Consider the following 72,089-nt stretch of genomic DNA (forward strand, 5'->3'; position numbering starts at 1 on the left):
GCAAGCTGAAAACAGTCTTGGAGGGGACGAGGAGAATGTTGAAAGAACCTCCATGGATGTGGTCATTTCAGGCACATAAGAAAAACACGTCTGAGAAGGAAGCCCATCACAAAAGCTGAAGGAAAATGTCCAAGTGCTGGTCAGGGACAATCTCACTCCAGATACACTAATTGGTAGAGTGGGTGGTGCAGGGGCTCTGGGGAGGCTTTAAATGCTTTTGCCTTTGATTTTGTAGGGAGCTCCCTACTGTGACTGCAGAAAAATGCCTGGGGGGGAGGGGGAAGGGGTCAGGGCTGTTCTGCTACAAGAAAATCAGCACATGAAAAGAGAACCAGACAGCAGTTTAGTGCTGAAACAAAACTTTTTTTTTGGTGAAGGACGTCCAATTGTTAGGTATGAGTCCCGCTCAGTAGCCCCAACAAGAGGTGCAGACCTCCCGTTAGGTTTTCCACGGTGCATTGAGTCGGAAAACGGCTCGGAGAACCCTTTTGTGCATGTCCTGGTTTACTACTTGCATGTTAAACTGGCTAGAACCAGTTTAAAAACCACATTGCTGGTTGGTTATGTTTAGTGCATCTAGCCCTCAATCTGAGAGACAGTAGGAAAAAGTAAGGACCCCCACAGGTGATAGCTACATCCTTGTAATTCCTCTGCTTCACTTGAGTGTAAAGTCCTTTCCTAGCTACTGGTTGCACCCTGTTACACACCATAGATATGTCCCACATATCTTTCTTTTCTATTTCTATTTTATTTCTCAAAATAAAGAATTTAAATATACCATAAAAGTGAAATAAAAATAAATTTGAAATTTTTGTAACTTACACCAGTAATTGATTCTGAAATAATGGAAGCTACGGTGGGATGCCCTGGATGCATGAATCAATGTCTGTCCTTTAAAACAAACCACCACCATTATCTTTACACCATCACCATGTCACCACATGGGCTCAGGTCACTGCATTCCTTTTCTGCAGTGATAGCAAGACCCGGAATCAGTTGGAGATGGGCCAGCTGAAGCATAGGGTACTAGAGTGCCCGACAGCACTCAAGTCCTGCCTGGGTTCTCACTTTCTAGCAGAAGCATAATTCATGTTGAACCAGCTACATGTTTCTTGAACAGCTGGAAAGGAAGGTAAAATTTACAACTGTTACCAAACAAGCAAGTGATATTTAGTTTTAAACCAAGATAGATAATAATCCTCTAACTTCCTGGTCGAATCTAATATTGCTGATCAGAAGACTTGATAAACTGAAGTACCGCTCCAGTGCTGGAGATGAGACCAATAAAATGAGGAACAACATTGAAATTGGATTACATATTACGGTGCAACAAACCATGATAAAACCAGAAAAACATGGGCATGCTAAAACCTTGAAAAAGAACTGAAGGCAGCCAAGGATCGCTTACAACCCAGTGAACAGTTATCACATACAAGGCATGCTATTGTTTCAGTGCCATGTGTTTCACAGTTAGAGGGCAACTTTCAAAGTCTGTATGCAAAATCTCTGCAGGTACTTTTCACTTGCAGACATTACATCAATTTTCAAGGGTAAAAATTTCCCTTTGAAACTTCACAAAGTCCGTGTGGATACTTTATCAGTGAATATCAACCTGCAGGAAATAGGTAAATGCTGTCTCTTTCCCAACCCTGCCTCTCATCCTGATTATGTGCACACATTTATGAATGTATTGGCCATGTGTGCATAACCATCGATATGTATGCAGTGGACAATTTATTTAAAAACTATTTCTACAAATAAAACCATGTTGGATGCATTTGAAAATTACTCTCTTTAAGCTTACTTCAAAAGCAAAATATGAATTTTGTTAGTAGATGGTTATAACATGTGCCTTTGTTCTGTTGGTTCAGGCTACCCCAAGCCTGCATGTAGTTATGCTAAAAGGTCTTGTACATCTACTATGCAGTTCATAGGAGCCAACTTTTCAAAATGATTGGGGGTGCTGATTTTTTTTTTTTTTTTTACAAGTGGTGCATTCCCCTGCCCCCTCTCCTCCCTCCGAGTTCCAGGCCTCCATCCCTGCCTCTGAGTTCCAGCTCCCCCCTCACTCTCCCAGTTCCAGGCCAGGCCATGCCATGCCCCTTCCCCTCCCCTCCCCCTCCAAGTTCCTACTACTACTACTATTTAGTATTTATATAGCGCTACAAAGCGTAAGCAGCGCTGCACAAACATAGAAGAAAGACAGTCCCTGCTCAAAAAGCTTACAATCTAATAGACAAAAAATAATAAAGCAAGCAAATCAATTAATGTGTAGAGGACCGGACTCTACCTTGACAATTAACTAGGAGGGAGGGAGTGGATGGGGGGGAGGAGGGAAGGGGAGACATAAACAGTTGGTTAAAGCTATTCTGAAGATGTTAAAATTCTAAATTGGAAAGTATCCGACTGAATATTTGCATTTATATTTGTATGTTTGATCTTTATTCAATAAAAACTCAATAAAAAATAATAATGTGTAGAGGAAAAAGAGGAGAGGAGGGAAGGTAGAAGCGAGTGCAACTAATTATGTCCATAAAACCACTACAAAATAAATAAATACCACACTGTGTAGACATTTCCTTTGACCCATGGAACAACATTTTCAGAAGCAACACTCGCTGATCTTAAGACAGGCCTTATTAAAAGCATGGATCCTTTAAGTGAGATTCTAGATGGCATCTATTTATTTATTACATGAAAGGCAGAAATGCTTTAGAACACAGATTCCCTGTTATTCACCTCTTCAAACCAATAGAAAAGAACCCACAGTGTCAAGACACCAATTAGCACTTCATTTAAAAATATCCATTTAAAAAGGGACAAATTCAAAAGGACCAATTCATCATTTACCTTCAACATAATGCCACACATGAACAAATCTGGTTAAAATACCTTTACTATATCTTACCTCTCAAACTATCACACAAAGTAAAACATAGAAAGTGTTATTTCCTTTCAAAAATCATTTAATTCCTGAAACACAGCTCAAAAGGACTTTCAACACCACCACCATCACATTTGTCCTTAGGGGTCAGGAAGAACATTGTGCAGACCTTTTTCTGTCTCTTCTGGATCACCAAATACATAAATTGCCACAACTTGTGTGATTTTGAAGACTGCCTGGGTCCAGGGGCCCAATTTCAAACCAAACTTGACTCCAGGCCTCCCTCCCTGACTCTGAGTTCCAGACCCCCCCCTCTCCCCCCCTCCGAATTTAAAAGTCACTCATCTTACCTCCTGCTCCGAGAAGTTACATCTGAGACAGCAGCCCAGGAAAAAGCGTGCAGGCAGGAGACTCAGAGCTGTTCCGTTTGGTCTCTCTGAGCTCTGGTCCAGCCCTTGCGTACACAGGAAATGAGGGCGGGACCAAAGCTCAGAGAGACCAAACAGAACAGCTCTGAGTCTCCTGCCTGCACGCTTTTTCCTGGGCTGCTGCTGCAGATGTAATTCCTCCGACGAGGAGGTAAGATGAGTGACTTTTAAATTTCGGAGGTAGGGGGACGCCCTGCAAGGAACTTCCGGTGGGTGACTATTGGGGGTGCTCAAGCACCCACAGCACCCACGGAGTCAGCGCCTATGATGCAGTTTAACAGTGTATATAGTACAGTCCACACATCTTAATTTTAATTCTGTCGTAGTGTGAATGGTGTAGGAAATGCAAAAAGAAAAACAGATACCTTAGTAAAAAGTTTCACTCGTTAATAAAGAAACTTTTTGTGAAAACTTTGCTCTGGGATCTGCTTCCCCCCTCCCCCACCTTTCACTGCTTGCAGATCAGAAGAGCCTCTCTTGTTTTGCTGATGTGAATGTTGTAGGTACACTACTAACAGGGAAGTGCTACTGTCAAACAAGGCGGCCTAGAACATGGCTACTGAAACCTGTCCTGTGACCCACAAGCTGGGGCTTGAGGAAATCCACATCTGAATATACTGGAGACCTACTGTAAACATATCTCATCCATATACACTGTGACTATCTTGAACACACAACTGTCTGTGGTAGCTTCATAGCAACCCAGTAGATGACAGAAGTAAAAAAAGATCAACCACCTTATCTAGTCTGCCCAGCTTTTCCCATGTATGCTGCAAGCATATGTTCCAGTTCCTAGCCACAGTGCATGGCCGCTCATAACATCTCTCCCTTTATCCACCATCTTGGGAAAAAGAGCATACAAGTCCCTGGCTTAGTTCAACCTCCAGCAATCTTTCCTTCCCAGGTCTAATCACAAAGTTTAGTAATGATTGAAATAGCCACAAACAATAAATACTTGGGTTTCTGTTAGGTTAGGATTTTCTTGGCTCCTATGGCAAACACTCTAGCCTCCTCAATTCTCTGCATAACTCGACAGACAGACCTGGTTACATGAGCACCTGCACTTTAGCTAGAACACCTAACTATATTACGATCGGAAATCAGGATCCCCTACGTAATCCACATCCCCATTATCATCCCATCAAGCTTAATAACAATCTAAACAGCTACCAAAACTAGTAAGGTCACTGCCTAAGCATCCTGCCTTCCTGGTCAGTATTTCACCATCTGGCTAATGGGAGAGGTTTGGGAAGCACTTACCTACAGTAACCCACACTAATTCGGTAATGGCCCGTGGAAATAGAAATGGGAAAGAACAGGTCACAAAATCCATGCAAGACTAGCACAGCAATGGTGGGCACAAGAGATTTATGTTCGAAGTTCTTCCATTGCCCATATTATTACCTTGTTTAAATGGTGTGAATTTGAAGTCTGGTAAGTATTTCCTCAATTTGCTGTTGCTGGCTGTTTTCTTAAACTGTCCATCTGATTTTGTGGAATCAAACTGAATGCAAGGGATTAAGGGAAAGTGTAAAATAATTCTTGGGGAGCAGACCTCCCTACAAACCGAGCAGCCCCTACTACACCCTTGAATTAAAAAAATTCCCTGACTCATAGATGTTGGCAGATAAAAAGCACCGGGTCTATCCACTCTGCCCATTTATGTCTTATCCCATGCACACTTGAATTCTACCATCTATGCTGGAAGTCTGTTCCAGCTGTTTGCCAATCCTAGTGAAAATCAACTTCTCCATGAAAAAGTACTTCTCGACGTTAATCCTGAGTCGGACCCCCCCCCCCCCCCCATCTAAATTCATGTTCTGTAGTTCTACCACCTTTCCTGCTCTGGAAAAGGTTTGTTTGAAGATTAAATACCCTTCAAATATTTAAATGTTTGTATCATATCACCCCTGTCTCTCCTTTCCTCCACAGTGTACATTTTCAGTTTATCAAGTCTCTCTTAATATGTCTTGTTGCGCAAACACCATACCATTTTTGTTACACCACCAAGTCTTTTTACATCCTTAGCAAGATTCAGCCTCCAAAACTGAACACAAAACTCCAAGTGGCTCCTCATTCACTTGATATCTGAACAGCTTTATGTTGTCTGTAACACAGAAATTCTCTCACTCTTTATTATCTACCCAGTCCATCCTGACAAGAGAAAATCCTTCTACCATCTTCTCCAAACCCTGATTACATTAACTGAAACTGCATCATCAACTTCTTCTAATACAGTGGTTTCTCAATGTTTTAAAGAGTGTTTGTGTTCTGTTCCCACAGTAACATCTGCATCTTTTGCATTTCTTCTAGTTCAAAAGCACGTTTAATGCTGTTTTCATATTTTAGGATTTTTCATGTTACTGTAGGTACTTCCTGCTTAGTGTGTAGTCCTATACATTACTGCAGCCACACTTGCTTAGTGTATAATTTTTACTCTTAGGGCAATTCCTTTGCATGCTCCTGTATGAGGAAAGGCTAAAGAGGTTACGGCTTGTCAGCTTGGAAAAGAGACGGCTGAGGGGGGATAGGATTGAGGTCCACAAAATCCTGAGTGGTGTGGAGTGGGTGGAGGTGAATCGATTTTTCACTCGTTCAAAGTACAAAGACTCTAGGGGACACTCAATGAAATTACATGGAAATACTTTTTAAAACAAATAGGAGGAAATATTTTTTCACTCAAAGAATAGTTAAGCTCAGGAACTCGTTGCCGGAGGATCTGGTAATGCCAGTTAGCGTATCTGGGTTTAAAATAGGTTTGGACAAGTTCCTGGAGAAAAAGTCCATAGTCTGTTATCAAGATGGACATGGGGGAAGCCACCGCTTGCCCTGGGATTGGTAGCATTGAATGGAGCTACTAACTGTGTTTCTGCCAGGTTACTTGTGACCCGGACTGGCCACTGCTGGAAGCAGGATACTGGACTAGATGGACCATTGGTCGGACCCAGTATGGCTATTCTTGTTATTATGTCCTCCCTCTCAGCTAAGCCCAAGGCTTTTGTTCCCTACTGTCATTTCCCGATTATCCTTACAATCTGTGTTCTGATGGGCCAGCCCCTGGCAGCTGCGTGCAAAAGGGCTGTCCTCAGTGACCTTGAGTGAACTTCACAGTAACCTGGCCTCAAGCTCAGACCCTATTGGGCTCCTTTCCTTATGCTCTAGCCTGTGGGTGTTTCTTCTTAACCCTCCCTGACCCTACATGGCAAAAACTCCCATCTTGTCTCACAAGCAGGGTGTTCTTTCCCTCCCTTTCCTCCTAAAGGTGAATTACTTTTAACCAGACTTCAATCTGTATTGTAGAAAAGCATTACCATCATACCTATGTTAGTTGAAAGTTTTAATGTGTGCTTATTAGGTGTATCATTAATATTATGTTAACATTGAATTATATGTCTGGTATTTGAATTTCAGTGCCACTAAATGTGTATATTTTTGATACTGTTTCATGGTAGTCTTATTATTAGGTTTCAATGTACTGTTTTCAAGTTTACCTCATTTATTGTATTTATGTTAATACTTGGTCATTTTACTATTGTTATGCCGTTAACAAAATTGTAAGTACCTACTGTACACTGCCTTGGGTGAATCTCTTTATAAAGGCAGTAAATAAATCCCAATAAATAAATATTGCAGTCCAGATCCTTTCTTGTGCCACCAGATTTGACTGTATTACCCCTCTTCTTATTCAACAAAATTTGTTACCTATCGCACCCCTCATCCATATAAGATCCTAGTCCTTGCCCACAAGGTTCACTACTCCGGTGTTCCTCCTTATCTTTCTTCCCTTCTTATCCCTTATACTCCACCCAGAGCCTTTCACTTCCTTAATGACAATCGCCTACAGATCTCCTTTTCTAAAAGAAGCCCATCAAGAATCCACCAGAACCCATGATTTTATTTTTCTGGCTTGCCCTATCACTTTGGAATCCTCTCCCAACCTCTATTTGCTTAAACTGCTCATATCCCCAAGTTCTTAAGAAAACACATCTCTTTCAAAAAGGCTTTTTCTATTTGACTCTATCCAAAGAGCTCTCTTGGGATCCATTAGCGTTGAAGTCTCCTCCTCTCACCCCTTGCCTTTATTTTTCTTTTAAGAACATTGATGTTCTTTTATTTTTCTAGTTTATTGAATGTTGTACAATGATCGCTTTTCCTCAAAAAGATAGCAATCAAGTTTTAATAAATCAAATTTGTTTTTCACTCATTTGCAGTAAAGCGGTGTGGTAGCCATGTTAGTCCACAATGCGGTATATAATCATTCAATGCAAAAAGTGTGAAGAAGGGTGCTATATTGGAGAAACAAGTCAACCAGGATGCCACCTCTGAGGGACAGCACTTTATAAAACCAGAGCACTGCAAAGATCTTATGGTAAGAATACTAAAAGGAAAATTTAAGCCAATCCGGGAGCTAAGACCTTTGAAGTCAAAATGATGAAATATTTTGACACCCACCAGACAAGACTTAAGATCTGGGTTTTCTATCTCACTATAAACCATAAAATTATACAGCTTTTTTCACTCTCTAATCAGCCATCCCTCTCTCCCTCTCACCCATCCAGTTCTCCCTGTGTCTCACCTAACCTACCCCTCCCTCTTCCTGTGAGACTGTCATTGGAATGCTTTTGTGATTCACTTATATATTCTGATATTTGTCAACATCTGCTTATTTCCGATCTGAAGGGTTACCTTCAAAACTAATCAAAAAACGTATTAAGTTAGTCCAATAAAAAGTGGCATCATCTTATTTTCTTTTCTCTGTTTTGATTTATTTCTACTTACACCCATTTGCACAAATTCGGCATCCTACTTCTCAACCATTTTCATTCATCTACCAAACATCTCCACCTCTACAACAGACAACTTTCTCTTCAGATCTTTACTTTCACTTCCCACAACAGTGATTACCAGTTTGAAGGCTCTTGCACTGGGGCAGTAAGTTTTTGCTGTCAATTACAAACTATAAGTAAATTAGCTACATCTGTCTGCTGAAATTTCAGAAAACAGGGTCTTGTGGTTGATGTGGCTGGTTCATACTGTCTGGATATTAGAGCATATGCATATTCTAAGAAAGCCAGAATTGATTTGCTTACATGATCGTACATGCTGTTCTACCTCCCCTTTGTTTCAAACCTACTCCTTTTCCGCCATTTGCTCAGCCCTAACCCCCAAGTTTTCCAATTTCTACCTTCTGTGCTAAATGAGCTCCAAATCATGACTGCTTCGATGCTGCCCCTTATAGTATCCAAAATTAAGTCTTGGGATCCTTGCGCTAAGTGTCCTGCTTACCTATGGGATTCTGTCATCTCTCAGGGTTTTTAAAACAAAAAACATGTAGATGAAAATTTCTACTTTCTATGGGGAAATTTCTTTAGGAGCCTTGTCTATATAACATGGTGGCAATCTTTCCCCCAGTGCAGAGCGTAAGTTAGATACTATAGCTGTGAAATGGTAGTGGTCCTGGCACTCACACTATAGTATCTAACTTACGCTCTGCACTGGGGGAAAGATTGCCACCATGTTATATAGACAAGGCTCCTAAATATATATATATTCATTTTTTATTGCACTTTAGCTCCTTTAGGGCTTCCAGTTCAAGCACAGCAAGCAGTTACTTGGTTATGGTGCTTCAAGTTTTCATTCACAGCTACACAGAGGTTGTCTGTATAACCCACACCTAGCCCAGCCTGTGCAGTGACTGTCTTGGAAGGAAGATTAAGACTTTCTTCAAAGTCTGGTACATGTGCACTCTGAGTCTGGCCACCACTGAACACAGAGTCCTCCTCCCATGGGACTTGTTTGTCTCTGTTCTGTTTAAAAGCAATGTTCAACTCCAATCCTCAAATGCCAACAGTCAACTGGGTTTTCAGGATATCCACATGAAAATGCATGAAATTAATTTGTACACAATGAAGGCAATGTATACAAATCCATCTCATGCATATTCAGCAGGAATCGCCTAAAAACCTGACCGGCTTGCAGCACTCAAGGACCAGGGTTACCCATCCCAGGTGCAAAATCTATTTCCCATCCAGAAGACAGATTTACTTTAACTTTCCTAGGCCTTGACCAAGGAGTAAATGCCCCATCTCACCAGGGAAGGTTATTGAGATTCCAACCAGATCCCAGCACAGGATCCTTTGAATAGTGTGCATAGAGGGTTGAACCTTCTATTCTCACCAGAGGAGAATGCTAGGACCACAGCCAGACCATGTATGTTAAGGATACCAGAAGCTTTCCCTTGAAGTCCATGGCTTCTACAATGGCCTCAGCCGCGTCCTTTATGGAAACTTCATCTTCTTCTCCAACTAAACACAAAGGAGGTAAAGATGAGTCACACAGAGGGGCTGTGCGCAAAGAGAAAACACTGTCTAGCTCTTACAAGGACAGTAAGCTCAGTTTCCAGAAGCAACACTGGACACAGAGCACACAGGTGTGGTAATAACTTTCATGTGGGGGAAGAACAGCTCTCAGCTTAGTTTCATGTACAGAAGAGAGGGGCCACACTGGGCATATCTGTTTTAGATATCTGATGCTTAGAGAGGAATCAGTAATTCAGGGTGGAAAGGAACAAGAGGATTGGGGGGGTGGGTGGAAGTTAGTATTCAGGAAATCTTTCTTTCTGGGCTTACAGAAAGCAGCTGGCTAAAGAAATTTAGGACTGCTATTACAGCTTCTAGGTTTGTCTATTTAGCTAGCAAGCAAACCTTGGGGGATTGTTAGTTTTCTGGTTTTTGTTAGCTGGTTGGATTCCCACTGCATCTTTAAGTCATTTAACCCTCCATTGCCCAGGCACAAAAATAAGTACCTGTATATAATATGTAAACCACTTTGATTGTAACCACAGAAAGGTGGTATATCAAATCCCATCCCCCTTCCATGACTTCTTTTTATTCATTTTGATTTAGCTCACACCTTTTTCAGGACTTCAAGGAAAGTTACATTCAGTTACCTTGAAAGATTTATAATCTAAGACTGTATCTGAGGCAAAGGTTAAGTGACTTGCCCAAGGTCACAAGGAGCTATCAGTAGGACCTGAACGATGGTTTCTCTGGTTCTTGGCCCACTCTTCTAATCACTCCTCCATTCCTGAAAAACACATCCCCAGCTTGCTTTTAGTCTTGTCCTCTTTTATCCAGATAAATTTGTGATTGTGGGCCCGATGCACAAAGGTTGCTATAAAATATGGCTGCCTCGGTAAAATTTACCACGTCGCAAACAGTGACCAACGCACAAAGGAGATCTCATGCAAATGAGATGCACGGATCCCCCTTCGTGCATCGGTTGTTGTTTGCGACTCGAAGCTGTCAAATGCAGCTGTCAAACCCTTCCCGTGCCTCCTGACCCCCCTTGCACCCCCAACAAAATTCCCTGGTGGTCCAGTGGATCCCATACCCTCCTCGCCCCTGCACCATCCAGCGGAGTGCACCCCGGCAAATAACCCTGGTGGTCTAGGTATAGTGACCCCCTTCCTGGTACAATTAAAATAAAATTGGGCAGGAGCGTCATCTCCTACCTTGGACCCCACCGCTTTCAGAATGGTGGCACCCAGTCCCTGCCCGGTGCATTCTGGGATGCATTAGGTGGGGCTAAACAACATATAAAGTTTTTCTCCTTATATGGTGTTTAGCCCCACCCAGTGCACCCCAGAATAGTAACATAGTAAGTGATGGTAGATAGACCTGAATGGGCCATCCAGTCTGCCCAACAGTCACACTCATTACCAATTCATGATTAAATCAACAATGAATGTGATATTATATACTTGATCATGAGTCTTTCTTTGACGTTTCTGGGACATAGACCATAAGTCCGCCTGGCTCTATCCTTATGTTCCACCTACTGGAGTTGCCATCAAAGCCCACTCCAGGCTATCCAAATTTGTCTTGTCATTTGCGGGACCTAGATCATAAATCTCTGCCCAGCACTGCCCTCGGTTCCAGCTACTGAAGTTGCCATTGAAGCCCTTTCCAGCTTATCCTAAACTGGACTGCCATATACAGACACAGACCTACTAAGTCTGCTTGCCACCAGCCTTAGTTCTTTACAGCCGGAGTAGCCGTCCAAGTATCACTCATACATTCACCCCCTGCAGCCATTTAAGGGTTTTTATTTAATTATTTTTCTTTTCTACTGTCTATTTTCTAAATAGAGTTCCTCTGTGTTTATCCCATGCCTTTTTGAATTCCGTCACTGTTTTTGTCTCTACCATCTTCCTCGGGAGGGCATTCCAGGCACCGACCACCCTCTCCGTTAAAAAGAATTTCCTGACATTATTCCTAAGTCTACCACCCCGCAACCTCAACTCATGTCCTCTAGTTTTACCATTTCCCTTTCTCTGGAAGATATTTGTTTCAATGTTAATACCTTTCAAGTATTTAAATATCTGTATCATATCTCCCCTGTTCCTTCTTTCCTCTAGGCTATACGTATTTAGGTCTTCCAGTCTTCTTCTCATACGTTTTATGGCGCAAGCCCCATCTCATTTTTGTCACCTTCCTCTGGACTGCTTCTAGTCTTTTTAAATCCTTTCCTTAACAAGATACAGCCTACAAAACTGAACACAATACTCCAGGTAGGGGCCTCACAACAGTGACTTGTACAGGGGCATCAACACCTCCTTTCTTCTGCTGGTTACTCCTCCTCTCTCGATGCAGCCTAGCATCCTTCTGGCTACAGCCACCACTTTGTCGCACTGTTTTGGCACCAGGTAGGGGATGGACACCACTATTTTGAAAGTGGTGGGGCCTGATGCAGGAGGTGTTGTTCCTGCCAAATTTAAGGTACGGGGGGGGGGGGGGGGGGGGGGGGAGAGGGGTTCACTAGACCACCAGGAAATTTTGTCAGTGAGTGAAGGGAAGAGTTACTGAGCACACGCAGGCAGCCTTTGCAGCTGCCTGCTTGTCCTTCCTCCCTCTCTGACAGCTTCAGAGCAGCCGAAAAATTTGCTCATTTGAGCTCGAAACTCTGGAGCTGTGCATCCCCTGGAACGCTCATTAGAATACTAATAAGCTCATTGTAATACATTTGCTTGGGGTTCTCGGTGGCTGCTAATGGCACACATTGGAGCCATGGAAAACCCCTTTGTGCATTACTAACTAAATAGCATTTGCTTTAGACTGGCTACAAGCAGTCTAAAGCAAATGTTCCCAGTACGGTAAGCTTTGTGCATATATCCCTGTGTGCAGATAAAATCTGTCCAACACAAGAAAGGAGAAGATATAAAACACAAAACGTATGCAAGAAATCAGAAAGGAAGCTTCAGGTGACTCATCACATCAGTGCAAGAGGGGACTGAATTTGGTTCCTAGTTGTCCCAAATCACAGCTAAATGCACTAGCTATCACTGGCCTAATCCTTACACCACGGATTTATTTATTTATTTGTATTTATTTATTATATTTGTATCCCACACTTTCCCACTAAAAGCGGGCTCAATGCGACTTACATAGTAATAGGTAACACAGAATTTTGTTATGTAAAGTAGGAAATTAAGTATAACATAATAGAAGGATGGATGGGTAGTAAATGGATGGGTAGGTAGGTAGAGACAGGTGATAGAGAGAGGAGGGTAAGGTGGGAGATAGATCTGGGTCAATGTCGTTTTCTCTTCAGTATATGTCAGGTAGATGGGTTCATGAGATTAATCTGGGTCTTTTGGGTAGGCTTGTTTGAATACATTTTGCTCATACACACAGCAAATATATTCCTCCATGTCACAGAAACATTCTGTTTAGAGCTGGCAGCAAGTGCAGTGAGGACAGAGTGCATGCGACAGCCTGGAAGAACCTACCTGACAGGATGATGGGATCCACCTCATTGTACTCCCTCAGCACCCAGATAAAGAGTCGGGCCAGGTCCTGTAGGGAACCAGGAAACGTTTTAGTGTCTTCACAGATCCATTTTCATAGACTCAAGTAAAGACCTTCCCTGTATGGCTGAAGTTTATTGCAACCACTGTTTCACTTACAGAAATAATTCTAATAAGGTTTTATTTCTTGTACACCCTACCAAAATATGCACTTAGGCATGCAACAATAGTACTAATTTTTTTCACAAAAATCAAATTATTACTGAACTGCAAGAATACTAATATGTAGTTAGTGTTAACTATACAGCAAAGGAATACATGCAACTCTAGGATGAAATGATAATATGTATTAAATACAATAAAAACCTTATAAAGATCCCGTAACTAAGAGGTCCTTATACTAAAATGATAATGTAGTTAGCAGAGAATCAAATGTATCTATACTATCATAACATATACATAAGTGAACAGTAGAAACACAATAAAAATACAAAGTTAGTACTATCCAGAAAGATAAAACAAAACATTGGGGGGGGGGGGGGGGGGAGGACACACCCTACTTGAGGGGCTTCCAGGTCAAAGGGACTTACTCTGTTCAAGATCCACAACCTTGTCATTAGGCCTAAAAGCCACATATTTAGCTGTCAAAGGGACTTCTCTGAATTATGAAATCCAGGCTGGTGAAACAGATCAGGAAAAAGTCCTTCCCATGCTTCTTTCACTAAGGAGAAGGCTAAAAAGACCACTTGGGTACAAAAAAAGTGAAAAAGACATCTCCGAATATGGGAAAAAGGGGGAGGCTGATCATATATTGCATTAAAAGCCAATGTTAAAAAGGGGTAAACAGAATTTAGATAGCTAGAACTCCATTTTTTTAAACACTAGAGTAATATGAAACACGGAACATAGCGTTGATAACGGGCTATGTAACCTATCCAGTCTGCTCAGCTCCATAATCCCTTCCTCTCCCTCAAAGATACCCGGTGCCTGTCTCATGCCTTTCTTGAATTCTGAAACTGTCCTTATTTCCACAACCTCTACTGGGAGACTCTTCTGTGCATCAGGAAGAAATCCCAAATCCAGTGGCAGATTGAGACCTAACAGAATTCACGACACTGATCCTAGAGATCAAAATACCTATGTAGAGTGTAGTTCTCAACCCACACACAGCCCTACGATGCAGGCAGTGCATGCAAATGTATTTCAAGCATATTTATTAAGAACATAAGTGTTGCCATACTGGGACAGACCAGAGGTCCATCAAAAACAGTATCCTATTTCCAACAGTGGCCAATCCAGGTTGCAAGTACCTGGCAAGATTCCAAAAGAGTAACACAGATTTTATGGTGATTATCCTAGAAATAAGTACTGGATTTTCCCAAATCCATGTTAATACAGACTTTTTTGGGTTTTCTTATGAAATTATCCAAACCTTTTTCAAACCCTGCTAACTGCTTTTACCGCATTCTCTGGCAACAAATTCCAGAGTTTAATTACATGTTGAGTGAAGAAATATTTTCTATGATTTGTTTTAAATTTACTATTTAGTAGTACACATGAGAAAGAAAGAGTGCATGGACTGTGCTTACCAGAGAGTAGATGAATTGTCTTCTGGGGTTCCCTGTGCCCCAGATGGTAAGAGCTGTACCATTCTCTAAAGAAAAAAAAAAAGAGAGAGAGGATGTACATCAGTGTTCTCTAAACGCACAGGTACTATTCATAACCAGTCACAGACAGGGGAATGAAATAGGCATCTGCCATTCCCATTCCCTAACACAGTTGGAAAAGCTAAAGAACAGGCATAGAGTTGGAGCTGTAATAGGACAGGAGGATTGTGTTGGTCTGCAAAGGATAGGGAGACTGGAATGAAGAGAATTACTCTGGTCTAATTTTAGTCAGTCACAAATTTGCTCTCATGCTGCTTACAACACGAGGGCTCTCTCATGCAACCTAATTAGCTGCATAGCATTGGATATCCTTACAACAGAGCCCCATATTTCAGAAGAAGGTATAACACAGCATATGGCTAATACCCCCACCATGCTGTGACACAACGGGTCCCAAGTCAGAACCCTCCAGCAGCGCAAAAAAAAAATGAGATAAATCTGGATCAACACTGGCTTAAGCTTGTGAAAGAAGATGTGATCTGAACTGAATGATATGCCCCAAAATTAGCAGACAAGCTGCCATGGGGAATGGGCAGCTCATGAGGTCAGGAACAGCTTCTGAGAGGAGATGTATTGGTAGTGAGGGAAGTGCTAAAAGAACACTGTCAATATTTTTTTATTTTCCTTACATTTGTACCCCGCACTTTCCCACTCATAGCAGGTTCAATGCGGCTTACATATTATATACAGGTACTTATTTGTACCTGGGGCAATGGAGGGTTAAGTGACTTGCCCAGAGTCACAAGGAGTTGCCTGTGCCTGCAGTGGGAATCGAACCCAGTTCCCCAGGACCAAAGTCCACCACTCTAACCACTAGGCCACACCCGAGGGCTGGAGTTTTGTACCCCATCCCAGCCCTGTGCTTTTCCCCCTGAGGTACTCACGCTTTGCCAGGTACACTTTGTGGATGAGCCCTGGCAGCACATGTCCATCATCAATGTTGAAGTTATCATGGGGTCCAAAGACGTTGGTGGGGATGACAGCAGTGTATCTGCAGCCATGCTGCTGGAAGTATGCTCTGGGGGAAGGAAGGAGAGTTGACAGAACTGGGGTAAGGGCGCTTCTCCCTGTGCTCACCATAAACAAGACTGCGCAACTGCAAAATGTAAAACCCCAGTTCCTTCACTCACACACACATACATACACCGAGCACTGGGACAAATTCCACCCTATACTTCATACGAAGAAAGTCTAGGGTAGCAGATAGGAGTCCAAAAGACCATTATAAGTACATACAAGTACACAGTATTGCCATACTGGGACAGACCGAAGGTCCATCAAGCCCAGCATCCTGTTTCCAACAGTGGCCAATCCAGGTTACAAGTACCTGGCAAGATCCCAAAATAGTACAATACATTTTATGCTGCTTATCCTACAATATGCAGTGGATTTTCCCAAGTCCATCTTAATAATGGTTTATGGACTTTTAGGAAATTAGGCAAACCTTTTTTAAACCCTGCTACGCTAACTGCTTTTACCACATTCTCTTGCATCAAATTCCAGAGTTTAATTTCATGTTGAGTGAAGAAATGTTTTCTCCGATTTGTTTTAAATTTACTACTTTGTGGCTTCATTGCGTGCCTGAAGTGGGAATCGAACTCAGTTCCCCGGGACCAAAGTCCACCACCCTAACCACTAGGCCACTCCTCCACTCCCTACTTTGTCAAACGCCTTTTGAAAATCCATCTGCCCATTTCCTACTGGAATGCCACAAACTCTAGTTATCTCTGGCTTTCCCTTCACTTGTTTACAGCTAAAGGATCTTGTGTGCTTATCCATTCCCCCAACCCCCCCACCTACAGCTAAATTTCCTCTGTGCTTATCACAGACTCTACCCCTCACTCCCCAACTAAGGATCCCCTTTGCTTATCCCAGGCTATATCATAAGTACATAAGTAATACCATACTGGGAAAAGACCAAGGGTCCATCGAGCCCAGCATCCTGTCCACGACAGCGGCCAATCCAGGCCAAGGGCACCTGGCAAGCTTCCCAAACGTACAAACATTCTATACATGTTATTCCTGGAGTTGTGGATTTTTCCAAAGTCCATTTAGTAGCGGTTTATGGACTTGTCCTTTAGGAAACCGTCCAACCCCTTTTTAAACTCTGCTAAGCTAACCGCTTTCACCACTTTCTCCGGCAACGAATTCCAGAGTTTAATTATACGTTGAGTGAAGAAAAATTTTCTCCGATTTGTTTTAAATTTACTACACTGTAGTTTCATCGCATGCCCCCTAGTCCTAGTATTTTTGGAAAGCGTGAACAGATGCTTCACATCCACCTGTTCCACTCCTTTCATTATTTTATATACCTCTATCATGTCTCCCCTCAGCCATCTCTTCTCCAAGCTGAATAGCCCTAGCCTCCTTAATCTTTCTTCATAGGGAAGTTGTCCTTCACTCCCCCCATAGATAAGGATCCTCTGTGCTTATCCCAGACTTTACCCCTCACTCCTCCACAGCTAAGGACCATCTGTGCTTATCCCAGGCTTTACTCCTCAAACCCCATCACCAGTGGCTCTTAATTGTACAGTATCTTTTTCCATAAACATAGTAATGCACTCCTCTCCTTCCTAGTTACAGGATGAGCCTGAAGCCTGGGATCTAAATTGGCAGCACAAATATTACACGGCAAAATGCCCTCGCTCCCCTCCTATGCTGTCTCTTTTGAGTATTTCCAGGCAGAGTGACACAGGGAGAGAATGCACTCAGAGAGGGTGACTTAGCCTGAATGCTGGAAGCAACAGCAGTGGAGGTGCCCTGATGGCAGTCACGGTAACTGAGCAAGTGCTACCCACGCTGCTCTCTCCTACACAGAGGAGGAGATGAGTGTAGATTAGAAGTGAGAGGAACAAGAGGACAGAAAAAAGTCTATGCATGGTCAGGGCACGGATTCAGCAGGGTGGGGCAGAGAAGCAATGTTCGCCTGTTAAGAAAAAGAGAGAGTGTGAAAGCAGAGAGCAACAGGACAGAAGAAGTGGTCCTAAGATCAGATTCTTGTATGCATAGCAACAATGGTGCCAGATGAGTCCCACCCCCACAAACTCGCACTTCCTGCTCCACAGAGCTTAGTGTGCCAGAACGCATTGTTGCTAATTAAGTGTGCACTGGGTTTGAAAAGGCCACAGCCCAAAGAATGAAAATGGACAGACTAGACAGAATGCCTCGCAATAAGGCCTACGTCGGTCCTTGAGGTCTACAACCCAGCTGAGTTTTCAGGATTTCTCCAATGAATATGCATGAGATCAATCTGCATGCATTACATCCATTGTATGCAAACAGATCTCGTATATATATTGATTGGGGAAATCCTGAAAACCCAACTGCGTTCTGGACCTCGAGGACCAACACTGAATATCCTTGCCTTACTGTCATTCTAGGTTTCTGTAAGGTGCTGACACCATTTTACCTTCCAAGGTCTGGAAATAAAATCAGATCTAACTCTGGGAAAAAGGGGGCTTCAGTTTCTCAGCCTAGAAAGCAGTGATTTTCAACCTTTTTCATCTCACAGCACACTTACAAGGCACTTAGTCAGGAAGAAGGACAACACGATTATGGGGAGAAGACGGGGATTGAAAAAGGTGAGAATATTGGGGATTTGGGGACTGGTTAGAGAGGACAAAACTGGAGACAAAAACATTAGGACTAGAAAGCGACAGTGGGAACTCAGACTAGGTGGAGTGGAGAACACAACACTTACCACTTTGGTGGCAAACCCTGGTTAACTAACACTGTGCAGCAAGTTCTCGGAGTCCTTTCTTCAATAATTCAGGGCAGACGTGCTTGCTCTTTGCTGATGCAGCAAGGCTCACAGTGATACGTGCATGGGCCAGGCTGTACATGGAGGTCACCACACGAATGTGCCAGTAGATCAGCTGAAATCCAACACTGCCAAACAGAGAGCATGTGCAGCTGTGCTGAATTATTGAAAGGAGGAGGTAGCACTTGAACATCTTGGAGGACTCTGGGTAGGTAGGTGGTCACAGGGGCTCGTATACTCCCATGGGAACACCATGGACCTGCAAAGGATTCCCTTGGACACCCGCACACCCCATTCCCATGCAGCAGCTCACTGTGGCACACCTGGGGAGCAGCCATGGCACATCAATTGAAAAACACTGACTTAGAGACTAGGCAAGCACACGATTCTGACATGTCTGTATGCTCCCAGCCTCTGTCACCCTGCAGCACAGCCCCTCCCCCAGTACCTTCCCTATCCCACAACATAGGGCCCAACCACCAGTTTCTTTCAATTAGGTTAGGTCACAGCTTGGAAGGGAGATTGACGAGGGGAGATATGATTGAGGTCTACAAAATCCTGAGTGGTGCAGAATGAGTAGAAGTGAATCGATTTTTATTCGTTCCAAAAGTACAAAGACTAGGGGACACTCAATGAAGTAACATGGAAATACTTTTGAAACAAATAGGAGGAAATATTTTTCCACTCAACAAATAATTCAGCTCTGGCTCTTTGCTGGAGGATGTGGTGGCAGCGGTTAGCGTATCTGGGTTTAAAGAGGGTTTAGACAAGTTCCTGGAGGAAAAGTCCATAGTCTGCTACTGAGACAGACATGGGGAAACTACTGCTTGCCTTGGGATTGGTAACATGGAATGTTGGTACTATTTGGGTTTCTGCCAGGTACTTATGACCTGGTTTGGCCACTGTTAGAAACAGGATACTGGGCTAGGTGGACCATTGGTCTGACCCAGTATGGCTATTCTTATGTTCAATTCCAAAACATGGTATCCCCCTCCCCAACAACTTGTATCATCCCTAACTCCCCTCTTCCACTCCACAACACAGTCTGTATCACAGCATAGGACCCCTTGCCATCTCAGCCCATTTCTATCCCACAGCCCTGGGCCTCCCCACAGCCTCTTTCCATCCCACAGCCCTGGGCCCCACAGCCTCTTTCAATCCCACAGCCCAATCACCTCCCCAGCCTCCCCCACAGCTCCCTCCATCCCCCGCCTGTTGTGAAGGAACATACCTGTTCTGTACATCTATCATTCTCTTGGCATATGAATACCCAAAGTTCGAGTTGTGGGGAGGTCCGTTGTGAATCTGCACAAGACAACACATAATTATAGGTTGGTACCTAGTTGGTTTATTATGGCTCTTGGGAATTTAAGTAAATATCAAACCATACTCTGAATGCCTTTTCTGTTGAACTAAAACCTTGAAGACTTGAACTTCTGTCTGCATACTGCTAGCAGGCTGGATTAGCGTTTCTACATGAACTATACCCTAAGTTTATCAGAGCTCCAGCAAAGTTATCTGTATGTAACATAGAAGTACAAGATCAGCCAAGCAGGTACATTTGATAAATACATGCCAGAAGAGACCTAAGAAAGGTGTCCATTCCCTTCCCAGTACCTGCCAGGACTGTTTCCAGACTCTTCCACTCAACAGAAGAATCTCCACAAGACCAGATGCCACACTGCATGACCTATCAAGGTATATTCTAGAAATTCTTCCTTCTAAAGCTGGACTACATTCTCAATTCCTTATGCAGCACGGAAACCTTTAACTCAAAGGTTCGAAAAACACTCAGAGCATCAAAACATTTATAATTTTGGCTGGAGGACAACAGGGGGAAGTATGACTGGTAATCAAGATGACCACAAACTGTTGAGCTCTGGCTCTCTGCTTTGCTTGCTATAAGCCAACGTAAGGGCAAGTTAAGACCTATGTCCTCCCAATCCCCAGCCCTGAATCATCCAACTTTATCAAGCTTTTCAGGGTTCTCAGTGCATCAGAGGCTAGAGTGTTGTGAGCTACAATCCCTTTTGAAGTCGAAACTTCGTTAAGCCCAGTCTTGTGAGAGCTGTCCCAGCAGCGTGGTTGTCTGACCATGACTGCAGTGACACTACTATCTGGAGCATAATGGGGTCTGGATTGACAGTGAAAGACCAAGGTAAAGAAATTGGAAGCTCATCGATATAATCAAGGCAAGTTTCAGTTGGCTTAGGGCTCCTTGCATTAGGCTAGGGGAATCATTAAAAGGCAAATAACTTTTTCAGTTACAACTCCAACCACACTGGACTCTCTAACAGGTGCAACTGTAACTTTGAAAAAGTCCATTTCCTCAAAACATCTTACAGGAACTTTCAGGCACCCAACCCAGCTACAGCAACATTTGAACATACTTCTAGAGGGATACTATAGGGCTCATTTTCAAAGCAATTAGACTTAGAAAGTTCCATATGTTACTTTGAAACTTAAATCTTTAAGAAAACATCCATAGTATGTAGAAGATGTAATACTTCTGTTACATAGAGGCTTATTTTCAAAGCCAAATAATTTGTTCATAGAAAGTTGGAACATGTTAAAAATTATACCAGATGCAACTTCCCCGTTTCATCTGTTACCTCTTCTGTGGATTTGCTGAGGAGATTCACAGAGATTTAGAAGGTTCCTCTAGAAACTGTTCTGCCTATAATATGTTTGCACTATGTTCTGAAAAAGAAACCAGCTCCTGAAGATGTACGGATTCGAAAGAGAACTGGTACTTTTGTTTTCCGTTTCTGATATGAATTTGACTGATTTGTTGGAAACACCCTCAGAAGAAATTACTAAGTGATGGACTTTGTTGTTACTTACACATTAGAACCAGAAAAGAACTGGACTATGAAGTTTGTTTGTTTCTTTTTTTTTTTTTTTAAGTACAGATATTAATTTCTTAGGTGGTAAAGTGTCTATTCTTCCTGCTATTTGTAAAGCCTCTCAGGAGAGACAGAAATTTTTCCTATCCAAAATGGAAGAAGTTCTTTCCTTAAGTGCTACTTTTACTTTAAGATTTCCTTGTCTTTAGAAGATAGTTTATCAGAGAAATTATGGTATGTTTTATGATCCATCTTAGTTGCAAAATTTTCTTGAACTTAAGTCTTCAAAGATAATTGTTTCCACAAGGTGGTCCAACGAGGCTTTTTTTTTTTCCAGATTGAATAAGCCTCTTAAAGCTGGCTTATTTCCTTTATTTTGGATTTCAATGTGATGTTGATTTGCTCCCCTTTGGGATCTCTTTAAAAATTACAAGATGCCATTTTTCCTTTTTCCTCTTTTTTTTTCTTTTGTTTTTATGATTATTTTGGTACACTTGTAATTTTACTTGATCAAAGAATCCTTGAATATTCTTATCACATTTCACAAAAAGTACAAGAGCACTAATATTTTAAGGTTTAAATACATTGAGGCCAAAACATAATTTTATATGAACATAAGAAAAGCCACGTTGACTCAGGCCAAGCCCTCAAACAGCAGCCAGTCCAGGACACAAATACATGGCAGATTCTAAACAGTAGATCTTTGCCTTTTTGCGGATGACACCAAGATTTGCAACAGAGTGGACACCCCGGAGGGAGTGGAAAACATGAAAAAAGATCTGAAGAAGCTGGAAAAATGGTCTAACGTTTGGCAATTAAAATTCAATGCAAAGAAATGCAAAGTGATGCACTTAGGGAGTAGAAATCCAAGGGAGGCGTATGTGTTAGGTGGGGAGAGCCTGATAGACACGGACGGGGAGAGGGATCTTGGGGTGATAGTATCTGAGGACCTGAAGGCGATGAAACAGTGTGACAAGGCGGTGGCCGTAGCGAGAAGGTTGCTAGGCTGTATAGAGAGAGGTGTGACCAGCAGAAAAAAGGAGGTTTTAATGCCCCTGTATAAGACGTTGGTGAGGCCCCACCTGGAGTATTGTGTTCAGTTTTGGAGGCCGTACCTTGCGAAGGATGTTAAAAAAATGGAAGCGGTACAAAGAAAAGCTACGAGGATGGTATGGGAGTTGCGTTCCAAGACGTATGAAGAGAGACTTGCTGACCTGAACATGTATACTCTGGAGGAAAGGAGGAACAGGGGTGATATGATACAGACGTTCAAATATTTGAAAGGTATTAATCCGCAAACGAATCTTTTCCGGAGATGGGAAGGCGGTAGAACGAGAGGACATGAAATGAGATTGAAGGGGGGCAGACTCAGGAAAGATGTCAGGAAGTATTTCTTCACGGAGAGGGTGGTGAACGCTTGGAATGCCCTCCCGCGGGAGGTGGTGGAGATGAAAACAGTAACGGAATTCAAGCATGCGTGGGACAGGCATAAAGGAATCCTGTGCAGAAGGAATGGATCCACAGAAGCTTAGCTGAAATTGGGTGGCGGGGGGAAGAGGGGTTGGTGGTTGAGAGGCTAGGATGGGGGAGGGCAGACTTATATGGGGTCTGTGCCGGAGCCGGTGATGGGAGGCGGGACTGGTGGTTGGGAGGCGGGAAATACTGCTGCACAGACTTATACGGTCTGTGCCCTGAAAAAGACAGGTACAAATCAAGGTAAGGTATACACATATGAGTTTATCGTGGGCAGACTAGATGGACCGTGCAGGTCTTTTTCTGCCGTCATCTACTATGTTACTATGTTACTAATTCATATCCACTGAAAAGCAATAGCTCTCCAGAGTCTACTGGGATATTTTTTTATAGGCTTTTCCTCCAGGAATTTGTCCAAATGTCTTTTGAACACCTCTGTTAAGCTGCTTTGACGATATCCTCCAATAAAATTCTACAGCTTGGTTATGAACAGTGTGTGTGTGTGTTGGGGGGGGGGGGGGGGGATTTGTTTTCCATCAGCTGATTATTAGCTTTATGGTGTGTCCGCATGTTTTGTGGCATTTCCTTAGTTAACCATTCCACCCAACTCATGATTTAATACATTTCTAATAACCCCTATAAAAAGAAAACCTGGCCTGGTTTCATGGCTTTGAATGCTAATGGATCTGGTGCTGCATAGAGGCAGTGTGTACTCAGGACCAGGGAGAATAGAAGGAAAGAATGATTAAACTCCCACTACAACATCTCAGAGGAGATGCTTCTCCAAACACGGGAGGGATACCACAGCTGCTTAAGAATGACATCTGTAGAGAGTTAGGAGTAGCCAGCCTAAAAGGGGGGGGGGGAGGAGGAACCTCATCAAAATTTAAAAACAAATACCAAATATATAATCAGTTTTAAAAAACTAAAATAGCTTTTGATTTTTATTCACAGGAAAAGACAGCCAAGAGACATCCTTACAGGATGATCACATACACCGAGGGAAAGACAAGAAAGCACACAGAGACCAGTCTCCCTTACCATTGTCTCGTCAATGGGGTAGGTAGTCTTGTCCGGAAAGATGCAGGTGGAGAGACAGGAGACCACTTTCTGCACCCCATTCTCATACGCCGAGTGCAGTACATTGTCATTGATGTGAACGTTCTTTCTCTGTGAAGAAGACAAGTCACAGAGTTAGAAGCAGGCAGAGAAATTTCAGAGCTCCCCACTGCACTCCAGATTATCCCTGAGCTGCACAAAAACCAGAGTTAGGCTGAGAACACCATCCAACTCTCCCCATTCCATCTGAAAGCAAGTGGTAAGGAATTGCAGCCAGAAACTGTCACTCTCCCTGGCATCTCCTTCTACATATAATTCCCAAAGGCTGAGGTTTCCTGTGGCGGAAAGATAAGTACATAAGTACTTATCTTTCCGCCAGCAATGTTTAGCTGATTATTAACCATCCCCATCACTACTTGGTGCAGACACCTTTTAATGGCCCACGAGTGCTGCTTCTCCACAGATGGCAATCGAAGACGCTGAAACCCAAGCTCACACGACTTGTCAGAACAGAACATTAACCCATGCAATGTTGCCCTGAGCCCTACTTCTACCAGAGATGGTCGACCTAAATGTCGAGATGGTCAACCTTAGAGATGGTCGTCCCCGGTTTTTTGGCCATGATGGAAACCGAGGACGCCCATCTCAAAAACGACCAAATCCAAGGCAATTGGTCGTGGGAGGAGCCAGAATTCGTAGTGCACTGGTCCCCCTCTCATGCCAGGATGCCAACCGGGCACCCTAGGGGGCACTGCAGTGGACTTCACAAATTACTCTCAGGTGCATAGCTCTCTTACCTTCGGTGCTGAGCCCCCCCAACCCCCCCCCCCCCAAAAAAAAAACCTACTCCCCACAACTGTACACCACTACCATAGCCCTAAGGGGTGAAGGGGGGCACCTACATGGGGGTACAGTGGGTTTTGAAGGGCTCACATTTACCACCACAAATGTAACAGGTGGGGGGAGGATGGGCCTGGGTCCGCCTGCCTGGAGTGCACTGCACCCACTAAAACTGCTCCAGGGACCTGCATACTGCTGTCATGGAGCTGGGTATGACATTTGAGGCTGGTATAGAGGCTGGCAAAAAAAAATGTTTAAGTTTTTTTTTTTTAGGGTGGGAGGGGGTTGGTGACCACTGGGGGAGTAAGGGGAGGTCATCCCCGATTCCCTCCGGTGGTCATCTGGTCAGTTTGGGCACCTATTTGAGGCTTGGTCATGAAAAAAAATGGACCAAGTTAAGTCGACCAAATGCTCGTCAGGGACGCCCTTCTTTTTTCCATTATCGGCCGAGGACGCTCATGTGTTAAGCACGCCTCAGTCCCGCCTCAGACACGCCCCGTGAACTTTGGTCGTCCCCGCGATGGACTGCAGTTGAGGACGTCCAAAATCGGCTTTCGATTATGCTGATTTGGGCAACCCTGAGAGAAGGACGCCCATCTCGTGATTTAATCCGGAAGATGGGCGCCCTTCTCTTTCGAAAATGCCCGATAGAGGCTCAATTTCAAAGTACACAGACTTACAAAATTCCATAGGTTCCTATGTAACTTTGTAAGTCTAAGTGCTTTGAAAATACACCTCATGTAACTCTGCAAGTCTATGTGCTTTGAAAATGAGCACCACAGTCTCCCATTCATTCCACTCACCCAGAAATCTAGGTTGTACTTCATGTTGCGGAACAGCCCCCCCACCATGGCAGCTAGGTGGATAACATGAGTGGGCTTGTGCTTCTCAAACAGAGCTTTGGTGTCTGCTGCATTCCTTCAGAGAGAAAGAGCAAGAAAGACAGAAAATGAATGAATAACATATTCCATGATCAGCATAGAGTAAATGGAGTGATATTTCACAATGACCTTCTCATCAGGGCCAATAAAAATGTTCCAGGAAGATTTCTACCCTCAGGAAGCACAGGAAGATTTATCAGATGTTTCCCAGTCATCAGGTTTTGAGAGAGAGAGTTCAGCGACAGTGCTCTGCATTTTTCACTATATTGTGGGTAGCAGTTTAGTTTGACTGCCCATAATACTGTAGTTCATTGCATTATTTTAGGGAGAAGTTCTGAGAGGACATTTCTCTGGGGAAGTGAAATTTTTTGCTCTGTGCTTTGGTAATAAAGACTGGTGCTTAAAAGAGGAATTGTAGGTTATTGATAAAAACAGAAAAAAAAAGCAAACAATTGACTAGTCTCCATACCTTTTCCCCCATAGTTTTAAAACTTAACTTTCTGCCACAGGCATTATCAGATAGCCTCTAGGAAGCACAGCAGGGCGTAAATTCAGTCTTAGAAGCAAGTATTATTAACTAGTTTCTACAGTGTACATCCCTTTTGCCACTAGATGACAGAGGGGTAAAAGGGGCACTCAGGGAAGACAAGGCCATAGCAGAGAGAGTAAATGAAGTCTTTGCTTCAGTCTTCACAGAGGAAGAGATACCGGTGTCAGAAATATTCAATGCTGACAAGTCAGAGGAACAAACAAATCTCTGTAAACCTGAAGATATGATGGGGCACTGACAAAATGAAGGGTAGCAAATCGCCTGGACCGGATGGTATAGAGTACTGACAGAATTGAACTTGCAGAACTATTGTTAGCAATATGTAATTTACCTTTAAAATCAAGCATGGCATTGGAAGGTTGGAGGTGGCCAATGTAACGTTGAATTTTAAAAAGGGTTCCAGAGGTGATCCAGGAAATTATAGACCGTGAGCCTGACATTGATGCCAGGCAACATGGTAGACATTATTATAAACATCAAAATTACAGAGAATATATATAAGCATGGATTAATGAGACAAAGCCAACAGATTTAGTGAAGGGAAATCTTGCCTCACTAATCTACTACATTTCTTTGAAGGGGTGAACATATGGATAAAGGTGAACCGGTTGATATTGTGCATCTGGATTTTCAAAAGGCATTTGATAAAAGTACCTCATGAAAGACTCTAGAGGAAATTGGAAAGTCATGGGAAGGAGGCAGTCTTCTATTGTGGATTAAAATAGGATTAAATGGTTAGTATTTTTAATGGAGAAGTGTAGATAGTGGGGTTCCCAAGGGGTCTGTACTGGAACCACTGCTTTTTAACATATTTATAAATGACCTAGATATGGGAATAACTAGTGAGATAATTAAATTTGCTGATGACACAAAGTTATTCAAATTGTTAAATCACAAGAGGATTGTGAAAAATTACAAGAGGACCTTACGAGACTGGGAGATTGGGCATCCAAATGGCAGATGACATTTAATTTGAGCAAGTATAAAGTGATGCATGTGGGAGAGAGGAACCCAAATTATAGCTATGTGATGCAAGGTTCCATGTTAGGAGTCACTGAACAGAAAAAGGATCTAGGTGTCATCGTTGAAACCATCTGCTCAGTTTGCAGCGGCAGCTAAAGCAGCAAATAGAATGTTAGGTATTATTAGGAAAGGAATGGAAAACAAAAATGATGATGTTATAATACCTTTGTATAGCTCCATGGTGCGACAGCACCTTGAATACTGTGTGCAATTCTGGTCACTGCATCTCAAAAAAGATATAATGGAATTAGAAAAGGGTACCGAGAAAGGCGACAAAAACTGTAAAGGGGATGGGACGACTTCCCTATGAGGAAAGGCTAAAACGGCATGGGCTCTTCGGCTTGGCGAAAAGATAGCTGAGAAAATACGATACAGGTCTATAAAATAATGAGTGGAGTGAATGGGTAGACGAGAATCGCTTTTTTACTCTTTCCAAAAATACTAGGACTAGGGGGGCACAAAACGAAGCTACACTTAGTAAATTTAAAACAAATTAGAGAAAATATTTCTTTACTCAACTTTAAACTCTAGAATTCGTGGTAAAAGCAGTTAGCTTAGCGGGGTTTAAAAAGATTTGGATAACTCCCTAAAAGAAAAGTGCATAAGCCTAAGATGGCCTTGGGGAAAATCCACTGCTCGTTTCTAGGATAAGCAGCATAAAAAGTATTTTACTGTTTTGGGATCTTGCCAGGTACTTGTAACCTGGATTGGCCACTGTTGGGAACAGGTTGCTGAGCTTGATGGGTCTTCGATCTGTCCCAGTATGGCAACGCTTATGTTCTTATGACCCCAGACGCAGGCATCATTACTGCAGCATGGCCATGTCAAGTCATTTTGTTTGTGCCAAGGACTATTATACAGGAACAGTGTATTTATTAAATACTTCCTTTGCTTGATCATATTCCTCACTTTTTTACCTTCCTGTTATTTTCCTGATGACTTTATTCTTCTCTTTTCTGTATATGCCAGTCATCAGGGACAGGACCTTTCCTTACTGCATTTGGAATGTTAATCCTACACCCCAACACTGCACCTCAGCTACTTAACCCCCCCCCCCCCCAAAAAAAAAAAAACATAATTCTCTCTCCCCCAACCTGGACAATAGCTTTCACCCAGAAACATGTATATTGGAATATACTACACCCAAAATTGCACTTTAGCAGCCATTTTTCATAAAAAGTACTATGAATGCAACAAGCTCCTGGCTGGTCTACATACTTATCAACATTTCCCTAGAACCTTTAATCTGTTTCTGGCCATGAACCAAGCACCCTCCCCCCCCCAAAGTATCCAATCAAGAGCCCAGAAAAACAAAACACAAAAAATGCCTCTCCCACTACCCCTGCTCTACTAAGAGCACAATTCTGTGCCCCTCCCTTTCAAGGCTTATCCTAATGGTGCCAAACCCGATTTTGGACGTCTCCAACTGCAGTCCGTCGCAAGGATGTCCAAGTTTCAAGGGGGCATGTCGGAGGCGTAGCGAAGGCAGGACTTGGACATGCCTAACACTTGGACGTCTTTGACCCATAATTGAAAAAAGCAAGGACGTTCCTGACGAACACTTGGACGTTTTCACCCGGACGTGTTTTTATTACGAATAAGGCACAAAGAGGTGCCCGAAATGACCAGATGACCACCGGAGAGAATCGGGGATGACCTCTCGTTACTCCCCCAGTGGTCACTAACCCCCTCCCACCCTCAAAAAACATCTTTAAAAATATTTAGTGCCAGCCTCAGATGTCTCACTCAGGTCCATGACAGCGCATGAAGGTCCTTGGAGCAGTTTTAGTGGGTACTGCAGTGCACTTCAGACAGACAGACCCAGGCCCATACCCCCCCTACCTTTTACATTTGTGGAGGAAACAGCAAGCTCTCCAAACCCCACCACAAACCCACTGTACCCATAAATAGGTGCCCCCCTTCGCCCGTAAGGCTATGGTAGTGGTGTACAGTTGTGGGTAGTGAGTTGGGGGGGGGGGGGCTCAACACACAAGGCAAGGGAGCTGTGTACCTAAGAGCATTTTATGAAGCCCACTGCAGTGCCCCCTAGGGTGCCCGGTTGGTGTCCTGGTACGTCAGGGGGACCAGTCCACTACAAATGCTGGCTCCTCCCACATCCAAATGGCTTGCATTAGGACGTTTTTGACATGGACGTCTTTGGTTTTGAAAATCACCATAAGTCAGAGACATCCATGTCTAGGGATGTCCAAATCTAGGGCCGTCCAAATTTAAGGATTTGGACATCTCCAACGGTGTTTTCAAAACGAAAGATGGACGTCCATCTTGTTTCAAAAATATGGGTTTCCCCGTCCCTGGATTTAGATGTTTTGCAAAGACGTCCAAATCGCAACTTGGATGTTTCTTTCGAAAATGCCTCTCCACGTAACTTTGTAAGTCTAAGTGCTTTGAAAATACGTTTCCAAGTAAGTCTAAGTGCTTTGAAAATATGCCTCCTAGACTAATGTAATGTTATCAATTTGGCTGTAATGCATCTATTCATCAAAAAGTTCAGCTACTACAGAACACAGCAGCTTGGCTTATATTTAGATCTTCTACGTTTGAAAGTGCCAGACCACTTTTATGTAGATTACATTGGCTACCTGTGGCGGCTCATTCAGTTTTGTGTTTAGTATTTTTAATTTTATATGGTCAAACACCTTCATATATGTCATCCTTACTATGCATAAGAATTATGATGTTGGTTCAAGGTACTTTTTGACCATTTAATTTCCTTCACCACATGGTATAATTTATAAAACTGAATTATCTCGGGCATTCTCACATTGAGCTGCTACTTTGTTAAATTGTACAGCGCTGCGTAACCCTAGTAGCGCTCTAGAAATGTTAAGTAGTAATAGTAGTAGTACTTGGTGGAATTAAATTACCCAGGAACATTCAAGCTAAAACCAACTATTCAAACTTTCGCAAAGCATTAAAACCAACACCTTAGATACTTATGGTGTACATATTTGGATACAATTACTTTGTCTCGGGACAAACCATTTTAGCATTTCTTATTCAAATCTATTTGTTGTTCAACAGTCATATTGTTGTTTCTGTTTCTATTCAATATTTTTTCTCAATAAAAAGATTTAAACATAAGACATCTATCAACTGTCTACTTCTATACTTCATTGCCTATAAAAGGCTTGGGTAACTTTTGTAACAATCACTACGTAAATAAGCAACAAAGATCCTAACAGGTCCTTTACAGTTGATTCAAAGCTCTTGAAAGCAGGTAATAAACAAGAAGGATTATCCATTCTGCAGCACAACTAGGACTTTGATTCACTGGTGGACTGTGGCAGGGGTGTCCTCAGCCTCTTCCAGTCAGTAACTGTGCCTCTGTGAATGATGCACTATGAAAGAAAAAGAAGCTACCCACGTAAGGTCTGCATCTTTGGAGGCCACGAAGATCCATTCCTCATCCGGCCTGCCTTCTCCATCCGTCACCACTCTTTCAATGGCTTTCCCTACCAGTCCTGATCCACCCGTCACCAGGATACGCTTGCACTTTCCTTCCTTTGTAGCAGCCATTGCTGCAAAACCCTGATGGAAGAAGAAAGGGAAGGGGGGAAAAAGGCATTTAAAGAGAGAATTACAACTGCTAGGTGTCACAAAACAATGCTATTGCTCAGTACTCAGTCCAGGTACTTACATCTTCCCAAAGATAGTTCTATGAATATAATGTCTGTATGCTGCTGCAATGAACAAGAAGTGCTACATGCAGGCATGAACATGATCTATAACTGCAAAAGCACTGATGCTAATAAGCATTCTTCCTCTTGCCAGCCAAAGGGGCTGGGAAGTGCCAGGTTAGGGCAGAAGCCGGGGGGGGGGGGGGGGGGGGGGGGGGGGTGCAGCACAGGTTCCAAGATTAAGGTTTGCTTAGAGTGTCAAATATCCTTGCACTGGCCCTGAAAAGCCCTACCTGTCTCTAGAAAGAAACACTAAGGGCTCCTTTTACAAAGCTGCATTACCTATTAGCGGCACACTAAATGCAAAGTCCATTCTATTCCCATGGGTTTCTTCACATTCAGCATGCTGTTAATGGCTGCGCAGCTTTGTAAAAGGAGCCCTAAATTATTTTTTAAAAAGAATAATTCACCAATTATAAGTCCCAAAACAACAGTTGCAGTAACATTACAAAGTGCAGGATCACTTACATATAACCAGAAACAAAAATATCCATAACCAAGAAAAAAAGAGCAGTTGCTACCCTAGTAAGAGATCCTGAGAGGTTGGATTACATCCCCAATCCCCTGAGACAGCTGCTGCCGACACTGAACACTGAGCATGAAAACTCTGTGCTCAATATTCAAAGCAAATTACGTATCTGCCAGCATAGGAGTCCGCTTTTCAAAATTATTGGGGGTGTTAAACCCAATGAAAATTACCTCTCCAGAAACACTCAAGGAGTACATTCAATATTGGGGGTGCTCAAGTAACTACATAGCTGGCTCCCATGTTTGCCAGCAGGTGATGAACACACAAAAACCCTTACACTTTTATTTTCCATCCTCATATGGCTAAATCAGACCTTTAACTTGCTTAATGGCCCAATTATATCCAAAGAAAAAGGGGCTGGTACTGGGGAGGAGAACAGGTGGAACTGGTACATAAATATCTAGCAGCAATATTCAGCTGCTAAACGGGTGAATTATGTATAAAATTCAGTCAGCTAAACAGCCAGCCCAACTTTAAATGGTTAGTTGCCAGGGCAGAGACAACTTTCTAAAATGACTGGGGGTGCTAAGGACAATGGAAATTACCCCATCCCTGGACACAGTCAATGAGATTGCTTAATATTGTGGGTGCTTGAGCACCACCAAAGGAAGCTCCTATGTACCACATACAAAGTCAATGCCATCAATTAAACAGTGCTACTCAATATGGGAATAAAAAGCGCCAGTGCTTAACTTTAACGCTGCCCACTCATGGCAGGCTCAATGCGGCTTACATGGGGCAATGGAGGGTTGGGTGATTTGCCCAGAGTCACAAGGAGTGGGAATCGAACTCAGTTCCTCAGCTCCCCAGGACCAAAGTCCACCACCCTAACCACTAGGCCACTCCTCCACTCCTAATCACTAGGCCACTCCTCCACTCCTCATAGGGAAGTCGTTTCATCCCCTTTATCATTTTCATGAACCTTCTCTGTACCTTTTCTAATTCTGCTGTATCTTTTTGAGATGCAGTGACCAGAATTGCACACAGTATTCGAGGTGCAGTCTCATCATGGAGCCATAAAAAAGGCATTATAATCTCAGTTTTGTTCTCCATTCCTTTCCTAATAATTTCTAATATTCTATTTGCTTTCTTAGCTGCTGCTGCAGACTGAGCAAAGTAGCGTAGTGGTTGGTTCTGGGGGGTTTTGGTCCTGGTGACCTGGGTTCAATTCCCACTGCAGCTCCTTGTGACCTTGGGCAGGTCACTTGATCCTCCATTGCCTCAGGTACAAAAACTTAGATTGTGAGCTCTCTAGGGACAGAGAAATGACCTGCATATAATGTATACAACACTGTGCCAGAGCCGGTGGTGGGAGGCGGGGCGGGTGGTTGGGGGGGGGCGGGGATAGTGCTGGGCAGACTTTCTTTCCGAGCACTCTACCAAAACCCTCATCCACACCCTTGTCACCTCTCGTTTAGACTACTGCAATCTGCTTTTTGCTGGCCTCCCACTTAGTCACCTCTCCCCTCTCCAGTCGGTTCAAAACTCTGCTGCCCGTCTCATCTTCCGCCAGGGTCGCTTTACTCATACTACCCCTCTCCTCAAGACCCTTCACTGGCTCCCTATCCGTTTTCGCATCCTGTTCAAACTTCTTCTTCTAACCTATAAATGTACTCACTCTGCTGCTCCCCAGTATCTCTCCACACTCGTCCTTCCTTACACCCCTTCCCGTGCACTCCGCTCCATGGATAAATCCTTCTTATCTGTTCCCTTCTCCACTACTGCCAACTCCAGACTTCGTGCCTTCTGTCTCGCTGCACCCTACTTCTGGAATAAACTTCCTGAGCCCCTACGTCTTGCCCCATCCTTGGCCACCTTTAAATCTAGACTGAAAGCCCACCTCTTTAACATTGCTTTTGACTCGTAACCACTTGTAACCACTCGCCTCCACCTACCCTCCTCTCTTCCTTCCCGTTCACATTAATTGATTCGATTTGCTTACTTTATTTATTTTTTGTCTATTAGATTGTAAGCTCTTTGAGCAGGGACTGTCTTTCTTCTATGTTTGTGCAGCGCTGCGTATGCCTTGTAGCGCTATAGAAATGCTAAATAGTAGTAGTAGTAGCTGCCCTCCCTTCTCTTTTCTTACAGAAGATTCTATAAAGGAAGGAAGAATACAACACCTTCACCCAAAGGAGCCAACTTTTCAAAATTATTGGGGGTACTAAGCTCAATGGAAATAACCCCTCCCTGGACACATACAAGGAGTTTTCTCAATATTGGGGGTGCAGAAGCACCCACAGAGTCGGCTCCAATGCCTTCACCTAAGTGCAAAGATGCAAAGTCAAACGCATTCGGCGACCCTCACATACACTGAACACCCCTCCTCACACACATTCGGGGACGATCTTCCCTGTCCGCGATTCCAGCACCGCTCCCTCAAACCCACCCCCACTGCCAAATATCAGATTCCCCACCAACAATCCCGCTGCGGACTTGCCTTCTGCGGTCCGGTGTCTCGTCCCCTAGATCACAACTTCTCTGCCTCCTCTCTGACGTCCAACTTGCCGCCGGCGGCGGAAGTAGGAAGTTGCGTCAGAGGAGGGCGGGCCTCCGGAGAAGTTCAAGGTAAGCTGTGGAGCGAGCCTGCAGTGCCTATGCCTTTTGCGGACGGTCTGAAAAACAAGTTGGAAGTAGAGACTGCACGGGAACAGAGTTTGCTCCCGAGAGCTCGGTGACCACCTACCTAACCCAGGGTTCTCCAAGATGTACGAGTACCGCTTCCTTTCAGCGCAACCGCACTTACTCTCGGCCCGGGCTGATGTGGCGACTTGGCTCACACTGACACATACATGGACCAACCGTGTCCGAGGTGGGGCGACCTCCACGTGCAAAGAAAACAACTTAACAGCGGAGATGACGCAAAAAAATCCACGCCAGGTGCCAGAAAAAACCTTTATTACTGATTGTCACTAGTCTCGACACGAGCGTGTTTTGACCTATTGGACTGCATCAGGAATGTAAAACATAGTTAAATCATTAAAAATATATATTACACACATACACTAAATATCACAGATGTGTACACACATACAGTACATACAATACCCACCCCCATCCTCCCACCCTGTCAGACTGTCATAGCAATGCTTGAATGTTTTTCACTTATATACACTGTCAGCTAGCACATTTGCTTATTTCCGATCTGACGAAGAAGGGCAACCTTCGAAAGCTAATCAAGAAATGTATTAAGTTATGTCCAATAAAAAAGGTATCATCTTATTTTCTTTTCCATGTTTTATTTTGTTTGATTTCTATTGAGTACATACAATAAAATGCGTCTAAACAGATTCCAACTGTACACAGGCAGCTCCTTGTGACTCTGGGCAAGTCACTTAACCCTCCATTGCCCCAGGTACAAATAAGTACCTGTATATGTAAGCCGCATTGAGCCTGCCATGAGTGGGAAAGCTGCACGGGGTACAAATGTAACAAAAAAAATACACATTATTATTATGATATTTATATCCCACTTTATCCCAAAAGTAGTTTTGAGATAAATGTGGCGTACATATTGTAGTTAAAGATACAGAGTAATTACAACAATATCTTCTCTCTATATAAAAAGCAACACCAACGTTCTATGAAGCCTCCAGCCGGAAGTGTGAAGGGGGCGAGATATCCGGTTTCCCTATGAGTGTCTGCCCCGCCCTCTCTGTAACACAGTCAGTGAAGGAAAACAGCAGAACACGAAATCAAATCGCTGGCTCTGTAACAGTGAAGGACTCAGAGGGGGGAGGGGAGAGAGGCCAGAGGGCAGGGACACACACACTCTCACATGCACACAGAAGAAAACATTGCTAGCCCCCGTTTCATTTGCATCAGAAACGGGGCTTTTTTACTAGTAGAAAATAATCTACAGTGATAAATACGGACGATTTGTAGGGATTGATATAATAAGTGGACCGCCAAATTTGTAACTACTGAGTCACAATAGAATTAAGAAACTGGAATTTTATTGTTTATTAAAGTCTGGTGAGATGAATTTTGAAATGAATTTGAAAAGAAATGAGATTTCAATAATTTAAGGTAATCTGAATGAGATCTAATAGATTTAAGAATAGAGTTCCAACGTTTGGTTACAGTATATAAGTGAAAACAGCTGAAGGAACAGAATTGTTTGTTACATTTTTAAAATTTGGTGGACAGAATAAAAGGGAGTCTCTGGTATCAAGTGAGGCTTTATGCGAAGATATCTCTATTAAATGATTCATGTAATCTGGATTCATTATACAATAGTTTGTTTATAGGCAAAGTTCATCTATAAATTGCAGTCAAAGATGACAATGATATCTGTAGATGATGATCACAATATAAACCAAAGACTTTCAGCTCCAATACTGTGTTATATGTTGAGCCTCAGGGGTGGTGCTTGGCGCTTTGAATTATTTACAGCGTCATGCTTCATCCACCAACCTCATCGGCTCTTTGAAATATCATTTGTTTTTGCTTACAACAACATTTCTTTTTCTTTTTGAATATTTTTAAAGGTAAAAGTTTAAACTTATCTTGAAGAATGTCGGCTCAGGAGGGAGTTATTCCAACTTGACTCGTGTTTTGCCAAATTCAAAGAAAACAAACAGAAAGCTAAGAATTATTAGGAAAGGGATAGAAAATAAGACAAAGAATATTATGCCTCTGTATCGCTCCATGGTGCGACCACACCCTGAGTATTGTGTGCAATTCTGGTTGCCTATCTCAAAAAAGATATAGCAAAATTAGAAAAGGTTCAAAGAAGGGTGACCAAAATGATTAAGGGGATGGAACTCCTCTCATATGAGGAAAGGCTTAAGAGGTTAGGACTCTTCATCTTGGAAAAGAGACAGCTGAGGGGGGATATGATGTAGGTGTACAAAATCCTGAGTGGTGTAGAACTGATAAATGTGAATCGATTGTTTATTCTTTTAAAAAGTACTACAACTAGAGGACACTCATTGAAGATGTATGGTAATACTTTTAAAACAAATAGGAGAAAATACTTTATCACTCAATGAATAGTTAAGCTCTGGAATTCGTTACCAGAGGATGTGGTAACAGCAGTTACTGAATCTGGGTTTAAAAAAGGTTTGGACCATTTCCTACTACTACTTATCATTTCTATAGCGCTACTAGACGTACGCAGCACTGTACACTTGAACATGAAGAGACAGTCCGTGCTCGACAGAGCTTACAATCTGAGGAAAAATCCATAGTCTGCTATTGAGATAGACAAAGGGAAGCCACTGGTTGCTCCAGGATTGGTAGCATGGAATGTTGCTACTACTTGGGATTCTGCCAGGTACTTGTGACCTGGATTGGCCATTGGTGGAAGCAGGATACTGGGCTAGATGGACCGATCTGCCCCAGTATGTCTATTCTTATGTTAGCTTTGCATGCCTGCCCTGTTTTCTAAGGTGGGGAAAGGAGGAGGGGCTCCTCCTATTGGACCTGGGGCTTCAGGGCTTCTGTTGCAATTACTGGGTTCCTGCCTGCTGTAGACTAGAGAATGACACAGGGACGGGGACCCGCAGTAACCACGGGAATGGGGACAAACTTTGTCCCCGTGTCATTTTCCACTTTGAAGCCTATTAGTGAACTGGACTGTTGTTTATGTTTGTGATGCAGACAATGATATTTTGATTTTTTGGAAAAACATGCTGGCCACAACTAGCAAAATTCGCATGAGGGATCCTGTACATTCCTGCTACCAGCACATCTAAGAATACATTTTCAATTGCAGGATGGACTGTGGAAGACAGAAAAGCTAGACTGAATCCGGAGGTTGTTGATGACTTATTCATCCACAGATTAAAAAATCATAACAGTGCTTCATAGGGCATATTTCTCCCTTACTAGGGCATACAGAACGGGTTGTATTTTGTACCCTTGGACATTTTAACAAGGTGGATTAGGTTTCCTTGGGGTAGTAGAAGTCAGCTATTGTTGAGGTTGGAAGAATAGAGGGTGGTGGTGGATAGGCTATTATAGTTGCTCGTTGTTACTATTGTTTTCTATTTGTGATTTATTAACAACAGTTTCACAGCATATTGTTCCATTTTATACTTTAATAAAAAGATTTAAATATAAAATCATAAGTGTTCGAGGCTTCTGCAGATGAGGACAGAGCCCATGGGGATGGGGACAGAACCTGCAGGGACAGGGCGGGAACGGAGACAGAGCCTGCGGTGATGGAGACAGAACCTGCAGGGATGGGGTGGGGATGGAGACAGAACTCGCAGGGACGGGACCAAACTTTGTCCCTGTGTCATTCTCTACTGTGGACCTCACAACTGTATCTGTGTTGGTCTGCTGTCTGTCCCATGTCAGTGATACCCACAGCTCCTGTCCACCGCCACTGCGGAGGGTCCTGTCACACTTCCTGTTCTTCGTGGCTGTTCCTGCCTTCCGCATTGGCATTTGGTAGCACTGGGCTGCAGCTTGCAATTGTCTTCAGCATACCATGGCCACAGCAATGCTGTTTTCCTTCAGTGCTCCTCCGGCACCACCTCAGAGATGCTCAAGGGTGGCCCAGCCCATAGACTGATTTACCCCCTTAAAGAGTGAGATTGAAGGCCTGTGAGTGAGGTTTTTCTTGCAGTATAAATTTGTAGAGATCTGAATGTTGTATTGCTTTGCAAATGAAAGGAGCACCACAAAATGATATTTAGCTTTCTTTGGTTTTATTTAACTTGTAATTTTTGCAATCCCATCTGATAAAGAAGGAAAGCATATAAAAACCAGCTTGTCAGCTGGTACACAAACTGTAGAGAATAGCAAATTTACATATGTGGTAGAGTATCATAACTAAATATTCTATTAATGAGTTGTCACAAGATCATCTAAGGACAAATGTAAGAGCTGTGAAGTAATAGGTTTGTGAATACGTTTATTCCATATTAATATTACACTGTACTTAAAATGGTATATGAAATTCCATTCAGGGCTAGAAAATAACAGAGGTACGGTGCTGCTGCAGAAGATAAATAGGAAGCTGTGTTAATTGTGTCCTGTGTTATATTGCCACATGGCCTCTATGGCTGCATTTACAATTGTTTTTGATGGATCTGGATTTCCAGCTTTACTTGGATAATAGAGGATGTTGTTCCATGCAGCCTGAGACTTGATCTGAGTGGTATCTTATTCTTTTGAACAACAGTGAATACTCTTACTTCTTCTGCCTTTCAGTGTGGTGAAGCTAATATAAGCCTGGCAACCACTAGTAGTACCACTTATCATTTCTATAGCATTAGTAGACATACGCAGTGCTTTGCACAAACATTAAGAGACAATCCCTGCTTGACAGAGCTTACAGTCTAATCTAAGCAAACAGGACAAATAAGAGATTAGGGAGGATGTGGGTGTTCTGCCTCCAGCAGCCTTATACTAGTTTTTATAGTGTAGTCCTATTGTGTTTAATGCCTTTAATGTTATTTTCACTTCTAAGGATTTTTACTGCCACAGCCACTTCCTGCAATGGTATATGAGCAATGCATTGTGTGTAATGTAGTCTGACGTACTGCAACCCCTCCTGCTTGTTTGTATAAAGTTTGCTACTAGTGGTCTATTCTCCTAAAAAGGCCTTCTCCCTTTTTCTACTGAGCATGATTTCCTTGGTTTACCTACTGTCATTTCCTGATTATTTCTACTATTTTTGTCCTGATGGGTCAGCTAGAGTATGACTTGTCTCTCTAATCAAGGACTACCTTCAAGGTCCACCTCTGCTACCCAGTCTCAGGTTCTTTCCCTATTGGTCCTTTACCTCACCCTCCCTGGGTTCATGGGTGCTTTTTCTTTACCTCTCTGGGTCCACGAGCTCAGACATTCTCCATCTTGTTGAATGCACAGGTTCCTCTGCTCCACTGCAAAGAACTTGTTTTTTTTACCTAGTTCAATCTTTCTCTCAAGATATTGCACGAATCAGCATCCCATCTGTGCCAGGAAAATAGTGGAAACTATTATAAAGAATAAAATTACAGAACACATAGACAAACATGGTTTAATGGGACAGAGTCAGGATGGGTTCAGCCAAGGGAAGTCATGCCTCACCAATTTGCTTCATTTCTTTGAAGGCGTGAATAAACATGTGGATAAAGGTGATCCAATTGATGTAGTATATCTAGATTTCCATCAAGCTTTTGATAAGGTTCCTCATGAGAGATTCCTGAGAAAATTAAAGAATCATGGGATAGGAGGCAAAGTTCTGGTGTGGATTAAGAATTGGTTATTGGGCAGAAAACAGAGGGTAGGGTTACATGGTCATTTCTCTCAGTGGAGGAGGGTGGACAGTGGAGTGCCACAGGGATCAGTACTGGGACCGGTGCTATTTAACATATTTATAAATGATATGGAAATCGGAATGACGAGTGAGGTGATTAAATTTGCAGATGACACAAAACTATTCAAGGTTGTTAAAACACGTGCAAATGTGAAATATTGCAGGAAATTGGAAGATTGGGCATCCAAATGGCAGATGAAATTTAATGTGGACAAATGCAATGTGATGCACATTGGAAAGAATAATCTGAATCATAGTTACCTGATACTAGGGTCCACCTTGGGGGTCAGCAGTCAAGAAAAAGATCTAGGTGTCGTAGATAATGTAGAAGGAATGGATCCACAGAATCTTAGCGGAGATTGGGTAGCGATACTGGTAATTGGGAAGCAAAACCAGTGCTGGGCAGACTTTTACGGTCTACGCTCTGATTGTGACCGAATAGATTTGGATGGGCTTGAGTGTAAATTTTAAGGGGCTTCAACATTAGCTTCAGAACTTTTAGTACAAGAAGAGTGCTGGGCAGACTTCTATGGTCTATGCCCTGAGAATGGCAAGGACAAATCAAACTCGGGTATACATGTGGTGTGTGATACTTTATGTAAAATGAGTTCATCTTGTTGGGCAGACTGGATGGACCGTACAGGTCTTTATCTGCCGTCATTTACTATGTTACTATGTTACATTGAAATCTTCTGCTCAGTGTGCGGCAGCGGCCAAAAAAGCAAACAGGACACTAGGAATTATTAGGAAAGGGATGGTGAATAAGACCGAAAATACTATAATGCCTCTGTATCGCTCCATGCTGCGACCACACCTTGACAATTGCATTCAGTTCTGGTTACCGAATCTCAAAAAATATATAGCGGAATTAGAAAAGGTTCAAAGGAGCGACCAAAATGATAAAGGAGATGGAACTTCTCTCGTATGAGGAAAGGCTAAAGAGGTTAGGGCTCTTCAGCTTGGAAAAGAAATGGCTGAGAGGAGATATGATTGAGGTCTACAAAATCCTGAGTGGTGTAGAACGAGTAGAAGCAAATCGATTTTTTACTCGTTCCAAAATTACAAAGACAAAAGGACACTCAAGGAAGTTACATGGAAATACTTTAAAAACAAATAGGAGGACATATTTTTTCACTCAACGAACAGTTACGCTCTGGAACTCTTTGCTGGAGGATGTGGTAACAGAAGTTAGTGTATCTGGGTTTAAAAAAGGTTTGGACAGGTTCCTGGAGGAAAAGTCCATAGTCTGCTATTGAGACAGGCATGGGGAAGCAACTGCTTGCCCTGGGATTGGTAGCATCGAATGTTGCCACGATTTGGGTTTCTGCCAGGTACTGATTACCCAGCTTGGCCACTGTTGGAAACAGGATACCGAGCTAGATAGACCATTGGTCTGACCCAGTATGGCTGCTTGTGAAGAAACTGTGTTTTAAGCCTGTAAAATGTATTAGATATTTCCCTGTTTTAATTATGTTCTTAAATGTATTTTTGCTATTTGGCCAGCAGCTGTTACAGGGAACTGAATGTTCTTTGTCTTTAACGCAAACAGGAAGCAAGCAACAGTATACTTTTAAAGCTTGTTGACTGGGCTCTGATTGGCCTGGAGTTTGAAATTACCCAGCTGCTGGCTGTTGATTCAATCTTAGCCTGGGAGAAGAAAGAGACAGATCTCTTTGCTAAGGCTCTGTGAACAGATATATGTCCTGATATCCCCAGGTACTGTTTAGACAGTATACAAATGTCTAGTTAGTGTTATAATTGATCCATATTTTATTGTTTGCTATTTGCAGTATTTCGTTCCACTGTTCCGATTTTTAAAAGACAATAAATAATATTTAGTTTATTGCCACCCGAACCCTCGTCTTGACTATTGCAACCTTCTTCTCGCTGGCCTCCCGCTTAGCCACCTATCCCCCCTTCAATCTGTCCAAAATTCCGCCGCACGGCTTATCTACCTCATGAACCGATACTCTCATATCACCCCTCTCCTCAAGTCGCTTCACTGGCTCCCGATCCGCTACTGTATACAGTTCAAGCTTCTCCTATTGACCTTCAAGTGCACTCAATCTGCAGCCCCCCATTACCTCTCTACCCTCCTCTCCCCGTATGTTCCCACCCGTAACCTCCGCTCTCAGGACAAATCACTCTTATCTGTACCCTTCTCCACCACCGCTAACTCCAGACTCCGCCCCTTCTGCCTCGCATCACCTTATGCCTGGAACAGACTTTCAGAGCCTATACGCCATGCGCCCTCCCTGCCCATTTTCAAGTCCTTACTCAAAGCCCATCTCTTCTCCCTTGCTTTTGGCGCCTAACCACCCTCCCCATTCATGTTACCTACACTGACTACATAGTTTGTAACCTTTAGATTGTAAGCTCTTTTGAGCAGGGACTGTCCTTCCCCATGTTAAACTTGTACAGCGCTGCGTAACCCTGGCAGCGCTATAGAAATGCTAATTAGTAGTAGTAGTAGTGCCTCTCTGGACTGATAAAGAATCCTGGTGCTTTGTGTGTTGTGTCTGTGAGTGCTTTCTGGGAACTGTGGGACCACTGGGAGTGTGGCTCCAGTAACCTAGAAATCGCTGGGGATAATTTGAGAGCGGGAGACTCTCCCAGAGGCAGTTGTGACCCAGTCAGTGGGAGGAGGGTGTTAGTGTAGAGCACAATGGCAGGTGCAGGCTGACCTGAACTGTGCTGGGGATAGACCTTTTAAGTGACCGTGGGGTAACCCCAGGTGGGTGGCTATGCGTTTCGTGACCTACCATCCTTTTTTGGTGGCAGCGTGGTGGAATTGTCAGGCTCAGTGTGTGGTATGAGAGTCACCATCCACTGAGTGGTTCAGTCTTTTTTATCTATAACCTCCAGACACAGAGCACAGTGAACAAGTGCAGCAGTAACAGGGTACCTTTCCTGTTCAGTTTTTTTTTTTGTAGTGTTAGGAGGTTAGCAGTGTGCTGATGGCGACTGGTAGCAGCCCTCAGGCACTGGATATGCCTGTCCTAACACAAGAGCAACCAGATAACCTCAGTGGGGAGAAGCTGAAGGACCAGCCTGCGCAGAGTTCTCCTGAGGGGAGAGCGGACCCCTTGTGCATAGAGGCCTGTGAGTTGGCAGGGCCAGATGCCATACCAGCTGAGATCCTACAGATCTACATGCTAGAGCGATAGTGGTTGGATGAACTGCAGCAGCAGCAGTTAGAGGAACATGTGGCTGCTGAGACTCCCTGCGGGCAGAGTAGCAGCAGCAAGTGGGTAGGAAAGAGGAGGGTTCTTTCCAGCCCCCGAAGAAACCACTAGACCAGGGCCCTTCAAGGTAGGGGGGACGGTTGTTTGGGAGGGCAGCGGTAGTGTGGGCTGTGTGTGTGTGTGTGTGGGGGGGGGGGGGGCCCAAAGCACTCTCACTGCCTGGGGGCCCAGAGTGCTCTCAGTCCGCCCCTGCTGTGAGGGAAAATATCTTTCACCAGAGAGCTCAGATGGTCTATATCTGCAAGAGGAATATTGTACTGACATCTACTTCTGCACCTGTGAGGACCAAAAGTAGTATTTATCTATGCCCCTGGACAAGTAATTGTTTTAAAAGATTTCTGGATATCAAAGGTCCTGACTGTAAGTGGATTCATTTTTTCTAAGCCTGTAACAGTGCACACCAGAATGGGCAAGACACTGGAAAGAGCAGGTGTTACAAAGAGCTCCTGAAGTTCAGGAAGCCTAGAGAATAGACCACTGGGAACCCAAAGATCAGAGAAAGACGACACACTATCCCCAGAAGTGCACTGAAGTGAGCTGTGGGGTCTGCACATGGACTGCTTTATGTTCGTATGTGGATCTATATCCATGAATTATTGGTTTAAGCAAGGTCTGAACATGGAATATTGAACAACCAGTTACAATTGACTATGCAGCCTCCTCAGTGAGAGAATTTGCATTAGCTACAGAAGGAATTTGTGGCTGTGAAGTCACTATGCTGCTATTTTTGTGGTGTATTTCACCTTTCAGATGACAACTGACATCTCTTTCTCCTTGATACCCACAGATCTGTCTCTGGTAACATGGCACGCTTTAAAAAGGTTTGCCTGCTTTTCAGAAGCAAAGGGCCATGATGTCTAGTGTGATTAAAAGTGTGAATTATATTTTGCAACATCACTAAACTTTTGACCAAGCTTTTTTATTTGTTTTTTGGCAAACTCATTTCTTTTTACTACCAGTGCATACATGTGATCAATCTAGTCTGATTCATAAGTGTTCAGACTGCAGCTGTATCAAACACACACACACACAAAACAGATGGAAAATTGTTTACCAGTTCTAAATAAAGAACTGTATGAATGATCGCTCCTTTAGAGTGTTGTCATTTTTCTGAAAATGGCTTGTCAAATCTCACATCTCCAAAAGAGCCCAAGCACTCATCAACTTTTATGATGGAAATCCCACCACACAGATTACTTTGCCTGCATCCCCAGCCCTGGTCTTTCAAACTGCTTTAACCTGTGAATGGCCTTTGCTTCTTGGGGTTGTACTTTCCCGAATCATTGCAAAGTGTTCTCAGTCCCCTCGTCACCATAGGCACAAGTTCAAACAAGCCTGCTGAGCCCTGGAGTGGCTCCAGAGTCTCAGAAGGGAAAAAGGAATCTATTTGCTGAGTGTTCAAGATGGATGCCATGACAGTGATGGTTGTACTAACCGGCACCTCATTCTTCATGTTCTGCGCTGCTCATCCTGGGAACATCTCACCTGTACAGCAAAATGATCTTTGTGCCACTCCTGCACAGTGCAGTATAGCTTTAGGTGAGCCGGTGGTTGGCATTTAATTGTAGTCTGCACTGCAATGACTCTCTCCCACTACAGCGCTCCCAACCCAAGAACACTATCTGCCTCTAACTCACTGTTGTGGCCAACCCAGTAGGGCAGAACACACTTCCCAAGAGGAGCCACCGATGAGCCCAGCTGGGCAGGGCCAAACCTCGTGAGAAGATGGTGAGCTCAGCTGACAGACTGGCTCCATTTTGCTGTGTGCCATGTAGAATGTTTCTCTACAGCCATGCTGCCTCCCAGATATGTGATTGGGGATGGCCAAATGTGTATGTTACATACCTAATGAGTGTGACTTGGAGGGGTATTTTCGAAAGAAACGTCTAAATCAGAATTTGGACGTTTTACAAAGACGTCCAAATTCTGAACAGGAAAGAAGGTCATATCTCTTCAACAAAGCCTACAACGAGAATCTTTAAGCATCTACCACACACTACCACTCCTCCCTTATTCTGACTCTCTTCCTACTATAACTGATTGATTAGAATGTCTTGACATCCTTGATACTTTTGTAACACCAATTGTATTTTGCACCCTGAAATGGCGATGCCATAGCAGGTCTCTGTAAGTCACATTGAGCCTGCAAATAGGTGGGAAAATGTGGGATACAAATGCAATAAATAATAATAATAATTTTCGAAAAAGATGGACATCTATCTTTTCTGTTCGAAAATACTATGGACATCCTGTGATTTGGACGTCCTTTTTTTTGGTCATAAGTACATAAGTAATGCCATACTGGGAAAAGACCAAGGGTCCATCGAGCCCAGCATCCTGTCCACGACAGCGGCCAATCCAGGCCAAGGGCACCTGGCAAGCTTCCCAACGTACAAACATTCTATACGTTGTGATAAACACAGGGACTGCCCTTACAGGAGGAGGCCGCCAGAGGGCGCTCTCCCATTGTAAACCTAAAAAAATGCCCATTCTGGCCACTAGAGGGAGCCAAGGAGTATAGTCCATGGTAGTGACCAGAAGGAGCGGCTAGGGGGTGCTCGTGGTATAGGACCTGCACTTCCCTGGGGAGGCCACCAGGGGGACTCTCTGAGTGGAAGCTGGAAAGGTGGAGAGAGTTCTGGGTGCGGACCTTTCTGGAAGCAGGGGGAGTAGCCTAGTGATTAGACAGGTGGGATGGATTAAGGGGCACCATATAAAAGCATCCTCTAAGCCAAGCGAGGGGAAAGAAGATAGGGGAACCTGCAACACCCAGAGCCTGAGGATTACTAGCAGGAAGACTGAAGAAAGAGGCCTGCTGAAGTAGAGCTCAAGAGAAAGGTCAGGAGAAGGTTCCCTCCAAACCCAAAGAGGTACTTACCTGGTGGGGACCAGGCACTGGGTACTGGGGTTATGAACAATTGCTACTGAAGTGTTTAAGTGAACAAACAGCCGTGGGGTGGAGGATAGGACCGTAAGGTTAATGTGAATAAAGAAGGTCCTATCCAGGGGAGGAGGCTGTTATACCCTGAGACCCAGATGTCCCCAGTAAATGGTCTCAGGGGGTGAATCCCAGTAACAGATTAATAGTGGGCAAGCCAGGTTCCCACAAGACTGTAACCTAGCTAATAAACTGAATTTACATGCAACCAGCTAATTTGCATATTTTTGCAAGCAGAGAAAGCTGTGCTATCTTCCAGAGAAAGGGTGACCTGGGGGCCCCACCAGAAGAACTGGTAAGGTGGGTCGGTTACCAGGTGATACAGCAGGGAGGCCGGGCCAGGACTGCAGGTTAAGGAAGAGGTCACCCTGAGGGAAAGGGGAGGACCAAACCTAGAGGCCGGAGTCACTGCAGTCACAGAGAAGTCTGGTTTCAAGGAGGTTCCCTGAGGCAAAAGTACGGTGAGGCTGGGCAGGAGCCACTAGAGGGCCACTGCACACCAGAGAGCACCCCTGTGGTGGGGGGGAGGTTAAAAAGGGCACTATCCCAGATGGAACCTTGTTGTTGAATAGCCCCCTGAAGACAAGGACATCAGAGAATCCCTGCTACCCTTGACAGGTGAATAACAGTGTCTGAAAGTGTAAAACCAAGGGAAGAGCAGAGGGTTGGTGGGACCCAGGCAATAATTTTATCCCCAGGGAAGTGTGCAGAAAGGCCCACTGACTACAGACGGGTTCTGGGGGACTAAAGAACTCAAAGTGAAGCTGAGTGGAAAAGGCATCAGTCTCCAGAGGAGGTCTCTTGTGTGGGTCGAGAGCAGACAGCACGGAGAGGTGCCTCTTTACAACGTGTTATTCCAGGAATTGTGGATTTTTCCCAAGTCCATTTAGTAGCGGTTTATGGACTTGTCCTTTAGGAAACCGTCCAACCCCTTTTTAAACTCTGCTAAGCTAACCGCCTTCACAACTTTCTCCGGCAACGAATTCCAGAGTTTAATTATACGTTGGGTGAAGAAAAATTTTCTCCGATTTGTTTTAAATTTACTACACTGTAGTAAACAAACAAAAGACGTCCAAATGCAAGATATCCAAAACAGAGGAGGAGTGGCATAATGGTTAGTGCAGCAGGCTTTGATTCTGGCAACATGGGTTCAATTCCCACTGCTGCTCCTTGAGACTTTGGGCAAATCAAATGCACAAGGGGCATTTTTGGATATGACATCTAAGTCTGAATTTGGACATTTTTTGTAAAATGTCCAAAATCAGAAAAGGAAAGGTCATTTTCTACAAAAAAAGTCTACCTTTTCCTTTTGTAAATGCTGTTTGGAAAAATGTTTTGTGATTTGGATGTTTTATTTTTTGGTCCATTTTCAAACAAATACATTCAAATGCAAAATACGCAAGAAAATCCACAATAAAGTGAAACCATTCACATATTGTAACTGTGGTAAAAGCTTTGGTTGTAATGTAAATCTCAAAGTGTATCAGAAAGTCCACACGGGAGAGAAACCATGTATAGAGTCTGGTAAAAGCTTTGGTCAGAAGGTAAACCTCACAATACACCACAGAATAAACCCAGGAGTGAAACTATTTGCATGTCCTGAGTGTGGTAAAAGCTTTGGTTGGAAAGAAAGCCTCACAGGGCAGCAGAGAATCCACACAGGGATGAAACCATTTACATGCACTGAGGAGGTAAAAGCTTCAGTTGCATTGGGACAGGTAATTTGGGAATGTACACTCTTGCTATGAAATATGGAGAAATAGCACTCTGGTATTTGGATATATGTAATGAGATCTCCTTTTCATCTATAGATCTGAATTCAAAGCCCAAATCTACTGATAAACAACAGACACAAGGCTCAGATGTTATAAAAAATAGAAAGCTTGGCATCAGGTAGAATAGTGGAAAAGTGACATCCCAGGAAAGCAATACGGCATCCTTGAGGGCACTGCAGTGGACTTTATAAAATGCTCCCAGGTACACATCTGACCATTGCTGTCTTACCTTGTCTGCTGAGCCCCCCAAAACCCACTACCCCCAACTGTACACCACTACCGTAGCCCTTCCAGATGAAGGGAGCACCAATATGTGGGTACAGTGGGTTTCTGGTTGGTTTTGGAGGGCTCACAATTTCCTCCACAAGTGTAACAAGTAGGGGGAGGTAGAAGCCTGGGTTCACCTGTCTGAAGTGCACTGCAGCACTACTAATCTACTCCAGGGACCTGCATGCTATTCTAATTGACCTGAGTATAACATCTGAGGCTGGCAAGTAATATTTTTCATCACATTTTTTGGGGATGGGAGGGGGAATAAGGGGAGGTGATCCCCAAGTCCTTCCAGTGGTTATCTGATTATTTGGGGAACCACTTGTGTGGAGTTGAGGAGTAGCCTAGTGGTTAGTGCAGCAGACTTTGACCTTGGGTTCAATTCCCACTGCAGCTATTCACTATAAAAACAGGTCTAGCTCAAAATGTCTAAGTTTAATCTTGAACAAAAAAAAACATCACCACGGGCCTTTAAAAATGGAACACAGTTCTTTAATGAATGAGCCTTGACAAAAAGACCCAACACGGGCCGTGTTTCGGTGACTAGCACCTGCGTCAGGGGTCCCCACGTCTCATATAGTAAAAGCTACAAAGCACCAAGGCACTTTCACTTTCTGTATCCAAACGGATGAAAAGCTGTGCTCTCAAAAGGCTCTGCTTTTAATACCACGTCACACAGGGTGGAAAAAAAATTGTAATTAACTTAAGTGAAAAAATCTTGGACATCTTTGTTTTGTTCTATTATTGCTGAAAGACGTCCATGTCTTAGGAACGCCCAAGTCCCGGCTTAAACACGCCCCTGGCACCTCCCCTCCCTTGAGATTTGGACGTCCTTCTGACGGACTTCAGAGAAAGATGTCCAAAAAGAGGTTTCAATAATACTGATTTGGATGTTTCTGTGAGATAAACGTCCAAATGCTGACTTGTGTCACTTTTTGGACGTCTATCTGTTTTGAAAATGAGCCTGTTGGTATGTATGTCACCCATGTCTGTCATTCCAAGGGGGTGAGTAGACTAGCCACTAGTAACACTTTGGTTTGGTATCCAATCCACAACACGTTTCCCCCAATTTTTTTTTGGGGGGGGGGGTGAGGGGAGGCAGAGGTAGCCGGACACAGATATTTTGTTCTGAATCTATGTAGGCACAGACTCATGAAAGAAGGCTCTATTAGTTTTGTGTGGTGCTTGTACTTGGTGCTTTTGACTAATTCCTTTGTCCAAAGTGATGTCTAGTGCTGAGTAAGGAATACAGACAAGAATATTTCCTGAGCTAATTAGGTTGCTTCTACCCAGGGGATTTCAACATGTGCCAGAGTGCAAACAGTCTTGGAATGTACTTATAAATTATTTATTGCACTTGTATCCCACATTTTCCCACCTATTTGCAGGCTCAATGTGGCTTACAAAGATCTGTTATCATTAGCATCCCTACTCAATGCCCAGGGACCTCAAATGTCCACAGAACAAAAAGGATCTCTAATATCTCATTCTCAGCTGCCATGGTGAGGCACTGGACCTGTACTGGGCCCTAGTACTGAGCCATAAACACCACTTTCTGGAAGTTTGCCATCCAAATGCTGTTTACTCCAATACCAATCAACTTCTGAATTCTCACAGCTTGAGAGCCCAAGGTGGTCTGACTGAAGGATGTGTATGAAAAGTCCTTCCTGGAGCTCATCCATAACCATCCACCCTGTGCACAATTCTAGCCATAGCTTCAGTTCTCTGCTTTCAAGCTGAGGCCTCCACAGTTAAGCCTAACAGATTGATGTTCAGAAGTCACCATTAACATCCGAGTACATGTGTAGCCACTGCCTAACTTACCATATGTGGAATAGCGATCAATGCTCAAAGCAAATTGCATGCAATTGAGAGACGCTGAAAGTCTACATGCAGCTCGGTTGTGAAAGTGCCTAGCACATGCGCTGAACGGTCTTCATGGTAAGCGTTGATGTTCTGTGCATGGCCAAGAAAAAAAAGCAGAATGTTTATTGTTCTATGACACCTTTTTACACTACTGTTACATGCAGAACACACACATATAATACATGCACATGGCACATTTCCCGCACGTGCAGATAGTATTAAAAAATGGAAACAACTGCTGTCTTCCTTTTTCTGCATCTGTATATCAGACAGAATACTCATTTTAATTCAAATGAGCTCAATTTAATATATTTGCATTGCGTTTTCGGTCGCTGCTACCACGAACGGTAAAAACAGTGCCAAAACCCTTTGTGCATTAAAGTGCGCACTAAACTGGCTAAAACCAGTCTAAATGAAACGTTACAAGCCCGGTAAGCTTTGAGCATCGGGCCCTGAGTTCCAGCAGTGCAATATTGGATAAAGGCTGGGAGCTGCAAACTGGATTGGAAGATAAGGCTTGAGGAAATGCTAAATATTAAAAGATAGCAAGAAAAAGCTCATGGCCATATATTTCACTGGTTTTTAATAGAAGAGATTACTGTGAATATTCTTAACATTGTGCTCTCCTGTAGTGGAAGCTGATTGTGTTTGTTGGAATTGCTATAAAATGCAGAAGGTAGGACCTACCAATGTGTATATAAAACCCTAGCCTAGAGGAACTTTCAGCTGTGCCCCCCTTCCTCCGGGGTGGCTCAAGGCACTACCCCCCTATACTCCAGTGTCTCCCCTTCTCTTCCCTACCCCTAATCTCCCATTGTCTAGCATTTGCACTCCATCCCCTCCTCCCAGGTATCCAGCATTCCCTTCCCTACCCCCATTTTCAGATCTCCTCTTCCCATCCTATGTCCAGCACCACTGTTCTCTGCCCTGCCCACTTCTGCTGCTCTGCTTGTTCCCACCCAAGGTCACAAGCAGATGCAATGCTGGCCTGCTGTCAAGGTCTGCCACATCCTGCTCTTCCCCTGGCAAGAACTCCTGTGTCAGGGAGACGGTGTTTGAGTGTGACCCTTTGTTTAAATGCCCCAGGCCAGTACTGCATCTGCTTGTGACTTTGTTTCAGGAAGAGGGAGGGCAGTGGTAGCAGGGAGAGGGAAGAGGAGGGAAAAGCTGGACATAGGACAGAGGGGTGGGGAAAGGGAGAGGAGATGCTGCATTCCTGCTGCTTCCCAAATGATGCCACCCTAGGTGAAAGACTGGTCCACCTAGTTGCAGGGCTGGTCCTGGTAGAAGGTGTTCTCAGGCTGATCACATGACTTTTATTACCTCTGCCAAGCTTTCGTTTTCCAGTTCTGCCACATTAATGTGTTCAAGTTTTATATATATTCCAACCGATATTCAGCCAGCAGTAATCAGCATTTTTTGGCAGCTGATGGCTTTATTCCTGGATACTCAATGCTGGACCATGTCTGGCACCTCATGGTTAACCCCAGACAAATGATTTAAACAGCTTGGAGCCTCTCCTGGCCATTTAAATTGCTTTGAATATTGGGCAGATTGTTCTTATCCTGCTGCACAGTTCTGTTGACATTTTGTTGCATGTTCAGAGTCTGCTCTATAGCTGTGCTAAAATTTTGCCATTGAACTACTAGTTTAAGTTGAAAGGAAAACATTTTTTTTTTAATGTTTTCATTAGTTCACACAATGTACAAAAAGAAAACACATGAAAATGGATAAAGATATTGCTCAAACATACCCAGTAAATTGCATCCAGGAGGGAAAAGAAAAATCCAAAGCCATATAGTCCACAAAAGGAAGAAAAAAGTTTGAATTAAAATGAGATTTTAGTAATTTCTTAAACGTTTCCTGTATAAGTGTGTATGAAGCTATAGATGCAGTGGTAATAAATAGCCTGTAGGTGGCAGCATTGAGAGCACTTGCAAGCTGTTATGTGGGCCTCTGCTGATAAAAACCCTAGCAGATTGGGTTTGTTCCTCTCTGCCTGGGTATAGACTCTGGAACAGATTTCAGGCTAGATACTATCTGCTGATAGACAATTCCCAGTAGTGACCTCAAAGCTTGCTATAATGATATTGCACTGTGCATTTCATGTAATCACACACTATATATATTTTTTGTTACATTTGTACCCTGTGCTTTCCCACTCATAGCAGGTTCAATGCAGCTTACATATTATATACAGGTACTTATTTGTACCTGGGGCAATGGAGGGTTAAGTGACTTGCCCAGAGTCACAAGGAGCTGCCTGTGCCTGCAGTGGGAATCAAACCCAGTTCCCCAGGACCAAAGTCCACCACATTAACCACTAGGCCACTCCTCCACTACCAATGTAGGACCAAATCAACTATATACATCAGTCTAAATATGCCCTAGCACATAGAATTATGGATATTCAATCTGGACATCTCAGCGGTGCAACTCACTGACCACCTTCAACGGCTGTGAAAATTTACAGCACCCACCTCCTCATTGGTGTCACAGATATAAATTGCTTAGTTGCTTTTTACAGTAAGACTCTCTTTTTAACATTGATATGCTCTTTAAGTAAGCACATTTGACATTTTCATTGCTTTTACCATTTTTAACCAGTATTTATGTTTAAGAATTTTTGATTTCTGTCAGACGAAGGACCCCTTCGTCTGACAGAAATAAAAAATAACAACTTATGAATTATTAGAATTCAGTACGAATTTCCTAAACAGGTATGTTTTCAGATATTTCCGAAACATAAATGCATTTCATTGATAGTCTCAAGAGAAAAAGAGGATGGGGGGTGAGAAACAGAGAGATGGATGATCACAAAGTGACAAATCAGTAGAATTTTATAGTTTATAGTGTGATAAAAAGAGCTGAGTTTTCCAAGTCCTTTTTTCTTGGAGTTGAAGTATACTAAAAAAATGATATGTTACTGGAATGTTTTAAAATATTCTGACCATAAAGTCATTGATGCAGTGCTCTGGTCCTGCAAAGTATGCTCCCACAGATGTGTCACCTTGGTTTCACTTGGGGAGGGGAAGATTTCACCAAATATGTTAGTTTTGTGAATACTGTGACAGTAATGAACTTCACTCTTGCGCCTGCCTGGGTATGTGGAGTATGGTCTCAGTCTCTCAAATTTACTGCTAATGCTCGCAGTAGTATTTGCATCATGCCAAAGAGAGCTTTTCCTCTGGACAACGAAGAGAAGCCTACAGCAACCTGCATCAGTTGGACCATCCAAGGACATCAGAACCAGAAACTATGAAGTACATACTTACAATCCATGAGTTGATTACCTGTCTAGCATCAATTCAAAAATGGGCTAATCACAACAAACTTTGCCTGAACCCAAGTAAAACTGAGCTTCTTATGAACTCCCCCTCAAATCATAAGTCAGGAACCATGGAATACAGTTAGATTCAACACTTACTCTGATTCCCCAAATCCAAGCATGATAACATCAAGACTCGATTTCTGTAATGCACTCTACAATGGTCTGACTACAAAGGGTCTGCACCAGCTCCAATTGATTCAGAATGCTGCAGCTAGAAGGCTGCAAGCGACATGACCACATCACACCAGTTTTGCAAATTTAAAACTCTATGTCTGATATTCAAGGCCCTTAAAAGAAATGGCCCTAAGTACTTGAAGAACAGGATGACCCTCTACGCACCTCTATGGACACTAAGATCCATCCCTAACCACACTCTCTCCAAAAGTCATTACACAATGTGATACCCACAAACAAGCCTTCTCCGTAGTAGCCCCGATACTCTGGAATGCACTCCCTGAAAGGCTCTGCTTAACACAAGACTATCTCTACTCCAGGAAGCAGGACACACACACACACTGACACAGGCTGCACATACTGCAGCAGGACATATTTATCCACTCCTACCCTAGCTGAGATAACATTTAATCATCTCTGTGACCTCATGTGCAACTTTCTTTAAATTAGTTACCTTATTTTCTAACTCCTCTTACTTTCTTACCTGTCTGTATGTTCCATCTTTGCTTATACCCTATGCTGTCTATTAAAATGTTCTATTACTAGGATACTGCCGGATATAATAGAGGAATCTCAGGTAGGATTTGTACAGGGTAGAAATATTACAAAAAATGTACGAAGGATAGTTACAAACATTAGAGGCATGTCAAATCAAGACATCCCATCGGTGCTAGTCAGTTTTGATGCCGAGAAGGCTTTTGATAGAGTGGTCTGGGACTTTTTGTTTGGGACACTAGAAGCCTATGGGATAAGTGGGTTCTTTCAAGAGGCGATTCGGGTGCTTTACTATCAACCATAAACACAGATAGGGGCCAATGGTATACTATCTCCCCCCTTCTCTATATTTTGTGGCACCAGGCAAGGATGCCCACTATCGCCTTTATTATTCATTTTAACATTAGACCCCCTGATTAGAGATATCCAGCGGACACCAGAAATACAGGGGGTAAAAATAGGCGATAATATTTTCAAAATTGCAGCTTTTGCCGATGACTTGCTAGTTCATGTGACCCAACCCAACACCTCACTGCCTGCTCTTTTGGAATGTATGGTAGAGTATGGAGATTTTTCCGGCTTCAAATTAAATTTAGAGAAGTCTGAAGCATTACAAAGACAGGAGTGGCAAGAGGGGAATTGGCTAGAAAGGGTGCCATTAAAATGGGCAGATGAGTCTTTTCATTATTTAGGAGTGAGACTGTCCATGGATGTAGATAAATTATACCAACTAAATATAGAGAAGCTGTTACGGGATACAGGATCCTCCTTGGAGCAATGGAACCATCTGCCTTTGTCATTGATGGGCAGAATCAACTTATTTAAAAAGATAATATTCCCAAGATGGCTTTACATTTTACAAGTTATGCCAATACACTTATTACGAAGAGATGTACGGAAATTGAATAGAATATGTAGGAAATTCTTATTGGGGGGAGGGGGGGGAATCAAAGATGTGATTAGAATATCTATATGATAACTGGGAGGTTTGGGTTTCCCAAATCTTCGACGGTACAATCAAGCAGATCTACTGAGGCTCCTTCGGGATTGGATTCTTAATACAGAACAATTTACTCCAGTCAGTTGGGAACAGGCACTATATCACCCTTGGCATGTAAACTTTCTAATACAGGCCCAATCACAAAGTTTACCGCCAACATGTAAGAAAAGTATTCTGTTACAACCTTTAAGACAGGTCTGGCGCTTTCTTATGACAGTTTGGAATCAAAACCCAAATATTAGCGATCAGTTTCCGCTCCGGGGGAATGGAGATTTTCCACCTGGACTGGAGGCTAGGTTAATTAAGAGATGGGCAGACATGGGAATCAGCCTAATGGAACACATAGTAAATGAGGAAGGAGGTTTGTATACATTTCAAGACCTACGGCGGAGACTTTCTCTAACTAACAAAGATCACTTTACATACAGACAATTACATCACTATTGGTACAGCTTAGATCAAGAGGCATTGGGCACAAAATTAGGACAAAAACTCAGAGAATTCTTAAAAGGGGATGCACATGGTCACGTTTCCATATCTAGTTTGCACTGGGCCCTGCTGTCGTTCTGTCCGCCCCGAAACTATGGAGCATTCATAGAGGCTTGGAGCAAAGATCTGGGATATGAATTGAAGGGAGTAAATTTTGCAAAATTGATAAAAGATATCCCCAGGCAAGTTAGCGGGGCAGAGCTACAGGAGAGCCAGTATAGGATATTACATAGGGGATACATGGCACAAACACAGGCAGCAAGAGCTGGCTGTGCACCGGATGCTCAGTGTGTAAAGTGTAGACGAGGGAGAAATACACTTCTGCATGCATTTTGGAGTTGTATCAAAGTGAAAATATTCTGGAAAAGGATCCATAATTACCTTGAGACTCTCATAGGCCACAGACTAATTCCCTCGTGGAGAGGGGTGTTATTAAACAAAAGGGGGGCCTATGAGCTATCAGACAAGAACATGGATCTATTACTGGGTAAGGCATACGCAGTGAGGAAAAAATGTATACTGAGGCATTGGATGCAAGAGGAACCACCCACCATCTGGTTTTGGAGGAATAAATTTCATGAGTTGATGTTATGGGAGGCTAGAGCAGCACGCGGCACCCCAAAGAAAAGAAAAGCCTTTATTGCTATTTGGAACAGATATTTACACAGTATCTCACATAAAGCGAGAAGCTTAGTGCTCAATAATCTGCCCCTATTATAAGAGGAGCACAGTGTCAAAAGAAGCAAGACCAATATTTTACACTCTGGTAGTAATAGCATGTGCAGAGGTAGAGGTAACTAACCATGATGTGTAGAGAACATTGTATGTGAGTAGAGGGGGATGGAGGTTGGGGGGGAGGGGGGTATAGGAGTTGGAAGGGTAATGTTCAATGCATAATAGAGGGACATGTGCATTATTAGATAGGAGAACAATCCTTTGAGGGAGCACATCAAGAGGACCCGCCAGTAAATACTGTTGGGATAATACACTGAGTAAAACATGAGTTATAAATATTGGAGTTTCATATAAAAGTTTATTGTTAATAGTTATGCAACTGCACAGTAATTATACATGTACACATTATAAATATAGGAGAAGACAAGAAGGAAGGGATAGGGGAGAAAAGTTTGGAAAACATTGATGATGGGCGTTTCAGGTTTAGTAATGTGTACTAGACTTCGCTGTTATACGATTTATATTGACTGAGATGGAATTGTATACCATGTGACCTCATCAATAAAAAATTGTTGAAACAAAATGTTCTATTACATATTGTGTTGACATTGTAAGTACTATGCCATACTTTGTATTGTTATTTGAATATTTTTATTGCTGTAATTGTCTATTGCTTATGTTTGATTTATTCTTACTGTGCACCACCTTGATTGAATTCTTTCAAAAATGCGGTAAATAAATCCTAATAAATAAATAAATACAAATAATAATAAATATTCATAGGCAACAGTCCAGGTGTGTTCGAAAATTCTTTTTGATGAAGCCTGTGGCATCCAAAATAACGGGAAATATTTCTGTATCTTTCTGCCACATTTTCTTGGTCTCAGATTGGTTTGTCTTGGGGCAGTTTCTCCAAATGGGTTAGTTTATAAGGTGTACTTTTCAGAATAAACATTGTGTACAAAGAACCTTTAGACTCCCTTGTGTTTTTGGAAATCCTATTTTCCTACCCTACTCCTTCAGATTGTTCCTTTTAGTTTTGCGCATACCATGACAGGAATGAACCTCATTCCTAAGCCAAGGTGTGTGGAGTATGATCTCAGTCTCTCAAATTTACTGAGAACACTCACTGTAAAAGTTGCATTGTGCCAAAGACAGCTTCCTTCTGGAGTTCATAAGATGTTACATGTATTCCAGGTGTGCTTGGAAATTCTTTTTAATCAGGCCTATAACACCAAAAACAATGGGAAATATTTCTGTATCTTTTTGACACATTTACCTGGTCTCAGACTACATTTCCTGGTACTTCAGGGGTCTTCTCCCTCTCCACATGATTCACAGAATAGTCGCTTGGGACTGACACCGCTTTGATTAATTCTGTCCTGGTGTTTTATACTTTTATCACTATGTCTGTTTTTCTTTCATCCAGCTTTTTATCTGTCAGGATGGGGATGTCCCAGGTGATCATAACCTTTTCATTTTCCACAATTTCCTTAGGATCAAGATCTGTTACAGTGATTTTGTATTGTTTACAGAATTTCCATTGAATGAGACGTGCTACCTTGTGCCTTTCTGTATAAAAATTTTCTACCATCAGCACTTCGCAGCCAGCCATGAGATGAATAACTGTTTCTAGCTCTCTTTTACAGAATTCACAAATGTCTGTTGTACCATTTTTTTCTATGCTTGCTGTGAACTATCTTGTCCGTAATCTGCTGTCCTGAGCTCAGTGGCGTACCTAGGATATTTGACATCTGGGGCCAGTCATTTTTTAACACCCCCCTCCAAAATCCAGTACTAGGCATACCGAGAATACAAAACACTCAGGACCTATACAGCAATTCTACCATACCATATGCAGTAATTTCTATGAGTCACACAATGGTGTACCTAGGAAAAGGAAGCATCTTAAACACTGCAGTGAGCACTAGAACATCAATTCACCTATTGTAAAACGAAACTAGTCAGAATAGTACAGATCTTCAATCCTGCACAGTCAATGCCAACTGTACTGCTATGAATTTACAGCCTGTCTCACTGACACAGACTACTCAATAATTACTGTGGATTGTTTTGGATTCGTATTAGATAAATGAAACCTTTATTAGAGGTGCTAAATTCTACACTGATTAAGGTATATAAAATGATTAGATATATAAACACAATTATTAGCTATAAACAATCATTACATCACTGGTCTCTACATCTAAGCAATGCTAAGAGTTCTTAGACCAGGAAAGGAAGCAATACATACACTATACATACAATCATCACTAGTCCTTACATCATCCAGGCTCTTAACATCAGCTGGAGGGGGGGCTCATTACAGCGAAAGCCAGGAGCTTTTTAGACCAGGAACAGATCCTCTGCGCAGTACATACGTTACTCACAGATGAGCTCCCGATTTCACTGAAAGAAACTCCCCTTTTTATTAGACTCAGAACTCATGTTCAGAGCTGAGGAAAGTTACAGAATGCTTCTAAGGAAAATTACAGAATGCTTCTCTGTTTAGGTAAACAAGCCATACTGTGGGAACATGGTCACATAATCCAAGGGCAAATAGTAATAATGCTGCCCACTAGTAACTAACCAAAATTCAATATTACAAATAATACACACTGCTTAGTTACATTAAACTACACAATTTGCCCAGAACAAAAGAGGTTAGTGCTCAAGGCAGCATTTGAAATTATTAATCAGGTCGTGGAAGGAACCCATCGGTGAAATTCACCTCCACAAGTGTTCAGAGTTAGTCATCTTGAGTCTTATTCCTTTGCATAAGGGCAAATAAATGTTACAACATGCAAGTAGTAAATTATGCTATATTAATTTCTACTTGTAAACTATCTGAGTATAACAAACTATCTGAGTATAGTAAAAAAAAACTTTATCATATTGCAAATAATAAGCTGATTAATGTCAGTTCTAATACATTTTGTGTTGGCTAAAATTTCAGCATCAATAGCTTTTGTTATCTCTACACTTGTACTAAAAGCGCCTAGCAATGTATCATACCAAGCTCATTTTACTCTACAATTAAAGCAATTAAGGGTACTACAGTATTTACACAGGTCTTCATAGGTGTAGTGTTCACACAAGAAGAATATAAACATCTATATAAATAATTCTCACCTCCAATTCTGAAGCTCACAGTGAGGCTGGGAAACAGTGAAGCCCTGTACTGTTGTAGCCTGTCAGCACCACTCACTGTCACTGTCACTCATTCACCCGCCCCCAGCCACGCCCCTTCTGGACATAATTCGCTACCTCAACGTTCTATTGAGGACTCAAGCTCCAGCCACTTCCGTCAGCGGTTCGTTAGTTCATGGTGGTGAAGCCTCTCCACTCACCATGTCTGTCTGTCACCCCCTCGCGTCGAACGTAATGACGTCGCGGGTGGAGCTATTAAGGAACGCAATGGAAAGGGGGGAGTACTCCTCCCCCTCCCTCACAATCACCTGACTGCGCCGACGAAACAACACATGGTGCCCAAGGAAAATTTGTATTGCACAACAGACGCCAGAAGAAGCTGCACAGGTCTGTAAAGCCACCTTTCTTCTTTCCCCCCCCCCCCCCCCGCATCAGAATTACACTGACACCAGAACACTAGCTACAGCATTACACACACACAGAATTAAAAAAAGAATCTGCACAAGGATAAAAATCCTGGTCACACATTTACATACAATACCCCAATCAATTAACCAACCCAGACCTCTGGGGACACTCCTGCCCTCTGTCTGTTGCTGTAAACTGTGGCCCTTGGCAGCAGTCCCTGCCCATCTGCCCCGGCCTTACCCTGCACACGCCTCCCGACTCAGAGAAGACACCTTCCTCCAGGTTGCAGGCAATAATGGCGGTGGCCTGATTTTCCATCCCGTAAGGAAATTAACGCCGTGACCAAACGTTCCCTACACCTCCGCTATCGCTCTCACACACTATTAGTAACCGGCGGTGATTACCGAATATGGACCGGTTCAATGAACGCGCGAGGTCCTGTAGTTGCATCAGAGCGATGGCGCGCTCTCCCGCGTCGCCCGCATCCATGCACGAGCTCGCTCGCCACACTCCTCCACCCCCCCCAGCTTGAAGTCCGGCGCGCACGCGGTCCTCCGGCTTCTCGAGAGTTTTCATTGCCCTGCTGTCTCTCACCTCCTCTGATGCTACTTCCAGTTTCTCGGACGGGGCACGTCAGAGGGAAGACACTGGGTCAGTCGAAAGCTGTGTCTTCAGCACTACCAGTCACAATTAAGGTTCGAGGATCATGGGGGGGGGCACTGTAGAAACTGAGACACAGATGCTAGGCTGTGGGAATAGGGGAAGAAAAGTGAGAGAGTTGGGTGAGGAGAAAGGAAAGGATGCGAGGATGGTAGGGGAAGGAAGAGATACCACGATTGAGGGGATGGAGAGGAAGTGATGCTGTGATGTTGGCGGAGGGGGAGAAGAAGATATACCAAGATGCTGGTGGGTGGAGAGGAAGAGATGCCACAATGTTGGGGAGGGGGAGAAGATATGCCAAGAGCCAGGGGAGAGGAAGAGATGCCGTGATGTTGGCAGAGGGGAAGAAGAAGATATACCAAGATGCTGGGGGGTGGAGAGGAAGAGATGCCACCATGGGGGGGGGGAGAAGAAGATATACCAAGATGCTAGGGGAGTGGGGATGGGGAGAAGAAGAGATGCCAAGATGGTAGGAGCAGGAGAAGAATAGATACCAGAATGGTGGGGGTGGGGAGAGGACCATCCTATATAATAAAAAGCACCTCCAACATTCTGAAGCTGACTCTGTGGCACTGTGGCAGTGTAGGGTTCCTAACTCTGTAGTTCAGCGTTTCATTGGCTCTCATTGTCCCCACCCTCACGTCGAGGAAACGGAATGCTGCATAGTTGCCAAGCAAACAAACGTGACGTCACAGGAATGAAGAACCAATCAGACAGAACGGAACTTCGAGGAGGGAAGTGGAGTGGATTGCATCACTAACAAACAATCATATACAGGGAGGTACGAACATCAGTGGAGGCAAGTGCACAGAACAGAAGGGAAGACAAACATTTAATCACTTTGAGGCATATTTTCAAAGCACTTTGGGAGGCTAAGTTCCATAGGTTTCTATGGAACTTTGGGAGGCTAAGTGCTTTGAAAATGAGCCTCTTTGTCACTCACACACATCACACACACACACACACACACATACATACACACACACACTCAATCACTCTGTGTATCTCTGTCTTATACTGTCTGTAAAACACACTGTTGCTCTCATTCTCTCACATGGCCAACTGTATGTTGCATTCTCACCAGTAAGGAGCTCTTCTCATGTGATTGTTAAACTGATTGAAGGGCCTGAACAAGGAAAACCTTTACCACATTGTAACACACATTACACAAAAAATATTATATATAAAGAAATCTTACACATGTAAACAACAATTATATTCAGAATACAACCGTGGAAACATTAATGGCAGGAACTCATTACATTGCTAGCGCCCGTTTCATTGCGTTAAGAAACGGGCCTTTTTACTAGTTTGCTAATAACACATTGGTGGTGTAAATATCAACAATGTCCACATTTTGGGTCAATAATGCTGTATTGTCTGTCATTCGTGTGACAGAACTTCTTTCCATATTTGAGTGTCGTTGACAGTTGCCACAGAACACATCTAGTTAGCTGAACATGTGTAATTATCTTGTTGTCAGATTTCACTCTGATTCTTCCACTGCCAAATCAGCTTGCCTTGTCTTTCAGTGGTAAGATGTAGTCGTCCACTGGGGGTAATGGCAATACCCAAGGACACCATAAGAAGGAGGATTATACTGACTCTTACAAGGATCTATAAATGAAACATATTAACAGATTAATTACTCTCTAAGATAACATTTATTCGCTGGGACATAAGTCCATTTTCCCACCCAGATTGGAGGATCAGGACGGTATTGTCCACCACTTCTGAGGGTTAAATCTTATACAAAAGAAGACAGCTGCTACTTTTATCCTACAGGACAGCTGAGGAAAAGTTAGGGACTTGGGGGTAGAGCTTTTTCTGTTTTCCATTTTCTTTCTACAGGTACAAATATTTGCAACTGCATTATTGCTGGGAAACACTGAGTCACCAAAGCTGTTGCTCCAGTTACAGCTTTTGCCTCTGTGATCCCAGGAGAGGGACTGGTTCCATGTACAAGATGTCTTCAGCTTGAATCCATCATGAAAAAAGTGAAAGAACTGAGATTGGAGGTGTCAAGGTTGAGAAGCAGCCACGAAAATGAGAAATACATCAATGAAATGCTTCATGAAGCATCAAAGATTTCCAGCAGTGGGAAAGAAGAAGCTGAGCTGAAAAAGGACAACTGGACGCAAATCATGAGACTCTGCAAGATCTATACCATGACTCTATCTGCCCTTGGACTGAAGAACCGATGTGCAGCCCTGGAAGTGGGTGAGAGCATCCCAGAGAGAGGAGGAATCGGAGTTTGAAACCCCCAAAGTTGTTGGATCAGTGACTGCTTAGAGGTGAAAGGAAGTGGTGGTTGGTGATTCTCTTCTGAGGGGTACAGAGGCATCCATCTGCAGACCAGACATGATGCCTGAGAGGTGTGCTGTCTGCCAGGTGCCATAATTCAAGATGTTATAGAGAGCTTGCCGAGACTCATCAAGCCTAATGACTATTATCCAATGCTGCTCATCCATGTTGGCACAAATGATACTGCTAGGTACCCCTCCAAATGTATCAAAAGTCACTTCATGGCTCTAGGAGACAGAGAGTGAAGCAGACAGGTGCAAAGATGGTGTTTTTGTCAATCCTCCCTGTTGAGGGTAAAAGCCAAGACAGAGAAACTTGCATCCTGACAAGACCTGACTCTAATGAAATCATTTTTCCATGGGTCCTGTCATCCATTCAATTCCAAAAACTTTACTATTCTGTTTTAAAAGTGTTTCCATTAATTTACTTACCATAGAAGTCAGACTTTCCAGCCTGTAGGTCCCAACCTCTTCCTTACTTCCACCTTTGTTGAGAGGGACCACATCTGCTCTTCTCCAGTCCTCCAGGACCACTTCCAACTCTAGAGAAGCATTGAAAAGGTTGGCCAGCGGAGCCGCTAGAACTTCCCTAAGTTCCTTCAGTACCCTCAGATGTATGCTGTCCGGCCCCATTGCTTTGTCCATCTTTAGTTTATCCATCTCCTCATGAACACAGTCCTCTGAAAAACATTCAGGGACTACTACCCCTCCATTCCTATTTGTGTTTGTCTTCTGTGGTCCTGATTCTGGGCCTTCAGCTGTGAACACAGAACAGAAATATTTGTTTAAGCAATCCCATCTTCTCTTTATCAAGTTCTACATAGTCCTCTTCTTCACATTTGAGTCTCACAATGCCATTTTTGTACTTCCTCCTATCATTAACATATCTAAAAAATGTCTTGTCCTCCCATTTTACCATATTGGCTATTTTTTCTTCCATTTGCATTTTTGCTTTACCAGCTTCTCTTACCTTTTCCAGATATTGTCACCTGTCTTCCTTTTTCTGCGATCTGTTATAGTTTATGAAGACTATCCTATTTTTCCTTACCTTTTCAGCTACTACTTTTGAGAACCAAAGTGGCCTTCTTTTTCTCCTATTTACTTTCCTTACAAAAAGGTTTGTTGCTCCTTCCAGTTTTGCCCACTGCTTTCCAACTTCGTCCAGATGTTCCCATCCAGACAACAATCCTTGAGGTAATTCCCTATCTGAATAAAGTTAATTTTTTTGAAGTTTAGAACCTTCACTTTTCAATGAACCCTCTCTACAGCTATCTTAATATTAAACCACACAATCTAGTGATCATTGGATACCAGATGATCACCTACTATAACATCAGAAATAAGTCCAGTAAGTTCTCCATACTGGATCTTCAAACTGGAGACTTAATCCATCTCTATTATCGGATTCAGCATTTTTACAACATATCTCCCAGAAATCCACTGAATTTTTCACCAACAATGATAATTCTGTCTCTTCATATTTAACAATATAGGAAAACTATAAAACATGGTTACACAGTGAGATAATTAGTTATGCATCTCATCTTCGCAAAACCAACAATGCTACTATTGCCAATCTTGAGCAAGAAATTTGCCAACTAGAATCAACTTTATACACATCTTCATCTAAGTCTACACTTAATGTGGAAATTTAAACGAGTGAAACCGTTCTTCCCGAGGGCAATATTTTGCAATCTGGTACAATCAATGGTCCTAAGCCATGCCAACTACTGCAACGGAATTTATGCCGGATGCAAAAGAATCTTCAGACCGCTCAAAACACGGCAGCCAGGCTTATATTTGGAAGATCGTGATTCGAAAGCGCCAAACCCCTACGTGAAAAATTACCTGGAGGGGCATAATCAAACGCAAACGCCTATCTCCATGGGCATTTATCTCTGAGAACGGGTCCGTGAAGGGGCGGGCCGAACCGTATTTTTGAAAAAAATGGACGTTTTTGAGCTGGGCGTTTGTTTTTTTTTAGCAATAATGGAAACTAAAAACGCCCAGCTCAAAAACGTCCTAATCCGAGCCATTTGGTCGTGGGAGGGGCCAGGATTCGTAGTACACTGGATATGCCAGGACACCAACTGCGCCAGCTGTCTGGCAAGGTTTGCCTCTTTGCGGATAATACCAAAATATGCAATACGGTAGACATCCCTGATGGTGCGGATAACATGAGGAAGGACTTAGCGATAGGGGCTTAGGATGAAGGTGAAAGGAAATACTTCGTCACAGAAAGGATGGTGAATTTGTTGAATGGCCTTCCAGTGGACGTGGTGGAGATGAAAACTATATCTGAATTCAAGAGAGCTTGGGACAAGAACACAGTATCTCTAAGGGAGTGATAGGAAGAGTAGATGGCATTGATTGGCAGACTGGATAGGCCACATGGTCTTTTCTGCCTAAATCTTTCTATGTTTCTATACCCAGAATGTGTTGAAATACTTCATCGCATCTATTGGTAAGCCATTGCAGGCCACATCATTTACCTCTATGATTCTTATAGGAGCAACATTAAATCCAACACACAAGTGCTATTCCAAATCTTATTTATTTGGATTTAGCTCACACTTTTTTCAGTAGTAGAGACTTACATTCAGAAACACTAGGTATTCCCCTGTGCCTGGAGAGCTCATAATCTAATCCCCCTGTTTACTAAACTGTGTGCTAGTGTCGACACTGAGTCAGCATTGCTGTGTAGCTTAGTAAACGGGGGGGGGGGGGGGGGGGGGGTTAGTTTGTAGTCCTGAGTCAATGGAGGATTAAGTGACTCACCTAAGATCACATAGAGCATCAGCTAGATTTGAACCCTGGCTTCCCTGGTTCTCAGCCTGTAGCTGGAAATATTAGGCTACTCCTAACGTGTAGATGTGAGCACCTAACTTATAGAATTGCCCCATAAATGGGTATTTTTATTCTAACCCTTATCAGTGTTTTTCAGTTATTTTTCCTGGCTAGGTTTTATGTGTCTATGTGGAAACTATGCAAGAATTGTACAGCCAGTCATCTAAAATGCGACAGTGAGCAGCTGAAAACTACCGCTGACAACAGCACTGTGAGCATGTTCATTTCTTGTTTATGAACTGAGCATGCTCACAGTACCTGTCTCAGAGGTGGCACTTTGAATCAATGTTGACAGAGGCACATTAGGCGATTATGGTCACTCCAGATCTCTCTGTCTGGTGGGGCTTGGTAATCCCTGCTAACTACAGCATAGTGTGTCCAGCTGCTGGGTGGGCCTGAAGCAAAAGTAGATGGGCCCAGCCCATCCGTGCTAAGCCCCTGGTGGCAACCCTAACTAGAGGCCTGCCAACAGCCTGCAAATTGCACCAGTCCTAACAGGAATGTTACTCTGCCATGCAACCTCATGAGTATCTCTGAAAAAGATCAGTGTGCACCAGGGAGACTTAACAGCCGCTTCTTCCATTTCCTATCACCTCAGAAATGAGTACTGTAGGCTGCAAGCAAAACTGAGGATTTATAGGAAAGAAAATTAGAAGCAGACTTACAAGCACCTGGTCCCTTCCCTCCAGACAGAGGAGAATTTATCAAAGCAATAAAATGCAGTCCACCAGATACTGTGGCATACACAGCACCGAGAGGAAGCCGGGGAAAGCAATATATAAAACTTTGCAGAGCGATGAAAGAGTTTATCCTTTTAATCTGGGTGATAAAAGCTTATTTACAGCAAGCGGGTTAGGTAGTGGCCAATAAATCAGCAGCTTCTGCTGTTCCATGTCTCCAGTGTTTCCTGCTGGTAGTGCTGAGAAAAATCCATTGCTCCAGCAAATGGCTGTTTCTGTTTCTGGGCAAGACCAGAGGGAGGGGCATCAAGGTAGGGAGGACAATGAGAAGGATTAACAACAGGAATTACCCAGATGAAGCAAGTTTGTTGTCTGGGTGTGATTTAATCAATTCTGTTTCTAACCCTTAGCAGACTTTTTTCACTCAATGAATTAATTAAATCCAGTTAAACACTGGAATTCATTGCCGGAGCAAGTGATTAATGTAGCTGGATTAAAAAAAAAAGGTTTGGACAAGTTCCTGGAGGAAAAGTCCATAAACTCTTATTAAGACAGACCTGGGGCAAGTACCATTGAATCTTGCTACTCTTTGGGATTCTGCATGGAATCTTGCTACTCTGGGATTCCAGAATCTTGTGAAGTATGTGCATATTTTATAAAATACGCAGGAACATGTGTAGCGTACAGGCACATACTGTATTTATTAAGAATATATCAATTTTACATTCCAAATTATCAACATAGGAACATTTTAGAAATAAAGACACATTTTTAAAAAAACATCAAAAATACTCTATTAATGGAAGAAATACAATTAATTCCTTAGGAGAGAAAACTAGTAAAGACCAGAATACCAAAAGGAAGAAAAATAATTCTCTCTTCTGAACTAATTTTCCCCTTAACTATCTTGAAACCCCATTCCAATTCCTCCCAAAAACTGTCACATTGGGGGTCTTTTACTAAGCCGCAATAGTGTTTTAGCTTGTGGTAGAAATCAGCTGGCAGTAAACACTGAGACGCCCATAGGGATATAATGGGCGTCTCGGCGTTTACTGTCAGCTAATTTCTACCGCAAGCTAAAAATGCTACTGTGGCTTAGTAAAAGACCCCCATTAGTAGCAGTATGTTCTAGAACAAATGTCTCCAGATGGCAAGATCTATAAAAATGTATCACTTCCCTTGACATGTCACTAAATGCTCACAGGACACTTGTACGCTGTTGGGACTGGTTCTGTGACCTATTTAATAAAAGCAGATGGGGTAAGTCTACTAAATGGAATTAAGCCCTAATGTGCACTTAGCAGCGTGAAAACACTTACTGCAAAGGATGTTAAAGTGTTTTGTGGTAAGTAACCTGTTTGTATATACTAAGTGCACAGTATTTCTATTTATTAATTTATTTATTTGCATTTCTTTTCTGGAGTGGGCAGAGAATGAGCATGAATGTGCTCTCCTATTTGACCGTGGGACTTCTATTCCAAATTGTTCAGCCCCACAAGGTGCTGACAATGGATTCACCCCAACTGGGGTGAGGAGCTCATTTGGATGGACGTTATACCCAAGGTGCTTGGTTAATGCAGGAAACAGATCTTCAGATCAACCTCATGGAGTTATGGGTGATCTGGAATGCTCTAAAGCAGTGGTTCCCAAACCTGGTCCACCAGCCAGTCAGGTTTTCAGGATACCCACAATGAATATTCATGAGAGAGATTTGCATGCACTGCCTCCACTGCATGCAAATCTATCTCATGAATATGTATTTTGGATATACTGAAAACCTGACTGGCTGTGGTGCCTCCAGGACCAGATTTGGAAACCACTGCTCTAAAGGCTTTCAGAGATCGGCTGGTCAACCAAATTGTACTCATTCAAATGTACAATCAGGTTGCAATGTATTATACCAACAAGCAGAGAGGTACTGGATCATACCCTCTGTGTCAGGAGGCCATGGGGATCTGGCAATGGGCTGTCCAGAACAGGATAGTTCTCAGAGCCACATACCTGGCAGGCAAATCCAATACCCTGGATGACAGACTAAGCAGGGTCATGCATCCGTAGGAGTGGTCACTCAGCATAAGTGTTACCCACAAGATCTTCCAGGAGTGGGGCACCCCCTCGGTGGATCTCTTTGCCATTCCATTCAACCACAAAGTCCCTCAGTACCGTTCCAGGGTCAGGGCACACAACAGACTAGCATCGGATGCCTTTCTCCTCCATTGGGGGAACAGTCTTCTGTATGCGTATCCTCCCATCCCTCTTCTTTGGGAAGACTTTGCGAATCTCAAGTAAGACTGAGGAACCATGATTCTGATCGCTCCATATTGGCCATGGCAGATCTGGTTCCCTCTTCTTCTGGAGTTCTCCTCTGAAGAACCTTGGAGATTGGAGTGTTTTCCGACTCTCATTAGGCAGAACGAGGGATCTCTTCTGCATCCCAACCTTCAATCCTTAGCCCTCACAACCTGGATGTTGAGAGCTTAGAATTTGCACCCTTTCGTCTTTCTGAGGGTGTCTCCAGGGTCTTGCTGGCTTCCAGGAAAGATTCCACTAAAAGGTGTCATTCTTTCAAATGGAGGACGTTTGCCATCTGGTGTGAGGACAGGGCCCTAGACCTATTTCTTGCCCTACACAGACCCTGCTTGAATACCTTCTAACCTTTCCGAGTCTGGTCTTCATCTCAGTGCAATTAGTGCTTACCATCACCGTGTGGAATGTAAGCCCATCTCTGGACAGCCTCTAGTTGTTCACTTGATGAGAGGTTTGCTATTGACAAAGCCCCCTATTAAACCTCTGCCTGTATCATGGGACCTCAACATCGTCCTCACCCAGCTAATGAAAGCTCCCTTTGAGCCGCTTGATTCCTGTCATCTGAAGTCCTTGACCTGGAAGCTCTTGTTTTTGGTGGCTGTTATTTCAGCTCATAGGATCAGTGAGCTTTAGGCCCTAGTAGCACATCCACGTTACGCTAAATTTAATCATAACAGAGTAGTTCTCCGCACACACCCTAAGTTCCTGCCTAAGTTTGTGAAGGAGTTCCATCTGAACCAGTCAATCATTCTTCCAACATTCTTTCCCAAACCTCATGCCCATCCTGGCAAAAACACACTGCACACCTTGGACTGCAAGTGAGCATTGGCCTTTTACTTGGAAAGGACTAGGCCCTACAGACAGTCCACCCAGCTTTTTGTTTCTTTTGATCTCAATAGGGTGGGGGTTGCCATTGGGAAATCCACAATCTCCAATAGGCTGGCAGATTGCATTTCTTTCAATTATGCCCAAGCAGGGCTGACTCTTGAGGGTTATAATGTTAGAGTGATGGCTGTGTTGGTAGCCCACTTGAGGTCAACCTCTGTAGAAGAAACTTGCAAAGTTGCAATGTAGTCTTCAGTCCACACATTCACATCTCACTATTGCCTTGAGCAAAATACCCGATGTGATGTTCGGTTTGAACAGACAGTTCTGCAGAATTTGTCTGGGGTCTAGAATCCAAAGGCACTCTCCTAGGCCTGTTTTGGTCTGTTGCATTCTCACATAGTATGCATATAGTTTCAGGTTGATTAGTATTTTGAACTTACCATTGCGAGTTCTAATTGTCCAACTATTGTTGTTTTTGGTGAGCCTGGTAGCTAAGGATTCCCACATGTGAGAATTATCTGGCCTGCTTATCCTCGGAGAAAATGAAGACACTTACCTGTAGCAGGTGTTCTTCAAGGACAGCAGGCCATTAATTCTCAAATACCTTCCCACCTCCCCTTGGAGTTGTTTTTATATTGCTATTATGCTGAACTTCTGGTCCTGTGCTCTTGCGGCGGGCAGGACGACATTCATGCATGTGTAGTGGAGACACTGGCACGTGGCTCTTAAAGATATATATGCAATAAAATTGTTCCGGATCAGGTGACATGGATGACGTCACCCATATGAGAATTAATGGTCTGCTGTCCTCGGAGAATACCTGCTAAAGATATCTTCGCTTTTCCTCCTGAGTCTGTCTCCATTCACTTTCATCCTATGCCCCCTTTTCCAGACCATCTTTTCAATCGAAAGAGGCCACCTCCTGTGTATTTATGCCGTGGAGGTATTTAAATGTCTTTATGTTTCAATCATTTTTATTAAGTGAACATAATCAGCTGTAACATTTCACATTACATAAGCAAGTTCCATAACAGCAATTGGCATATCTTCACATTTTGTATTTTTATTGATATTAGTATTTCCCCCCCCCCCCTAAACTACTCCCCCCCCTCCCTGTTCCCTATCCCCCTTCCCTCCCCAAAGTCTCCCCCCCCTTTTTCCCTTATATATCCAATAACAAGCAGAGGTTACAGGAGCAGCAGCAACGGGGATTATAGGTTCAATATCTAGCTCCGGACCATTGGGGTCAAGGTTTCCCAAAAGGGTGCCCATCTGCATTCAAATTGTTGTCTTCTTATCCGTGGCTGGTTCCGCATTGCCAGATGTTCTGTACGTAAAAGTATAAGCATTTGAGTTCGCCAATATTGCAGTGATGGTGGTTTGTTCCCCAGCCACTCCTGCAGGATTGCTTTTTTCGCTACTACTGTAGCTCTTTTTACAAAGTCTGTGAATCCCTTCGGCGTTGGCTTGCTTAGCCTTGGGTGTCCAAAAAGCAACTTTGGATCATATGTCCATCTTCGGGACCAGAGTTCTGTCACTTGTTGTAGTATACTTTTCCAAAACCAAACCACTCTTGGGCATGTCCAAAACATGTGAGCCAATGTAGCCCTTCTTGATGGCATTTCCCACATGCTCCATCCGGTGATGCTCCCATATGGAAAGCTCTTCTAGGCGCCACATATATCCTTAGTGAGAATTTATATTGTATTTCCCAGTGCTCTGCCAGTTTTGTGGTCTGCCAGAGCGACAGCACATGGTCCTTAAACATAGTCTCACTTATCTGGCTTCCCAGATCTTGGCTCCATTTTACCGCGTAGCCCCTGTAATCCAATTCTGGCATTGTATCTCGGATGTGGCGATGATGGTAGGCCATGGGCACTTTCAATTGCGCCCCCAGCGATATAGCAGCAGCCAGTTCTTCCCTCACGTCCTCGGTGAGGTCTGTCCAAGTCAGACTGGACACATAGTGCCTCAGCTGGTAATAATGGAAATAGTCCGCTGAATTTATTTTGAACTGAGCTCTCAGTTCTGGAAACGTTCTGATACGCCCTTCGTCTGTGAGCACATGATATAGGTATTCTATCCCCTTTTCCTTCCATCTGTTGAATACAGTATAACTTGTCCCAGGCTCGAACCCCGGGTTGCCACAAATCGACAGGTAGGGGTAGTTTTAGGCGAAAAGCCATGCATGCGGCTAAATGTCTTTATTATATCCCCCTCTCTTACCTTTGTTCTACTTCTAAAATATACATATTGCAATCTTTAAGTCTGTCCTCATATCTACTATAATAAAACTCACCCTCAACGTTCTGAGGACACTGACGTCAGTGAAGCCAAGCCACTGACAACAGTTCCTTCAGGTTCGTGGTGGTGAAGCCACCAGGCCCCGCCCTCGCGTCAAATGTCATGACATCGAGGGCGGAGCAAACGTTGAGGGTGAGTTTTATTACTGTACCTGTGCTCCGCCCTCGTGTCAAAACGCGATGATGTCGAGGGCGGCACAGAACCCAATTAATAGCAACATTCCATGCTACCAATCATGCAGTGGATTCCCCCGTGTCCATCTCAATAACAGACTATAGACTTTTCCTCCAGGAACTTGTCCAAACCTTGTTTAAACCCAAATATGCTAACCACCATTACCATATCCTCTGGCAGTGAGTTCCAGAGCTTAACTATTCTTTGAGTGAAAAAATATTTCCTTCTATTTGTTTTAAAAGTGTTTCCATGCAATTTCATTGAGTGTCCCCTTGTCTGTACGTTTTGAATGAGTGAAAAATCAATTCACCTCCACCCGTTCTGAGCCCCTATTGCAGATTCTGTAGTGGCTCCTGCTTTGACTGCAACGCTGGTGGATTCGGCAAAGCACGGGGTGGATGGGGTTTCTCTTAGCCTCAATATGAGGACAGCCCCCCCACAAACCACAAGTGGAACTTGCGTTGGTGTAG

General features: G+C 43.2%; 1 protein-coding gene across 6 annotated transcripts; it reads right to left on the reverse strand.

Annotated features, from left to right (window-relative positions):
• Positions 1-515: 515 nt before the first annotated feature.
• TSTA3 (tissue specific transplantation antigen P35B) lies at positions 516-34,447 on the reverse strand. 6 transcript variants are annotated; one of them, XM_030219962.1, is made up of 11 exons: positions 34,138-34,447; positions 30,605-30,768; positions 25,569-25,683; positions 23,908-24,036; positions 19,779-19,852; positions 15,672-15,805; positions 14,710-14,774; positions 13,103-13,169; positions 9,538-9,617; positions 4,717-4,816; positions 516-1,120 (listed from the first exon to the last, which is right to left on the reverse strand). In XM_030219962.1, exons 2-11 carry the CDS (start codon positions 30,754-30,756, stop codon positions 1,065-1,067), a joined length of 972 nt encoding a protein of 323 aa, XP_030075822.1. In that variant the 5' UTR covers positions 30,757-30,768; positions 34,138-34,447; the 3' UTR covers positions 516-1,064. The 6 variants fall into 6 exon arrangements, with proteins under 6 accessions (XP_030075822.1, XP_030075807.1, XP_030075793.1 ...); XM_030219947.1 differs by having other exon boundaries at positions 34,133-34,447; XM_030219933.1 differs by lacking the exon at positions 34,138-34,447 and adding an exon at positions 33,887-33,983.
• Positions 34,448-72,089: the final 37,642 nt, after the last annotated feature.

The sequence above is a fragment of the Microcaecilia unicolor genome, chromosome 1 (assembly GCF_901765095.1).
Source record: "Microcaecilia unicolor chromosome 1, aMicUni1.1, whole genome shotgun sequence".
Taxonomy (NCBI): domain Eukaryota; kingdom Metazoa; phylum Chordata; class Amphibia; order Gymnophiona; family Siphonopidae; genus Microcaecilia; species Microcaecilia unicolor.

Coding starts and splice junctions, on each gene's coding strand:
- TSTA3 (XM_030219962.1), bottom strand. CDS start 30,756: ATGGCTGCTACAAAGGAAGGAAAGTGCAAGCGTATCCTGGTGACGGGT. Junction 25,684..30,604: donor TCCAAAGATGCAGACCTTAC/GTGGGTAGCTTC, acceptor TTCTCTCTGAAG/GAATGCAGCAGACACCAAAG. Junction 19,853..23,907: donor ACCCCATTGACGAGACAATG/GTAAGGGAGACT, acceptor TGTCTTGTGCAG/ATTCACAACGGACCTCCCCA.